Source organism: Eulemur rufifrons, chromosome 30, assembly GCF_041146395.1.
Source record: "Eulemur rufifrons isolate Redbay chromosome 30, OSU_ERuf_1, whole genome shotgun sequence".
NCBI classification, from domain to species: domain Eukaryota; kingdom Metazoa; phylum Chordata; class Mammalia; order Primates; family Lemuridae; genus Eulemur; species Eulemur rufifrons.
Window position 1 is genome coordinate 9,828,510 of NC_091012.1, and position 72,089 is coordinate 9,900,598.

General features: G+C 39.0%; 1 pseudogene; it reads left to right on the plus strand.

Annotated features, from left to right (window-relative positions):
* The first annotated feature begins 27,524 nt into the window (after window positions 1-27,524).
* On the plus strand, window positions 27,525-52,877 carry LOC138378386 (ATPase WRNIP1 pseudogene; annotated as a pseudogene).
* The last annotated feature ends 19,212 nt before the right edge of the window (window positions 52,878-72,089 follow it).

A 72,089-nucleotide genomic window follows, 5' to 3' on the forward strand; every position in this document is an offset into this window, starting at 1 on the left:
TGGTTTTTCTTCAATATTTCAATTTCTTTAGTGAATGTTTCCTCCAAATCCTGTATTTTTTTTTGTGTTTTCCTTGTGTTGTTTATCCATTGATTCTTGTATATTATTCAGCTTATTTATAATCCATAATTGGAATTCTTCCTGTGACATGTTGGTGTTTTGAGTCTGGTTTGTGTCAAATGGTTGGGAGCTGGTATTTCTCTTTGGGGATGAGCTTTCCATTTGATTCTTTGTGCTCTCCGTGTTTTTTCGCTGGGCCCTTCCCATCTGGATTTATCGTTGGATTTTTACTTATAGATTTAGTCTGGTTAACAGGAGTCTTTGTGCTCTATTCTTAGGCTGTGGAACAGTCTAGGTATGTTGCTTCTTTTGGCAAGAGGGGGAGACTGTTGTGTGTTGTTTAGAGATTTTTCTGTTTCCGTTGGGGGACTGCTTCCGATGGGTCCAATCCTAGAGGATTGGAGTGATCCAAGACCGCTTTGGCGAGTTAGGACACTGTGTTGTGGTCTTTCAGAAGGCAGGCAGGGTCCACACTAATAGTAGACCGAAATTCTCTTTGTTTGTTTGTTTGTTTGTTTCCCTTTGGTTCTTCCTCTATAGGGGAGGTTTCTGACTCTATCTGCAGGCAAGATACTAGCTATGGGGAGAGGACGGTGACCTTGCTTGCTCAGCGCCCCAGTTGCTATAGCTCCCACGGGCAAAAGTCTGTCTTGGCCCAATGTCCCCAGGGATCAGGTTCCACACTCTCGCTTCTGGAGAAGTATTCAGTGTTTACACTTGGGTGGGGACCCTATATAAGGTCCATGGACCAGGAGAGAGGGCCATCCAGGGAGCCTCTTGGTACCCTATTGCTCCGCAGTGACTTGGCTGTGGGCCCTAGAATGGCAATTGCGTGCCCGCAGATCGCCGGCCCTGGGGGTGACTGCTAAGGATCCGATATGTATCAGAGCCAGGGACCTGGCCTGTTCCGAAGCTCACCGTGGGTCCCCAGTTAGAAGGTGAAAAGAGAGGAGAAAGAAAAAAAAAATAAAAAAGAAAAGGAAAGAAAGAAAAGAAAGAGGAGAAAACGAAAGAGAAAAGAAAAAAAAAAGAAGAAAAAGAAAGAAAAAAAAAGGAAAAAAAAAAAAGAAAAGAAACGCAAAAAGCCAAACCAAAAAACACCAAAAACGCCAACAAAAATGAACAAAAACAAACTACATAGCACCTCACCACACTGCAAGGCAGAAAGATACACAAATCTGAAGTATATAATTCAGCGACTCAATGTTTTTTTGTTTGTTTGTTTGTTTTACGCCTTAGCACAGCTCCGGCCCTTCACGCCCGCCCGGCTGGGTCCCCGGCGGTTTCACAGTGGATTTCAAGATGACATCTGCGCGCCCGCACAGCTCTGAGGGTGGTGGGGATCCAACCTCCGCGCTCAAAAAGGCACGGCAGCCAGAGTCCCAGAGGGCAAAGGTGCCCGCCGAGGCTGTCCGGCTCGTGAGCCGCCGGAAAAAAAAAAAAAAAAAAAAAGGAAAAAAAAAAACACCAAAAAAAACAAAAAGAAACACAAACACAAACAAACAAAACCCAGAAGAAAATTACCAAGAATAAAATATACAGTTCGGCGAGCCTATTCTTCGTTTTTTTTTTTTTTTTTTTAATGCCTTAGCGCAGCTCTGCCCCTTCACCCCGAGCACGGCCCCGGCATATCCCGCACTCCTGGCGTTGGTTCAGAGACCAGCGGAGGGTGCCGGGCAGAGAGAGCCGCTCGGCACTTTATGGCTCCCGAGTGGTTTCGCCCTCGCTTTCAAGATGGCGCCTGCAGAGCTCCGAGGTTGGAGGAGACCGGCTCCCCAGCAGACAGAGACCGCCACTGCCCGGGGGCTGGCGAGCAAGGACACGCACTGGGGGTCACCGGCTGGAGAACCGCCGAAAAAGGCAGCACGGGCAGAAAGAGCCGCTGGGCACTTTTTGGCTCCCGAGCGGTTTTGCCTTCACTTTCAAGATGGCGCCTGCCGAGCTCTGGGGCTGGAGGGGACCGGCTCCCCAGTAGGCAGAGACCACCACTGCCCGGGGGCTGGTGAGCAAGGACATGTGCTGGGGGTGACCGGCTGGAGAACCGCCAAAAAAGGCAGCACGGGCAGAAAGAGCCGCTGGGCACTTTTTGGCTCCCGAGCCGTTTCGCTCTCGCTGTCAAGATGGCGCCTGCCAAGCTCCGGGGCTGGAGGGGACCGGCTCCCCGGCAGGCAGAGACCGCCACTGCCCAGGGGCTGGCCAGCAAGGACACGCACCGGGGGTGACCGGCTGGAGAACTGCCGAAAAAGGCAGCACGGGGTACAACGCTATTTGCTGTCCGGGAGTCTTTTGTGTTTTTCCGCCCTGGGGCAGATCCGTCCCTCCTCCCCAAGCGCTGTCTCAGCTGAGATCCCCCAGGTTCTAAGGTAATTTCGCAAAAAAGCCTCCTGTCTGCAATGCGCCACATATCCCTCAGTGATTCTGCGCTGGCCTGGGTCAGGGCTCTATTCAATTGGGAGCGGAGGGCAAGCCACTTTCCCGAGAGGCTGCACCCACCCCGGCTGGGGGCGGGTGTATCCGACCCGTGCTCTGCTGGCTAGTGTCTGTCCCGCGTTCCTAATATTCGTTCACCTCAGACCTCACTCGCTCTGTTTGTCCCACGCTGATTCTCCGTGGATTCACACTGCTGTTCCTGTGTGGGAGCGGTCCCAATTTTATTTATTTTTAAATTTCACTTGAGTCATTGTCTTTGATTCAGTGATTATCTAGTCATATGTTGTTTAGTTTGGAGATTTTTCGAAATATTTGAAGATTTTTCATGTTATCTCTTTGTTATTAATTTCTAGATTGATTTTACTGTGATCTTAGAATACACTCTATGTGATTTGACTTCTTTTAAATGTGTTCAGTTTTTAATGGATTTATCATATTTGGTATTTGTTAGACACTTGAAAAGAAAGTACATTCTATTGGTAGGTCGAGTTATCTATAAATTTCAATTAAATCAATGTCTTTGATGCTTGTATTTGTTTTCTAGAGCTGCCATAACAAAGTACCACAAACTGGGTGGCTCACCCTACAGCAATGCATTGTTTTGCAGTTCTAGAGGCTACACGTCTGAGATCAAGGTGTAGGACAGGATTGATTCTTTTTCAAGTCTTTGAGGGAAAAATCTCTTCCATGTCGCTATTCCTCCTTCTGGTGGTTTGCTGAAAATATTTAGTTTTCCTTGACTTAAAATGTATCACTTCTCTATATGTGGGATTCTCCCTGTGTCTGTCTCTATGTCTAGATTTTCCTTTTTTATAAGGACACCATCATATTAAATTAGGGCCCACCCGAATGACTTTATTTTAATTTATCATCTACAAAGAACCTATTTCCTATTAAGGTCACATTCACAGGTACTGTAGGACTTCAACATATTTTAAGGGGTATATGATTCAACCCAAAAAAATCCTGTTGTCTAGCACGTCTTTTCCTTGCTGATTTTCTCTGTGTGGTTGTCTTATCCATGTTGGGAGATGGTTTTTGGTACCCCAACTATGATTGTTGATTTGTCTATTTCTCCAATAGTTCTAGAAGTTTTCGCTTCACATATTTTGCAGCTCTGTTTTTGATACATATACATGAAAGACTGTGATGTAGGCTTAGTGAATTGATCATATGGATGTGACATCTCTCTCTGACTCTAGTTATTTGCTTTGCTCTAAAGTCTGGTTTATCTGATATTAATCTATCCCCTCTTGTTTTCTTTTGATTAATGTTTGCATGTGTATCTTTTTTTAGCATTGACTTTTAGCCTGTGCATGTTTTTATGTTTGAACTGAGTTTATTGTAGACACATCTAGTTGGATCACTTTTTAAGTCCATTCTGCCAATCTTTATGATTTGATTAATGCATTTAAACTTAAATTTAATGTAATGAGCAACAATTTAGGGCATATGTCTGTCACTTATGTTAGTTTTATGTTTGTTGCCTGTTTTCTTTTCCTGCCTTTCCTGCCTACTTGTTTAACTTGTTTTTGTATTGTAATTCCAATTTGAATCATCTATAATGTGTTGGACTATATCTCTTTGTATAGACATTTTTAGTGATGTGTCCAGGTATTACACTACACATACATAACTTATCATAGTCCACCAGTGTTGATATTTACAAGTTTGAGCAAAGTAAAGAAACTTTATCTCCCTTTAAGTCTTTTACCCTTTTTTATTTATAATAAAATAATGTTAAGCATTTCCTCTATATGCATTGAGTACTACATTGAATGATGTTATAATTTATTTTTAAATGTTAAACATAATTTAGAAAATTCATGGGAAGAAGGAAAGTCTATTATTTTACATGTTTTATTCCCTCCTGATATTTCATGATTGCCTCTTTTTTGTTTTTTTTTTTTCTGTTCCAAGAACTTTTTAAAGTTATTTCTTTAGTTAGACCAGCTCATGGTAACTTCTCTGTTTTTCTTTATTCAAGATATCTTTATTTTTTCTTCATTCTTGAAGAATATGTTCTCTGGATACAAAATTCTGGGTTGACAGTTCTGTTCTTTCTACACTTGAAAATGTTTTGCCAATTCCTTTTTGTTTCCATGATTTCCATAGTTTTCATGGTTTCCATGAAAGCTGTCATTTGATTTTTCTCCTTATGTAAGGTGCCTTTTTTGTTGTTGTTGCTGCTTTCAAGATTTTATTTTGTCTTTAGTTTATCAGAAGTTTAATTGTGATGTGTTGTGGTATGGATAAGTCTGGGTTTTTCCTCTAGTTTTGTGGGTAGCTTATGGAATCTATTGGTGTGTGCATATATATATATGTGTGTGTGTGTGTGTGTGTGTGTGTGTGTATGTGTGTATTTTTTTTTACTAAACTTGAGAAGTCCATAGTCATTCTTTCTTTGATCACTTTTTACTTTTTCAGCCTTCCCTATTTTTTTTTTTTTTTGCCTTCCCTATTTTTAACTCTCTTTTCGGAACTCTGATAATATGGATGTTAGATCTTTTGTTTTAGTTCTATAGACCTCTGAGTCTCTTTTCATTTTTAAAAGTCTATTTTCTGTTTCTCTCTTTTTAGGTGGGTTAATGTCTATTGTTCTATCTTCATGTTCCCTGATTATTTCCTTTATGCTCTCTATTTAGTTGTTTAGCCCATATAATGTTTATATATATATATATATGTATATATAAATACATATATATTAAGTGTTGTTAAAATTTTGGGTGTTGCATTTTACAGTTCTGATTTTTTTTGAGTCTTGCTCTGTCACCATGGCTAGAGTGCAGTGTCATCATCTTAGCTCACTGCAACCTCAAACCCCTGGGCTCAAGCAATCCTCTTGCCTCAGCCTCCCAAGTCAGTAGCTGTGAGTAGACTACAGGTGTGAACTACCATACCAGACCAATTCTGAAATTTTCATTTAACCTTTCTATCTTCTATTTTGTTCTTGAGATTTTTAAAATTTCTTTGTTGAGGATTTCTTATTCTCATTTATTTCCACTGTGTTTGTAATTGATCCTTGAATCAATTTTGTGATAGCTATTTTAAGATCCTTGTGACATAAATCAAATGCTTGTGTTATGTCAGGGTACACATCTGTTGGTCATGATTTTCAGGTCGTGATTTTCTTGTTTCCTTGTACTCCATGTGATGTATAACTGTATCCTAAGTGTTTAGTTATTGTGTTTTGAAACATTGTATCCTATTAAAATCCTCAGTTTTACCAGATTTTCTCTGGTATCACACCACTGGAGGAAGAACAGACTGTCCACAAAAAAAGGGAAAATATTTCTGGCACATTGACAAAATAACTTTGTCTAGGATACAGAGAAAATTTTTACAAATTTTGATATAGATACAAACAAAGACATTTTGGCCAAAGATATTGTGAACTAAAATACAATCTTAAGCTCCCCTCCCAACTGAACAGACCCACTCTTGGCCAAAGGGACCACAGAAATACCTTAGAACTGATTTCCTGGCCATGAAGGGAAGGGACGTAAAACACTCCTCAGATCATAAGACACTAAATTATTAATAAAAGAACCTAAGACCATGCAGGGCAAAGATTAAAATTGCCTGTAAGCCATAAATTTCTTTAACAGATCACTTGAATCAGTATAGTATGGCTGGTCTCCGATTAAGGAACTTGCTTATGTTAAATTAAAACATTTCAAGCCTTCAGACAAAGCTTTATTTCTTTAACCAATTACAAATCAAAGAATATTTGAACCTACCTATAACCTGTAAGCTGCACCCCCTACCAAAGCAATGTACACCTTCTATGTATTGATTTAGGATTTTACCTGCAGTATCTGTCTTGTATAAAGCCAAGCTGTAACCCGGCTGCCTGGCCACCTCAGACACATTTTCTCAGGACCTCTTGAGGCTCAGTCACACAGAGTTGTCTTGGAATAAACCTCTTTAAATTATTTTATGGAGTTTGTTTTTTTCCTATTAGCAATATAAAGATACCCCTCATAAAAGAACATATATCAATTATCAATAAACACCTAAGAACGTGTTGAACTTCGTCATTCTTTAGTGAGTTTCAGATTTTAAAATGATAATAGAGCTAACTACATGCCACTAGAAGGGTTAAAATTAAACATATTTGCAACACAAAATACAGGTGATGATGAGGAATAATGAGAACTCTCATACATTGCTGGTGGAGGGTACAATGTTCAACTACCATGCTGGAAAACTATCTAGCAGTTTGACCTTCAATATAAGCTAGTTATAGGCTCACATAAAGTCAAAACATATTTCCAAAAGACTTGTATGATAATGTATATGGAGACTTTGTTCATATTGGTCATGATAAAAATAAATAAATTCATTGGAGGCCATTAGTCTGTGGTGGTTTCAATGCCCTAGGTTCTTGTATAAGCAAACTGAAATGCAATTCAGTGTAAATGGTCATATTCTAGGCCATCAGAAACTATGAACTAAATCCTAACTAGGAACTTTCCACTAATCTTAACAAACCAATAACTACCAACTAAACTCTAACTAGGAAATTTCACACAAGCAATTGCCCTAATTAACCAATCAAATATTTTCTTGCCTTGCTTCCACATTCACCTTATAAAATCCTCCCTCCCCCTGCCATGTTCCTTTTTTGGAACTCCCAAACTTCTTGTAGTTTGGAGCTGTCCAATAATGAATCACTGAATGCTCAAGTAAACCCTTTAATATTATAATGTGTCTCATTGTAATTTTGAGCAGTTTGGATGTCAGAGAGGTACTCAAAAGAAAACCCTGATGACGACCCCTGGGAGCAATGTGGGACCTCCAAGGCTACCTATTGAGGCCCTTGTGTTCACTGCTTTCTGACTGCACATCTGAAAGTCCCTGCCAGTAGGATGCTCTTGGACCCAAGCTCCACAACTTTTTTCCAGAACTCTTTGCTTCTATTTGAGCATTTAAAAAATCTGGATTAGTTTCAGAGCTGGACTAGTTCAATAGAAACTGGACTGTGTTCATGAAGAGGCCTCAGGTAGGTAAGGTTTTGGGGAGACAGGGAATAATGGCTTCATCTGAATCCAAGGAGTCTAGGATTCTAATTGGGAATACCCAGACCCTGTGTTTTTTAGAAAAATGGGTGAACATTACCAAAGACAACAGAATTACAGTGACTACCATGGGGAGGTTTTAACCTAAACAAATTTATACACCAATAGGGCCCATTGGAAATCAAGAAATCCTGAACATGGCAGACAAAATCTACTTTTGTAAGGGTCCACTCTCTACACCAGGAAAAGAGGAGGAGTAAATCACCAAGAAATGGAGGACGTGTTGACTTACATCTACATCACAAAACTTAACCTTTGTTTAAGGTATTTTTTTAGTCTTCTTATGTTAACAGGGCCCTTACCTATACCTTTTGTTTTCTTTTTACAAATGACTACATTTAAGCTTGAAGTTTATGCTCTGTGAGTTTGAGATGTAAATTTTCCATGCTGTCCCCTCTAGGACCTGAGAGATATCTCTTTGATATGCAAATTTGAGAGGAGATGTCTCATCAGAAAAATAGAACAATTTGGAAATTGGGCAAATAAAAAATTGTAAAAGTCTTTTCCACAAATACTATTGAAAAGCTTTTGCCATCTGGGCAGGTAATTTCATCTTCATCCATCTGCCAGAAACATGATTCAGTTGCAAATATTCTTTTATAAATTGCTGAGTTCTTTATTACTCCACCTCAAATGTGGCTAAAAATTTAGAATGAAAACTCTAAGACCTGTTCCTGTTGGTGTGTTCATGTATGTCTATGTATGTATGTACGTATGAGGGCTGTCTGGAAAGTATACAGCCATTGTTAATATAATTAGAACATATTACATGGCTCCGGACAGCCCTTGTATGCACAATATTTTTTTACCTATGGATAATATTGCTAAGATTAAATTTAATAGAGCTTTATTTAATTATTTTAAGGAAAAGTAAGTGTTTATATAAATTAAATATTTATAAAACTCTTAGAAAAACAGAAAGTAACTCCAATATTTCTCAAGTTTGCCTGGTCTGAGTAATCTTTGGTCAATAAAAGCTGGTTTAAGTCTGGTAGTTTAATTAAAACAGGCATTCTTCAGAGTTGTCAGCATTAAATATAATGCAGATACACAGCATTTATTCTACCTTGGTTTACTAGTAAACTATGTTTATATTATCTCAACTGGATGCTTAAGATTTATTATAAAACTATGATTTCATCCTAAGAACAAATGAGAGGCTATCCTAAAGGGGAGAATTTTTCTTTAAAGAAATAATAATTGGAAGGCCATTAGGCTGAGGTGGCTACAGTGCCTTTGGAACTGCAGGACCACTCAAACTGGCCCTGCTCTTTTGATAATGGAATGTCAACTTATGGTGTAGGTATACCAGAGCCAAAACTGCAAGTCATGTTGCCTGGGCATGTGCAACAGAGAAAGCTTTGGCCTCTAATGACACCCACAACCAATGTTTCCTCCCCACAGAACAAAGAAGACCAGAACATGACTGGAACTTGAACTCTGGAACCCCTTCAGAAGTGAGGAGTCTGTTGACCAGGAACATCTTGTGCTAAAATATCTGCCTCAACATTTCTTACTGTAAATGGTCAAATTTGAAGCCCTGCAATCAGGCCCTGCCAAGCCAAAATTCCTAATACTATCCCTTGTTAAAACTTGTCCCAGACCCCCAATTTGAGGATACAGATTTGAGCTATGCCTCCTAGTTCCACAATGGTCATCCTTACAATAAAGCTTGACTTTTCTCAAAAGCAGGTGTCATAGTTATTGGCTTCTAAGCAAGGTGGGCTGTGACCTCATCACTGTATAACACCATGAGTTCCTATGTAAGCAAACTAGAACCCAGCTCAGTATGAATGGTCACATTCTAGGATTATACAAAATCACCAGCAAACCTCTAACTTGGGGCTTTCCCAAATAATGCAACAGAACCGCTTTAACCAATCAAATATTTTCTTTGTTTTGATTTTATGTTCACCTTATAAAGCATTCCTCATGCCTCTTTGTTTGAACCCATTACCACTTGACGTCTGGGGCAACCTGATTGATAAATTGTGAATGCTCAAGTAAACTCTTTAATATTTTAATGTGCCACAGTTTGTCTTTTAACAGTCAAACTTGTAAACCATTCAAATGTACTTTAATAAGAGAAGAGATAAATACTATGGAACAGTCATACAATGGAATACTACTCTGCAAAAAAGAATAATCAATAGACACACACAATATGCACATATCTTCTAAGATTGCATTTCACAAAAGGAACTGGATGTTAAAAAGCACATATTGTGTGTGTACCTTTCATGTGTTCATTGCTTCAAAGACAGATACATAGATGCAGTCAAAAGACAAGATTATAACAAACTTAAAGATGCTTGGCTTTTGTTAGTGATTATAGAATTGAGCAATATCTCATGCTGTAATATAATGTAGAATGGGTGTTCCAATGAGCTAAGAAGTGGAGGTTGGGTTTTAGGCAGAAATTGGCTTTAAAAAGAGAAGAAACAAAGAAAACACAGATTGGTCATTTCAAAGTTTCTTTCCTTATAAGAGTAAAACAGAGGATACTTCTTCATCATGCTCTCTAAGGTAAACTGGGCCCCTTCTGCTTGGTTGCTATGAATTTCTGTTTGTTTGTTTGTTTAAACTGGACCATGTCAATTTGATGAGTGACTTCATTCTGATTTAGTCTGGTCTGTTGGGGCCTAGTGTAGGAATCTAGTCCATAGTGATGGCCCATCATAAATTTCATTTAACAGTATATACACATACACATATATATATACATGTTTCAAGAACAAGCAAATTAATTTAGATTGAAATAAGAATGATATTTTGGCCAGGCGCAGTGGCTCATGCCTGTAATCCTAGCACTCTGGGAGGCTGAGGCGGGTGGATCACTCGAGGTCAGGAGTTCGATACCAGCCTAAGCAAGAGTGAGACCCTGTCTCTAATAAAAATAGAAAAAAATTAGCGGACCAACTAAAAATATATAGAAAAAATTAGCCAGACATGGTGGCACATGCTGTATTCCCAGCTACTTGGGAGGCTGAGGCAGTAGGATTGCTTGAGCCCAGGAGTTTGAGGTTGCTGTGAGCGAGGCTGATGCCATGGCACTCTACCCCGGGCAACAGAATGAGACTCTTTCTCCAAAAAAAAAAAAAAGAATGATATTTCAATATTTTTTTAGTAGGGGTGAAGGATTATCTGGAATGAGACAAAAGAGAATTTTCTGGGGTGATGTATAGATTCTATACCTTTATTAGATTGATAGCTACATGAGTATATAAATTTCTCAAAAGTTACTGAATTACATACTTTTGATTTGTAGATTTTATTATGTAAAATTATTATATAAAAAATTACAGTGCTGGCTGGGCGTGGTGGCTCACGCCTGTAATCCTAGCACTCTGGGAGGCCGAGGTGGGCGGATCGTTTGAGCTCAGGAGTTCGAGACCAGCCTGAGCAAGAGCGAGACCCCATCTCTACTAAAAATAGAAAGAAATTATATGGACAGCTAAAAATATATATAGAAAAAATTAGCCGGGCATGGTGGCTCATGCCTGTAGTCCCAGCTACTTGGGAGGCTGAGACAGGAGGATCGCTTGAGCTCAGGAGTTTGAGGTTGCTGTGAGCTAGGCTGACGCCACGGCACTCACTCTAGCCTGGGCAACAGAGTGAGACTCTGTCTCAAAAAAAAAAAAAAAAAAAAATTACAGTGCTAAGAACTTACTTGCATTATCGATGTAATATAACCCAATGATAAATGTTTCTTTTTTCTGAAAGTATACAAAAAGACATTCAAATCATGTGAGTTATATGGAAATTATATGAAAAAACGTATAGGGTAAAAAAGTACAATAATCTCATTAAAATTGAGCAAAATACATGAACAGAAGTTTTTCAAAAGAAGGTAGACAAAAGGCCAACAAACATATGAAAAAAATGCTCAACATCACTAATCAGGGAATTACAAATTAAAACCACAATGAGATATCACCCCTGTTAAAAATGTTTTTTATTAAAAAGCCCCACCACAAAAAAATAGATGCTGGCATGGATGCAGAGAGAAAGGAATGCTTATATGCTGTTGGTGGAACTGCAAATTAGTACAACCTCTATGGAAAACAACATGGAGATTTCTCAAAGAATTACAAGTAGGCCTATCATTCTATCTAGTAATGCTACTACTGGGTAACTATCCAAAGGAAAATAAGTCATTTTATTAAAAAAAAATACACCTGCACTCAAATTTTTATTGCAGCACAATTTGCAATTGCAAAGATGTGGAATCAACCCAAGTGCCCTTCAATGCATGAGTGGATTAACAAAATGTGCAGTATGTATACCATGGAGTACTATTCAGCCATAAAAAGGGTGAATGAATGCCTTCTGTAGCAATTTAGATGGAACTGGATACCATTATCCTAAGTGAAGTATCTAAAGAATGGAAAAACAAACACCACATTAACTCTCAAATAAATTGGAACTAATGGATGGGCACACATGTGCACAGAGGGAGGTAAAAGTCACTGGAAATCAAGCAGGGGAAGGGGCAAAAACCTACTTAATGGGTACAATGAACATTATTTGAGTGACAGGTACACTTATAGCCCTGACACAAACAGTACCAAAGCTATAAATGTAACAAAAATTTTGTATCTCCTTAATATTTCAAAATGAATGAATGAATGAATGAATGTAAAGAGGCTTGGCCCTGGGGCAAGGTAATTCACTTTTCTATGGATTAGTTCACTCATTTGTAAAATGGGGATATTAATATTAATAGCAATTGCCTTATAGTGTTATAAATATTAAATTAGTATTGTAAAACTCTTTAAAGACACTCTGGCACATAATAAGTGCTCAGTAAATATTAGCCATCGTCATCATTATTATTATAAAATAAATAAAATATATGGAAAACCTTATGGGGTTAAAAAAAAAATGCACCACTTCTCTTTCTATTGCCAATCACACCTTCATTGCATTTTGCATTATTTAAACTTTGATATACATATAGATAGATAAATAAAGATAGGTATGTATATATATAAATTCATAAATAGACAAATACATTTTGTTAAAAATCAGTTAAGAAACATTGCTGGCTGGGCATGGTGGCTCATGCCTGTAATCCTAGCTCTCTGAGAGGCCAAGGCAGGCAGATCGTTGGAGCTCAGAAGTTTGAGACCAACCTGAGCAAGAGCGAGATCCCGCCTCTACTAAAAAATAGAAAGAAATTAGCTGGGCAACTAAAAAAATATATATATTGCCTGTAGTCCCAGTTACTTCGGAGGCTGAGGCAGGAGGATTGCTTGAGCCTGGGAGTTTGAGGTTGCTGTGAGCTAGGCTGACACCATGGCACTTTAGCCCAGGCAACAGAGTGAGACTCTGTCTCAAAAAAGAAAGAAACATTGCTGACCTAGGTTTGCCTAATTTGATCTTCAGAGTCTTGAAGAGACAGTTAGATGCTATTAAATAAAATATTATGTATTAAAATTACTTGGAGAAAAATAGAAGAGTTTATGAAATTTATAAATATTACATAAGGAGACATATAGCCACAATTTAAATGTATAAACATGCACTATTTATCAAATTAAATAACACATGATCATGAAGGTCTGATAAAACAATCCACATTTTTCACTAAACAAATAGTAAAAGCCCTTTACAAAATATGTTTAAGGAAATGTTTTCTGTTTTTCTCTGTTATGGGTTCTAACTCTTCTGTTAGTTTTGATTGATCAAGTTCTGCATATGTAAGCCCATCTACTACATCATATGAATAAGGCTGTTCATTTCCATTATATTTGGACCTATTTGAAAACAATGTTATTTTCCTTGGTTGGCAGGTGGTTATTTTTTACTCTAAAGTGACATGACTTTATTACAGTATTGTTTATAAAAGTTATACTCTGGAATTCTTTGAAATGTGCTGACTGACTTTGTGCTTAATCACGGACAATGGCTCTTTTGTGATAAGTTTTATAACTCTGATGCAAATGCATGTTGCTCTCTTAGACTACATTCCTCTACAATTAGGGTAGAGGAAAGGGAACTTTGAAATAGGTCTTGCACTTAATGATAAAAGAAAGTAAGCACTACAAAACCAGTGCCTACCTCCAAAGTGAGGTATCACAAGAATGGAAGAATAGGCACCACATGTACTCGCCATCAAACTGACACTGATCAACACTAAGGTGCTCACACGGTAGTAATATTCTTTGGGGGTAGGGAGTTTGGGGGTGAATAAACTCACAACTAATGGATGCAGTGAGCATTGTAGCAGGGAAGGGCACATCTCAAATCATGGTTGGGATGTGGCAGAGTCATAACATGTAACCAAAATGTTTGTACCCCCATAATATCCTGAAATAAAAAAAAAAAAACAGTGCCTAATGCAAAGACTGACAGAAAACCTAGAGAATCTAATGTATTCATGGATTTGTTAATATAATTCATAAGCAAGAAATCTTCATATTAATGTAATGGGTGAAATTGATACTCTTTAAAAGTAAAATTTACCATTGAAACAATATAGTCCATTGCATATCAATGTTACATATGCTTATTTAATGCCAAATTGTAGTTTGTTTATGTTACATCTAAATTTGTTATTTAGTATCTTGATGCTTCTGTTATGAGGCCTTTGAAATTCTATGCATACTTTTCATATGATTGTCCTATTTTACATGTGATTTTTTGAATATTAATTCACCTCAAACCTTATTTGGCAAAATAAGGGAGTAAACTAAGCTTATAAAGATGATATCGGAATGATATATTTTGGTAATTATATGAAGTCAACAGTCAAAGGCAATGGTAGCATACCATCTAGCCTGTAATGACTTTCTCTCTTCTCTTTATTATTTAGTTGTCATTTCAACCACAGCTTCTGTGTCAGTCTCTAAAAGAGATCTCTGATGCCCAGTGTTTGATGCATCCCTTCATATGTGATTATGGGTATCTGATGCTTGCCTGTGTCATTCCTTGCATAGTGTTAATTAAGAGATTAGGCTCTACAGTGTTGACTTCATCAACTGGAGTTTAAATCCTCATTCCATTAGGTTCTCTCTCTGTGTTCTTGGGCAAGTTATTGAAACTATTTCTCAGACTCTATCTTAAAATAATGACATGAATATCCATTCCCTAAGTTTATTTTGAGGAATAATTCAGCAAATATTTCTAAAATATTTAGATTATTATTTCCTAAGCACACATTAAGATTTTAATCATTTTACTTAAATATCATAGTATTGACCATTTCTTTTTCTTAAGTCTGTCACACAAGATTGACCTTTTCAAATATATGACCTTTCACTTAGGTAGCCACAAAATGCAATAAAGCAACACACATAGTAAATACTTAATCATATTTTAAATGAATAAGAACATACATTCTTTCTTAAAGTAATCTAAATTGTAGTACATTAAAAAGTATCTCATAAAAGGTAGTTTTTTTTAAATCAAAGATTTCTATGCATCAATATGGGATTATGGGACTGCAGAGGCAAGAATTGAAAGATTTAGCAATTCTTGAATATTTAAAATATTTTTATGTATATTGACCAATTTTTATGCAAAAAATTAATCTTACCTTTCATACACATGAAAAAATTAAGTACTCATAAAATATTGAATAGATTGAGCATATTTTTAAAGAGTTCTAATTTTGATTTCTTCACAGTAATTGTTTCTCAGTTTTTATGTTTAATGTGAACTTTTATCAACTTGGGTTGGATTATAACTTTTGACTGGCAGCCAAAAAGATCATAGATTACCAGATTTCATGAAAATGGAATAATCTGGGCACTGAAACTTATTCTTAGATGAAAACTTCATAGAATATACAAATGTTTGCCAGTAATGCCTATGTAATGTTTTGTTCATATCTTAAGATATTTTATTTTTATTTTTTTTTTATTTTTGAGTCAGAGTCTCACTCTGTTGCCCAGGCTAGAGTGCCATGGTGTCAGCCTAGCTCACAGCAACCTCAAACTCCTGGGCTCAAGCAATCCTCCTGCCTCAACCTCCCACGTAGCTGGGACTACAGGCATGCGCCACCATGCCCATCTAATTTTTCTATATATATATGTATATATATATATATTTTTTTTTTAGCTGTCCATATAATTTATTTCTATTTTTAGTAGAGGCAGGGTCTCACTCTTGCTCAGGCTGGTCTCAAACTCCTGAGCTCAAACAATCCACTTGCCTTGGCCTCCCAGAGAGCTAGGATTACAGGCGTGAGCCATGGCACTTGTTTTTGGTACCATGGCCTAAAATCATACCATGTTAGAGACAGCCCACTAACTTCATGTTTAGCAACAGCCCTCATCTGCTCTACTGGCTACATATCAGCCCTAGAACCCAAATTAAAATCACAATAACTTTCTTTTCCAGGCCAACAAATCAGATTTAGAGGGTGGAAGAAATTGGCCAGTGAAAAGATGCTATGCTAAAGTCTTACTACAATCCTTAATTATTTTAACTACAGCTCATACCAAGTAGATGCAAAGAGAAGAAAGATTTCAAGTGCCATCCTACAGCAGTTGCCCACATTTAGGATTATGAAACCACAACTTTGTCAAGACAGCGATTCGCCTTCTATGACTTTTTCTCTCCACCCATTCCCTTTCTAACATTTTCCAGCACTAACAGGACAAGAGCCAAAACAAAAATTATCTACTGGGTAAGTCAGATGGTAAATTACTGCTAATGGACCTTGTCATGAGCATAATGGACCTGGATGATCATTATGATTCTAATAAGTAAGGGATCTTTTGCCCAGGTTTTGTTTGTTGGTTTTTTTAAAAAAAATTATTAGGGGTACAAAATAGTTGTATATATTTATGGGAAACATGTGATGTTTTGACACAGCTGATTTTTAAATATCTAGTTGATTTTTAAATACCCAGTCCCTGAGCATGGGTAAAAATCCCACCCAAACGCATCTCCACTAAATATAACTTTCACTATGTGTCAAATTGTGTGCTTGTCTACATTAGAAAGAAAATTTGGGTCAAAGAAATGTCTACCACCTTTAGTGCATGTTCAATTCCATACCACACCAATAAAGCAAAATCACAATAAAGTTTTTCACACAGAGAAAGAGAAAAAAAGAATGTGAAATAGTTTTTATTATTTTATAGAAACAGAAAAGAAAATAGTCTTGTAATTTCTTTCTTATTGTTCCAAATTTCAACTGATGATATTGGTAACATATTTGAAAATTAAATTATAGAATTAAAAAGATACCCAAATATAACAATGTTTGCTTAATTCATTTGAAAATTTGATGTACCATATGTTGCTGTCTAACTTATCACAGATATTTCCAATTTTTTTAATTTATGTATTTTGGAGATGCCCCCACAGTTTTCTCACCTAATGAAAAATTGTTCAACATGTTATACAATAAAGAATATTGATAAACCTGAAAAGTGGAGTTCTCCAAGATCAGGTATAAATTTATTCTGTTTTTCTACATTGCATCTTGGCTAAAAAAAAAAAAAATACATATATATGAAAAGGTAACTTTTATCTTACCAGGCAAAGTTTTCATAAATCCAAGGAATTTAGAATCAGAAAATTTCATATAAGTTCCTCCTCTGGCAATTGGTAAATGTACATATTTGGACAGGTCTCTGCTGCACTTTCATAAAAAATTAACTGACAACATTGAGTTTTTCACTATATTAGGTGACAAAATGTACATGAATGTCTACATGCCTGACATGGGGTAGGTCTTCAAATTGACAGGTATCTAAAACAAATCATAAACAAACAAACAAAAGCAAAAGAACATCTTAATATAAGTATTTAGGGACAAAGGTGTTAGAAAATCCCATGTGAAGAACCCCATCATATGGCACAGATTGGGACCATCCAGGCTTCTCAATTATCTCTCCATTTTCTTTTTTATTAACTTTTTTTTTTTTTTTTTGAGACAGAGTCTCACTCTGTTGCCCAGGCTAGAGTGAGTGCCGTGGCATCAGCCTAGCTCACAGCAATTTCAAACTCCTGAGCTCAAGGGATCCTCCTGTCTCAGCCTCCCTAGTAGCTGAGACTACAGGCATGCACCACCATGCCCGGCTAATTTTTTCTATATATATTTTTAGCTGTCCATAGAATTTCTTTCTATTTTTAGTAGAGATGGGGTCTCGCTCTTGCTCAGGCTGGTCTCGAACTCCTGAGCTCAAACGATCTGCCCACCTCGGCCTCCCAGAGTGCTAGGATTACAGGCGTGAGCCACCGCTCCCGGCCTATCTCTCCATTTTCTGATGCATCTGTTGTTCAGCCTGTCTAGTCTACACCCCCGTTTGTCTTTAACTTGTGATCTATATCATGGAGAAAATTAGTCTTGAGGTATTTATCTTTCTCCTTAACTTGAAAACCCATGCACAGATCTTTATTTTGACATATGCTTAGCTTAGGTGACCACTGCCTATCACTGGAAAATGTTACAACTTGTTAACTGGCACCCCTACCTCCAGTCTATTGTCTTCAAATCCCACATCACTAAAATCTAATCTTTGTCCTTGACCAGAGCGGTGTTTCAAAATGCAACTCTGGTCCTACCATTCCCATTCATAAAACTTTTAATAGTTCTCCATTGCCCTACAAATACAATCCAATCACTTAGCATAATACACAAGCCCTCTATAAATTGTCTTTTACTCTTTTTTCATCTATAACATCTTCTCTCCCTCTATGCAATATATTCAACTAAATAACATGCAGGGACTAGAATGAGTTATGCCATGTTTCTCTCTCAGCTCAGTGTCTACTCATCCCTTTTGTACATTTTCATCTACTTAACTCTTACTTCTTGTAGGGTTGGCTTAAACATTTTTCCATTTTTAAAACTGGGTTCAGTGTCTCTGATACGTATTATCACAACATCTTCTATCCTGCTAGAACATATGCTATACTGCAATAGCCGATTTTCTTTTTTCTACCCTCCAACAGACTATAGAGGTTTTGAAGGCAGACACAGTATTTGATAAGCATTTAGGGCTCAATAAATATTTGTGAATTAATGAGTTTGGGTTACAGAGAAATATGTACTTGGGCACTACTGTGCTGTTAGTCCTTATGAAAAAACTACTAGCACAGAACCTTCTTCTGAATAAGTTAATTAAGAAGGGTCATATTTGTTTTTGTACAAAATAGGAAAGTATGACTTACTATTTGTTTTTAAGATATATTTTGCAAGAAATATCAAATATTTTACCATTCATATGACAGCTCAGTTTAGCACTATCTGAAATTGCTGTTGAGCAGAGCAAAATTTTAAATGCCATAAAAGTATAAAATGTCGACATATAAATTCTTTATAAACTCATACACAGAATAAGAAAAATGGACTGCCTAGAAAAATAACAATTGCCTGAGAGAGTCCAGTGGATCCACTTCTAATGAGTTAATGTCTATAAGCACCCTGCAGAAAAATTGGCTTATATAACTGCTTTATACAATTGAAATATATTTGCAAATGCTCTAACTAGCAGTTGTAAAGTGTTAGCTTCTTGACCTCTTTAAAAATAAAATTGATTTTGTTTTATAATTTTACTTTGGCTCAAAGCATCTAAAATTTTTCTTTGGTGTTTTGTTTTTCTGATAAATTTCACAATAAAACATATACATATTTCAATATGTTTGTATAGGAGTGTATATATATGTTAAACTATGTATATGCAGTGTATGTGCATATACATATAAAGTTAGTTTTTAGAATCAATATAAAATTTGTTGACATCTTAATAATTTGACATTAAAATGTTTCTTGCAAAAGAAACTGACAAAGAAGTAAAATATAAATTTTGAGAACAAATATTAAACTTCTAATCTACTTGAAAGGCAACCAAATTATACAACATTAAACACTTAGGATGAAATTTAGGAGCAAAATGTAGAAAACACAACCAACAGGGACTTATAGAGGACTAATTTCCCATCCCCCCAACAAGAAACTCAAAGGAAGGTGAATCCTTGAATTAGTTTTCTAGTTCAATAAAGTCAGAATGAATGATTTCCCTTGCCTTTTCCTCATGATAACATGTTCTTGTCTGCAGACAAAACATTCATCTTGAAGATCAGAGTGAAGTTATAAGCATTCAGTGAAGACATCTGGTCCTTTAGCTGAGGAAGTAAAATCTTTCAGAGGGTCCCAAGATATCCCGATGCATCTCATTGATAAGGATTGTTTCTTAGGTCATAGCTAGATGCAAATGAGATAAGAAAAGTCAGCATTTTTAACTTTTTTCAAGAGAATGTCTTTCAGCACAATTGCAGTATTTTAACCTTCTATATTCTCTCTCATGTTTTGCTTGATAAATAAATAGTACAAAATCCTGGTGAACCAAAAGATGACTGGTGGAGACTATTGAACACATGAGACATGAGGAGAGGCAATGCCTGCTGCTGAGGCAGCCACCACTGGGGAACCAGGATGAGCCTCGGGTGAATGCACCCCCTCCCCACTGGCTATTACATTCCAAGTTGCTCACAGTAATCTGGTAGGGCTGGATGTCAGACTGCAGGGGTTGAGGAGATTTTAAGATACATAACAAGGGACACCCCTGCTCCTCCCTTGGTAAGATTATGAGCTGCTGTGCCATACTGTAACTCACTGCCAGCTTAGTTTTTATGGTTGATGGTAGCACCTATCCCTCCTTTGATGGAGGGGCTGAAATACCAGCACTTTGGATAGACTAAGTCAGTAATAAAATTCTCCACATCAACAATCCCATTGTTGGGAAAGCAACAGTCCTTCCAGGATATATCAAAGACCTTGGATCTAAATCTTGCAGTTGACCAAGATTGATTGTCTAAAGAGCTGAGCAATAATTTGTTTCAGTAGAGTGTTGCAGGAGGCCAATCTTCTTCTGAGAGGCCAGGGTGCAGGGGATAAGTTAATTTTAAAGGAAACAATAAAACAATTTAAACATTATATTTTTAAATGTCAGTTTTCTAAAAAAAAATACTTTAACTGATTTTAATTATATTACTGTACACCAAACATGAATACTGGTACATATAAAAGGTTTTGTGTTAAAATTGCTCAAAATTTCATCTGTTTTGATAAAATTTTTAAAATGTATTGCAGAAATGCATAAAAATTATATTTCTGGTTTCTATGAAAGTTAAAAGCTTGTATATTGGAGAAATGAAATAAATCATGCTACATTGAGAAAATGTAAAAGAGAAAAGGAAAGTAACATTTTGTTATACAGCATTAGCTTAGAATTAAAGTCATCTTCCTTTACTGAGACACCAATATATTTTAATTTATGGTATGCATTTTATATCACTATTATTATTATTAGTTATCAAATAATCACTACCATAACTATCTAACTAGTTACTAAAAACTAACTTTTAAAATGTTATTAAAATGGTTGTTCTCCTATAATTTAACTAGTTCCTAATAATGTTTGTGTCAATCTTAATTCAAGTCTCCAGTTACTCCTTGAAACTTTAACAAAAGTATATATAATTAATTCTGGTTTTGCATATACATTACAAGCAGCGTTAAATTTCAGTGACATTCCCTAGAGAAATATGATCTTTATTATCTTAGCGTAAATCAAAATATCCACTAAAGAAGCACCGTTAGTCATTACCTCCTATATTTAATAACTTGAGGAGATGTAACTACAATTTTTAGTTCAGGATGTAATGCTGACATGCCAAGCATTATTTCCTCAGAAATTTTTTATTTTTAATTGCATAATAGTATATTATCAAACTTTATTGCTTTTCCTAAATCATCTTTTTCAGTCAATAATCACCGATACAAAAATGTGATATTTTGATTACTGTCCTCTTAGCTGCCCCATGTGAAGCCCATAGCTGATCCTGGCTGTGATAGAAGACTCACATCATTCCTACCAGAGCATTTGGTCTGATCTCAATAATTAGTTTGTTTCCTTTGTTGATTAATTCCTCCTTTTTCCTGAAGTGGAATTAGAAAAGAAAATTGAACTATGAAAGGACTGGTTTATAAAAATGGTGTCTTTCCTACTATCTGATCTGAAAGCTGTGTGCATCACTATTGAGGTGGTATCATTTAAAATATAATGTCTTGAGCCCAGAAAGCTAAGGGAGAGGACCCTTAGTTCCGTCAACTCACCAAGGCAACTGATATTGTTTAAAGTCTCTTAGTTGCCAAATTGTCACAAACTCACTAATGTTTCTTCTTCAAAAATGCATTACCCAGTTACCTTTTTTTTTTGCTCTATGGTGACAATAATCCAAAATGATCTACCACCAAGTCATTGTAGATCCTTGAAATTGTAGTTTTATCTCTGTATGTTTCTGTTTCCACTTCCAGCAAAAGAAAACAAATAAAAAATTAAAACACTTGGATATGCTCTTTAAAAAAAAAAAAACTAAATCATATTTTTACCTTTAAAATTCTTGAATGATAAAAAATTTATTATTTTAACCATTCTTCAGTGTATTTTAAGTGCATTTACATAGTTGTACAAATATTATCACCATCAATCTCCCGGGCATTTTTTATCTTTTCAAGTGGAAACTTGGTCCCATTAAACAATAATTCCCATTCACTCCTTATTATAGCCTCTGGTAACCAACTACTAATCTACTTTCTGTCTTTATTAATTTGTTCTACATAAGTGAAATCATGTAATAATTGCCTTTTTGTTTGTGCCTTATTTCACTTAGCATAATGCTTCCAAAGTTCATCTATATTGTAGAATGTGTCAGAATTTTATTTCTTTTAAAGGCTGAGTAAAATTCCATTGTATCTGTATATTGCACCACATCTTGTTTATCCATTCATATGTTGATGGACACTTGGGTTGCTAGAAGTTTTTAATTTTAGTTATGTCCAACTTATTTTTTTTCTGTAATGAATAGTGCCATTTATGCTGCATTTAAGATGTTATTGAGAATCCAAGATCATCTAGATTTTCCCTCATGTTATCTTCTAGGATTTATAGTTTTATTTGTTTTATATTTATTTCTATCATCTATCTTGAGTTCATTTTTGAAGGGTATAAAGTGTTTGTCCACATTTTTTTTGCATGTGGATGTCCAGTTGTTCCAGTATTACATTTTGAAAAGTCTATCCTTTCTCTATTGAATTGCCTTTGCTCCTCTGTGGAAGATCAGTTGACTATAGTTATTTAGGTCTATTTCTGGGCCTTCTATTCTCTCCCACTGATTTATTTGTCTATTCTTTTGCCAACACCACACTGTCTTAATTATTGTAGTTTTATAGTAAGTCTTCGCATTCAGTGTTGTCAGACATCTTTGTTCCTCTTCAATATGTGTTTTCTATCCTGGCTTTTTTGCCTCTCCATATAAACTTTAGAATCAATTTGTCGATATACACAAAATAACTTGCTGTGGTTTTGATTGAGATTGTGTTGTACTCTAGAACAATTTGCTAAGAATTGACATTTTAACAATGTTAAATAATCCTATCCATGAACATGAAATATATCTTTTGTTTAGTTCTTTGATTTCTTTTTCTCAGAGTTTTGTAGTGTTTCTTATATAGATCTTGACATATTTTGTTGATTTATACCAAGTATTTAAATTTTTAGTGCTTATGTAAATGGCATTGTTTTCATTTCAAACTCTAATTGTTCATTGCTGGTACACAGGTAATGAATTAATTTTTTATATTAATCTTGTACCCTGCAGCCTTGCTATAATCACTTATTAGTTCCAAAAGTTGTTTTTTTTTTTCTATCAATTCTTTGGAATTTTCTATATAGCCAATCAATCATCTGGGAAATGACAGGTTTTTTTTCTTTCTACAAAATCTATATATCTTTTATTTCTTTTTCTAATCTTCAACAGTCCCTGGTGGTCTAGTGGTTAGGATTCCTTGCTCTCTCTTTTTCAGATCTTTTTGTATTAACAACAGCTAGGACTTCCAGGGCAATGTTGAATAGGAGTGGTAAAAGGGCATAAACTTCCTTGTTCTGGATAATAGTGGGAAACCATATAGTTTCTTACCATTTAGTATGATGTTAGCTAAAGGATTTTTGTAGATGTTCTTTATCAAATTGAGGAAATTTTACCTCTATTCCTAATTTGATAAGAGTTTTTTCATGAATGGGTGTTTTATATTGTCAAAGGATTTTTCTGCATCTATTAGTGTTACTGTGTGATTTTTCTTATTTAGCCTGATGGTGTGATGAATTACATTAATTGATTTTCCAATACTGAACCAGCCTTGTATATCTGGAACAAATCCATTTATTCATGACTTATAATTCTTTTTATGCATTGTTAGATTTGAATTGCAAAGTTTTCTTAAAGATTTTTGCACCTACATATATGAGAAATATTGCCCTTTTGTAGTTTTCCTTTCTTGTAAAGTTTTTCTCTGATTTTGGTGTTAGGATAATGCTGGCATCATAGAATGAGTTCTGGAAGAGATTATAAAGTATTGGTATAATTTATTCCTTAAATGTTTGATAGAATACATCAGATAACCTATCTGGTTCTGGTGCTTTCTGTTTTAAAAGGTCAATAATTATTGATTTTATTTATTTAATAGATATAGGAACATTCTAATTATCTATTTCTTCTTGTATGAATTTTGGCTGATTGTACCTTAAAAGAAATTGATCCATTTTTATCTATTAATAGATTATCAATTTGCTAAGGATGAAGTTGTTCATAATATATATATGTTTTTAGTGTCCACAAGATCAGTAGTGATGGTCCTCCTTTAATTTTTATACATGTCCACTCTCTTTTTTTCTTAGTCAGTCTGGCTAGAAATGTATCAATTTCACAGATCTTTTCAAAGAACTAGCTTTTGATTTCATTAATTTTCTCTATGAAATTACTGTTTTCAGATTTATTATTTTTTTTCCTGTGGGGTTGTTTTAAGATGTTTGCACTATTCTATTTCTTAACTTGGTGATTGTATAAATTTATTAAACTAGCCAATTAGTTTGCATGCACTTTTCTATATACATGTCATATTCCCAAGAAAAATTGTTAAAAATAATATGGCCTGATACTGGCACAAGTGCAGGGACACAGACCAGTGGAACAAAACAGAAAATCCAAATATAAAACCATCCTTATATAGACACTTAATTTTTGACAAAGCAGGAAAGAACATACTCTGGGGACAAGAATCCCCATTCAATAAATGGTGCTGGGAGAATTGGTTAGCCACATGTAAAAGACTGAAACAGGACCCACAGCTTTCACCTCTCACAAAAATCAAATCACGGTGGATAACAGACTTAAACATTAGGTGTGAAATGATTAGAATTCTAGAAGAAAACGTAGGAAAAACTCTTACAGATATTGGCCTAGGCAAAGAATTTATGAAGAAGACCCCTAAGGTAATCACAGCAGCAACAAAAATAAATGAATGGGACATGATCCAATTAAAAAGCTTCTGCACAGCCAAAGAAACAGTCATGAGAATAAACAGACCACCTACAGAATGGGAAAAAATTTTTGCATACTACACATCAGATAAAGGACTGATAACAAGAATCTATTTAGAATTCAGGAAAATCAGCAAGAAAAAATCAAACAACCCTATCAAAAAGTGGGCAAATGACATGAATAGAAATTTCTCGAAAGAAGATATAAGAATGGCTAACAAACATTTGAAAAAATGCTCAACATCCCTAATCATCAGGGAAATGCAAATCAAAACCACAACGAGATATCACTTAACCCCAGTGAGAATGGCCTTTATCAAAAAATCCCAAAACAACACATGTTGGTGTGGATGTGGAGAGACAGGAATACTCATACACTGCTGGTGGGACTGCAAACTAGTGCAACCCCTGTGGAAAGCATTATGGAGATATCTTAAACAGATTCAAGTAGACCTGCCATTCGATCCAGCAATCCCATTATTGGGCATATACCCAAAGGAGAAAAGGTCATTCTGTAACAAAGACACATGTACCCGAATGTTTATAGCAGCACAACTCACAATTGCAAAGATGTGGAAACAACCCAAATGCCCATCAATACATGAATGGATTAGTAAACTGTGGTATATGTATACCATGGAATATTACTCAGGTATAAGAAATAATGAAGATACGACATCTCTATGGTTCTCCTGGAGAGAGTTGGAACCCATTATATTAAGTGAAGTATCCCAAGAATGGAAAAACAAGCATCAGATGTACTCACCAGAAAATTTGTTTCCCTGATCATCACCTAAATACACCTCTGGGAACGATACCAATCGGATATCAGACTGAGGTGGGGGTGGGGGGAGGGGATGGGTGTATTCCTACATAATGAGTGCATTGCACACCGTTTGGGGAATGGTCACACTTGAAGATGCTGACTTGGGAAGAGGGGGTGGGGAGGGGAGGGATATATACCTACATGATGGGTGCAACGCGCACTGTCTGTGGAACGGACACTCCTGGAGCTTTGACTTGGGGGGACAGGCGGTACATGGGCAACGTATGTAACCTGAAATTCTGTATCCCCCATAATAAGATGAAATAAATTAAAAAATTGTATATTGAAAAAAAATATGGCTGAAGACGTGATAACTTAGCAGCGCCACAGAGATTAACAACCGTCATCAGTTGGGTATTCAAGTAAGAAGCAGGGCGGCAGGCGGCTTGGGCTATGGCATAGCAGGCGATGGCCGAGAGGCCTTGGTGAACCCGGACGGGGCACACGGGGTAGAGGCGGCCACTGAGCCTGGCGGAGCCGTCTGGGGCCTGGTGAACACAGCCCTGTGCACTGTCCTCCATGCCTTGTATAATTATTTGGGGGCAGCGAAGAGCCCAGCTTTCAAAATGCGTTTTTTCGCTGGGCTGGGCAGCATGCCCGCCTACATCCCGGCCGCCCAGAGCGCCGTAGCCGCCGTCCCCACCTCCGCCTCGGCTTCCAGCCCAGCTGCCACTGCAGTCCACGAGGCTGCTGCACTCCACAGCCCGGAAGGCAGCCGCTTCCGAGCGCCACTCGCCTCCCGGGGGCCTCCAGCCCTCCCAGGCACCTGCCCGCCGGCCTTGGGGAGCCAGGGAGGCGTCTGCTCGGGAGGCGCCAAGGCGGAGCCCTGTGCAGGCTGCTCTTAGCCAAGGAGTGGGACCAGTTCCAGGACCTGCGGAAGTACCAGGACCTGGAGAAGACTCACCTGCTGCCCATTCTCTACTTGAACAGCGTCGTGGGACCTCGCAGCACACTGAGGCCTCCGCCTACAAGGGCTCCACCTATAGCGTCCTGGCCACCATGTCCTCAGGCTCAGGGAGCAGCAGCTCCCTCAGCAGTCTGGGCACCACAGGGAAGGCGCCGTCCCCACCCCAGCCCCTCACTGTCCTGCAGTTGAACGAGAAGGTAAAAAACTCCCCATCCAGCTTCCCCAGTGACCCAAGAGAGAAGAAGGAGCTGCACAAGTCCCTGCCTTCGCAACGCACGGGCGGCCTTCGACAAAAGGTCCGTCGCAGGCTGAATCCCCACTAGGAGAGGGTGAGGATCCAGTGCACACTGGTGCCCGCAGAACCAGTGCACCAACGCCCTGAATGGAGAGGTGCAAGGAGGTGGCCAAGGAGACCGACTTCTACCACACACTCTGCAGCCGGCCACTGAGTGCCAAGACACAGCTGAAAGATGACACTGCGGGAGCGTGGCCTGCTACAGCAGTCGCAGGAGGACAAGGAGGGACTCCGCGAGGAGGATCAGGAGACTGGAGACTTCTGGGCCCAGCAGCGGGTGTTGAAGCACAGTGGGTCATCCGAGATCCTCAGCAAGCTATGGCCATGGACAAGCGGGAGGTAGTTAAGAAGGACTATGGTCCCCTGTGGAAGAAGTACGGAAGACAGCCGAAAAAGTCGCCATCTACAACTCAGACCTGAGCCGCTTGGAGCAGCTGGGGGAGGAGAACCAGCGCCTGCTGACCTTGACCCAGCAGAGGGACACGGCCCTCCAGATGCAGCACCAGTAGCGCCCTGTTCCTGAGGAGGTTGGAGGCATCCACCATGAGCTGAACGAGGCCCCGGCCCAGAACAAGGGCCTGTAATGGGAGGTGGAGCTGACAGAGCTGAGGACCACACAGGTGAAGACCCCAAGGAGTCAGAGAAATACGGGGAGGAGCGGGATGCCGTGTACAGCAAGCACAAGCTCATGATGAGCCAGGGGGACCAGGTGATCTCTGAGCTGGGCAAGCTGGAGACGTGGAGTTGGCTGAGTTCAAGCCAAAGAGAAGCACGTCTGAGATGGTCAGCGAGGAGATGTAGGCACTGTGGCAGGTAACAGTGCACTGAATAATGGCACTTTCATACAAAGGGTGCAAGACTTTTCCAGAACATCGAGGTGAAAGCTAATGTGAAGAGGAATATTTACTTTGATGAATTTTTTTTCTATCTCCTAAGTGTTAACTCAAGCTTTGATGAAATTTTTGAAAAGACTATCATGTGAATACATGTATAATAAGTAATGATAATGCATTAGAACTTTGTAATTATCCTAGAAAAACCACCAACTCATTTTCACATCCTGGTATCTGACCACATAATTGTTGGAGGAAAATGACATCAAATAAGGAAAATAAAATGAAGAAAAAACTTTGAAAATGACTGAGTTAGTAACTACCCTAAAATGTCACAGAATGTCAGATACATGAAAGATGAGTCTGGGATAGGACAGAGCACATGTACGGAGGGTTTTTTTTTTTTGAGATTTTCGAAGTTAACTGTGAAAACTGTATAGAAATGTGGAAAGCACAGAGAAGGACAAAGAACACCTGAATTCTCCAGCGATAAGATGCTGAGGTCTCATGTCTAACAGCAGCTGAACACCCCTCCCGGCACTGAGGCGTGCCCTTCAGCCTGAGGACTGGTTCTGGCCTCTGTAGGAGATTTTGGCTGAGCATGAAGTCCACCTGTCAACTGAGGCAGGAATTTCTTCCAGGCACTGTTCTGAGTCAGCAGGCAGGAGAGAAGAAACCCGCCCCACCCCCTTGCAGTATCCAGGACTGAATTTTGGGTTTTAGTATTGTATTTGGTTGTTATAATTGGCTGTAAATTAGTGACAACATTGCAGCTTTAGGAACAGGAACAAACTGCCCTAAAAGTTCTACAACTATGGACAGGGTGCCATCAACAAACTTTACGCTAGATTGATTCTCCAAGTTATATTTGATAAGAGATATTCTTAATCCTATGATGACAGTTTTACATGTTCCTAAGAATCTGTGTCACAGTAGTCTTCTCAGGTGAGGTCTCTCCTGAGAGAGCTTTCCTGACTCCTGTCCCACAGCCCTTGTCCTCTTCACCAGAGCCTTCCCACCTTTGCAGAGATTTTCTTATTTATATACCATTAAGGGCAAAAGTTCCATGAGAATGAGATTCCCATACCCATGCCTGGCCCTAGGCACTTAATGAATATTTATAGAAAGGGTGAGAAAACAATCTGCAAAGTAGATGATATTACCTTCCCATTTCAGGGGAAGTTCTTGAGATTTTACTCCTGCATGGGTCTCATATTGTGTGAGTTCTTTTTGAGTTTTCTGAGACTCACATACCCCAGCATGTAGGGGTGTGGCTTTCACTACAGCACCTACCTGGAGAGAAGAGTGATTGGATAGATTTGCACCCATTTCTGATGCTGAGGAGACATCATTTGTGCTTCAGCAATCTCCATCTTCTTCATCAAGGGGATCCTGTCATTCTTCAGGGTCATAGAATGCTCCAAAGCCTTTACCTGTGACCACCAGGAAGCAGACCAGTTGCAGCTTAATTCATGAAATGTCTGAGAAGGGGATCACAGCATCAGACTCCTTGGCATCCTGAGGCCAACTGTGACCTGAGAAGGACACATGGAGACCTGCTACCAGGAAGGCACTTTGCAGAGAGGTCTAAACCCTAGGGCTCATGATTGCAGGAGGGCTCTCCTTCCCATAACAGTCATTAAGCCACTTCCAGGAAGGCATTTTTTGAGAAATTTAAATGAGGACCAAGATGTTCATCCCAACATTTTTAAAATCATAAGGAATTGGAAAAACAGAAATGTCCAATAATAGGGGAGTGCATGCCCTGGAACTTTTTCTCATGCATAATAACATTGCTAACATTTTCTGTTTAAAAATAGATTTGACTGTGACCTAGTGTTTTGAAACCTGCTTTTCCCCCTTCACAGACCCTCTAAAAAGTCAATGCCATTCGTGGACTTCGTAATGTTTAGTGGCTGCCTATTTGTTAATCTAGGACCCTATGTGATGCATTAAAGTAATGCCTTTTTGATGACCACAAAGGTTGTTGAAATCACCTGGTTCTCTCTGAATCACTGCACAGACAAAACACGATCTTGAAAGAAACACACAGACTCATACTATATTCTTCCTTTAAAGTTCCGTATTGCTTATTTAAAAGGAATTTTCATTCCTAATTAGAGCTTTAAGTAACATTCTTTGAGAACTTTTGGAAATTATAAAAATACAAAGAAACCAAAGAAATAAATTTTTCACATAATCCCTATAAGGAACACCCCATTCTTAATGTTTGGCATAGTTCCTCTAGGTCACTATTTATGGACTGTAAATTTTGAGCTCATACTGTACAACATTGGCTATAATTTTTAAGTTATCAATATAATTGCTATTTTAATAGTATATCATCTCACATAAGCATTTTCTCATGTTTATTAATCTAATTTTTAATAAATGCCTAAGGTTCCAATGAAGGGGCATACATCATTTATTCAACCAATCCTCTATTACTGGACCATTCTCTTTTAAGAACAGAAATTATAAAGAAGATTAAATTAGTTTTAGCTGGAAAAAAGAAAAAAATATATAAGTAACCAAGGGAAACACAATAGAAATAGAAAATGGAATTATTTACAGTCACTGCTATCTCTGTCCTGTCCCAGGGGGCCCTGCTGGCTTGGGCCTTGTACATCAAATTATGTCCTCCCTTCCTTCCTCCCTTCTTTCTTTCTTTCATAGATCACCCGAGTAGTGATCCACCTTCCATGTTCAGAGATGGGTGGGAGGCCATAGACAGGAAAAATGCCTTTACCTCTTTTTCCTGCCCCTTAGTGTCATCTATAATATTAACCTCCTCATTATTCACCTTGAAAATGCCTTTGACTGGAACCTCATTTTTCTCCTTTGCTTACCTCAAGACAGTGCCCATAACCACAAAGCCCGTAGATAAAAGAAAAACAGGAAACAACTTAACAGGTAATATTTATTGAGAAGATTAATCCCTTCTGAAACTATGAGAAGGGAACCATAATTAACACATTTTGCAGTTGAGAAAACTGAAGCTCAAAAATGTGGCCCAGATCTCTGAGATAGAAAGTGGTGAGATCCAGGATATAAATCTGGGCGTCATAATTCCAGAATCTTGAGCAAACCTCTATTTATACTGGCCTTGAAACTAACTGGGAAAAAAAATGGATCCAATTTAGTATATATGTGTCTTGAAGCATAGCATGTATGCCTAAATGTATGGGAATGGCAAGGACAGGTTGAGCATCCCTAAACCAAAAATTTGAAACTTGAAATGTTCCAAAAGCCAAAACTTTTTCAGAGCCAACATGACACAGGTGGAAAGTTTCAAATCTGACCTAATGTGATAAGTCACAGTCATAATACAATTGCACAAGACACAGCTTATTCCATATCCCCAAGGGCAAAAAAAAAAAAAAAAAACCCTCTCAGTCCTCTTCAGCTGCAATAGCTCTTTTCTGTGCACGCCCATATTTCCCCATGCAAGCAGGCCTGCAAAGGGCAATACTTAATAAAATGGCATGTGTGCAGGCCAGAGGCAGCAATGGCACGTTCCCCATGGTGCCCCACATAGTTTCAAGACCTACATGTATTGCTTACTGTGTTTTTTGCTTATTCTCTGCTTTGTGGTATAAAGATATGTTAAATTGTCAATTCTTACAGATACTCCTATGGGTAACAATGATAAGAAAAGCAGGAAGCATTTACATTTATCTATAGTACAAAAAGTCAGTCTATTAGAGAAACCAGACAGTGGCATAAATGTAAAACATGTTACAGAAGAGTATAGTGTTGAAATTATCAACATATATGACCTGAAGAAATGGATAAAAAGTTAAAATTCTATGCTAAAAGTGGCAGACAGAAGTTAATGAACACTGCATAAAGCTAAAAATGAAGATCTTGATTGTGTATCGCAAAAGTAAATTGAGAGTCACAGTGAACACATGCCACTTAATTGTATGTTGATCATAAAACAAGAAAAGATCACAATAGATTAAACATTAAAGAGAACTGTAAGTATTCCAAAGGCTGTCTGCAAGAATTTAAGAAGACATCACATTACATTTTTAAAGATCTATAGTGATAAAATGTGCTAATCATGAAGCAGTGGAGAAATTTATTGATGCGTTTACCAAAATCACTGCTGGTAAAAATTTCATGCCAGAATGAGTCTACAATGCTGATAAAACATCACTGTTTTGATGTTATTGCCCCAGAAAGAAACTGACTACAGCTGACAAGACAGCCTCTGCAGGAATTAATGATGCCAAAGACAGAATAACTGTGCTGAAATGTGTAATGCAGCAGGCATGCGTGAGTGTAAACTTGCTGTGATAGGCAAATGTGTGTTTCCTTGCTGTTTTCAAGGAGTGAACATTTTACCAGTCAAATGTTATGCTTTAAAAAGGCATGGATTTCTAAGGATGTCTTTTCTAATTGGTTGAACATACATTTTGTAACAGTGGCTTATGCTCACCACAGGGAAACTGGACTGGAAAATAACCGCAAGACTTTGTTATTTCTTTTTTATTTCTCCAAATATGATGTTGATACAGATGACTTTTTTATTTCTTTACAACAATTTTGCTTGTCTTCCAGCTAAAATTTTCATTAAAAGTAATGTTTATGCCATGTGCTTTCCCCCAACGTAACTTCATTAATTTAATCATGTGACCAGGATATTCTTATATCAATAAATAGTAAATATAAAAACACTTTCTTGAAGAGCATGCTAGCAGCAGCGAACACAGGTGTGAGTGTGGAAAGTTTTATAAAGGAGTTTAGCATGAAGGGATGCCAATAGCTGTTGCCAACACTTGGAACACAGTTACTAAAGATACAATTATGCATGCCTTGAACAAGCTCCGGCCTGAGACTATTTTTAGTGGTAATGGTGAATAAGTTGATGACATTGAAGTTAGGCATATCAAAAGAAAAAAAAAAGTCTGAGCTCCTTACACATGCAAAGCATTTACCTTGGGAGACCATCAGTAAACTGGACAAAGTGGATATTAAAGAAGTTTATAACACTGATAATGAAGTTCCAGTTGTTTATTCACTGACGTATGGTGAAGTAGCCAAAATGGCTCTGAATAAAAGTAATCATGATAATAGCAAAGATGAAGATGTTGTTAACAAAAGTTAACAACCTATAGGTGACATGGTGAAACGTGTGGCTGGATTACTGAAGGACTCAGAGTATTTTGCATTCTTACAAAACAAGAAATAATGATGGTTTACAAAATCAAAGAGACTACTGAGATGATAATCACTGTTAATGAGGCAAATGACTCTGGAGGAAACATGTTAGGTGTTCAGCAGAATGCCCTCTCATTTCTAGAGGACCCACTTACTGGTGGTGCCTCGATTGCTTTGATTCTTCTTCTCAAATAAAAAGGAAAAGAAAAGAAAGTGTGCAGTAATCTTTTAATGAAATCACAGATCATATGTAAAAACTGCAAGCCTGCCATTATTTGTTGTTGCTGTTGTTTAAAAGCTGAAACAGATATTCTGGTGATGCTACTGTGCTACGTAGCTACCCTGAACATATATATATATTTTTTTTTACTTCATTAATAGTATATACTTTTCTTTAACTACAAATGTATAAGAAAATTATTGATTATTAGTAGACAATTAGGAATGATGGTGACTCCGTACAACCACAGATTGCCCACACGGATAGTTGAGATACTGACATTTTTGCTTTCTTATGATTTTAATGTACAAAAATTTTACTTCATGAACAAAATTATTTAAACATATTCTATAAAATTACATTCAGGCCATGTGTATAAGGTATGCATAAAACATAAATAAATTTTATGTTTAGACTTGTGTCCCAATCCCAAGATATCTTATTGCAAATATGCAGATGTGCAAATATTCCAAAATTTTAAAAATCTAAAATTTGAACCACCTCTGGTCCCAAGCATTTTGGATAAGACATACTCAACTGGAACATACTAATGAAGTATCTGACAGGAGCACACCCAGCTACCAGTGGCCACAAGAAAAAAAAATATTACCCGGCCGGGCGTGGTGGCTCACGCCTGTAATCCTAGCACTCTGGGAGGCCGAGGTGGGCGGATCGTTTGAGCTCAGGAGTTCGAGACCAGCCTGAGCAAGAGCGAGACCCCATCTCTACTAAAAATAGAAAGAAACTATATGGACAGCTAAATATATATATAAAAAAAATTAGCCGGGCATGGTGGTGCATGCCTGTAGTCCCAACTACTCGGGAGGCTGAGACAGGAGGATCCCTTGAGCCCAGGAGTTTGAGGTTGCTGTGAGCTAGGCTGACGCCACGGCACTCACTCTAGCCTGGGCAACAAAGTGAGACTCTGTCTCAAAAAAAAAAAAAAAAAAAAAAATATTACAAGCCCTCCATGAGATCCCTCATATTATAATCCCAAATCCATACTTTCTTCCTCAATGGTAAAAAAAAAAAAATCAAACTTCTGAATTTGGTTTGCTTATTAGCTTTTAATCAAATAAAATAATACAGAATGTACTATTTTATGCTAGTCTAATTTCATGATATTTGCAAGTTTCATACATATTTTTAAAATGGCTATAAATAATTTTTATATGCATATCACTTTTGAAAAGATATAAAATCTATTTTTATTAATTATTTCTATTATTAAAGCAGAGTTGAGTTGTTTTGGATAGTCCGGTTTGGAACCTGAGAATATCTTTTGCCTGGTGCCTGATTGTTCAATTTGGAGGCCTGACCCCATATATGCTTGGCAAGCAGAAAGCTGGGATTGCATTCACATCAGCACATTTTGCCAGAGGTTGAGGAAGTGGCCAGGACAAATGTCTTGGTGGCATCTGGGGAACATCATGAGCAAACATCAGGCCTGTTTACTGTTATCTTGGCAATGAATGTTTAGTCCTGGCCAAAATGCTTGGATACAGCATGGGCCCATGGAAAAATCCACCTCCCATCCTTTATCTGTTCATGAGGTGAGAGGGAGCCCAGTTCTTGTCTTGATGGGAGGCTCTGCCAGGGCCATGAATCACAACTCAGGTTTCTTTACAGCCGGCTCATTTGTGAGACCAGATCCAGGTCAGATCTATTCTTGAATGTATAGACAGGAATCAGCTTCCTAGGATGATGTGAGAGGGACAGCATTCAAATAAAATATGTTAGGAACCCCTGACAATAAAGAGTAAAAACACAAATAATACCAAAAAAAAAAAAAACACAGATGCAAGAGCTATGAAAACATTTCACAGTAAAAAAAAAAAAAAAAAAAAAAAAAGTGCAAATGGTCATTTCCCACACAAAGAAGCATCCAACTTCAATGGTGGTTGGAAAAAATAAATTAAATTAAAAATATATGTGTGTGTGTGACCACACACACAAAAAATATGTTTTTTGTGACCATCAGATTTTAAAATTAAGTGGTTCCTAATCCTATATCTTTTTCTGATCAGTAGTTTGTACATGCTTATACAGAGTATAAAGGACCAAAGAACTTTTGAAGAATAATTAAGGAATATGTGTCAAAACTTAAAAGATGCATGCTTTTGCATATAGGACTCTACATCCTGGAAGGCATCTGATAAGAACACTTGAACATCTGCACCAAAGTGCCCACACTAGCCTGCTGCTGGTGGACATGTAAGTAATAGCAAAAAAGGAAAAGGAGGAGAACGAGGAGGAGGAGGAGGAGAAAGAGGAAGAGAGAAGTACACATATGTGAGGAATCCTCTTGGTCATCATGGGTTTTTTTTTTAATTTCATCTTATTGTTATGGGGGATACAGAATTGCAGGTTACATACGTTGCCCATGTACCACCTTTCCCCCCAAGTCAGAGCTCCAGGCGTGTCTGTTCTCCAAATAGTGTGCGTTGCACCCATCATGTAGGTATATATCCCTCCCTTCCCCACCCCCTCTTCCCGAGTCAGCACCTTCAAGTGTTACCACTCCCCAAACGGTGTGCAATGCACTCATTGTGTAGGCATACCCCCATCCCCTCCCCCACCCCCCACCTCAGTCTGATATCCCTATTCAATAAATGGTGTTGGGAGAATTAGTTAGCCACTTGTAGAAGACTGAAACAGGACCCACAGCTTTCACCTCTCACAAAAATCAAATCACGGTGGATAACAGACTTAAACCTTAGGCGTGATACAATCAGAATTCTAGAAGAAAATGTAGGAAAGACTCTTACAGACATTGGCCTAGGTAAAGAATTTATGATGAAGACCCCCAAGGCAATCACAGCAGCAACAAAAATTAATGAATGGGACATGATTAAATTAAAAAGCTTCTGCACAGCCAAAGATACAGTCACGAGAATAAACAGACCACCTACAGAATGGGAAAAAATTTTTGCATACTACACATCAGATAAAGGACTGATAACAAGAATCTATTTAGAACTCAGGAAAATCAACAAGAAAAAATCAAACAACTCTATCAAAAAGTGGGCAAATGACATGAATAGAAACTTCTCAAAAGAAGATATAAGAATGGCTAACAAACATATGAAAAAATGCTCAACATCCCTAATCATCAGAGAAATGCAAATCAAAACCACAATGAGATATCACTTAACCCCAGTGAGAATGGCCTTTGTCAAAAAATCCCAAAACAACACATGTTGGCGTGGATGTGGAGAGACAGGAACACTCATACACTGCTGGTGGGACTGCAAACATCATGGGTTTTTAAGATAAGCCACACCCCAGAAGGTCACAGAAATAAAACAAATCAGGGAACCCATGAGGACCAAACGAGCAGGGAACTAGCGGGAAAAAACACCCTCAGAGTGCATTTCCTTTCAGTTTGCTGATGCTTCAGTTGAAGTCTCCTGGGAATCTTCCACAGTAGGATCTTCCTTTGCAGCTCTTCTTTCCTGTAGAACAATTTATGTTGAGTGTGTGGGCACATCTCAACTTACGGTTTCCCTTGGGAGATGGGAAGAAAGAGTAGAGTCCTTGCTCATATTTGAAAGTGAAGGAAGCACTGAAGGTCCTGCAAACTTTGCCAAAGTTTCTCCTACCCTCATGTTATATCAGTACCCAACTCCAGGCAGTCCCCAACCCCCATAATGTTCTGATGCACAATCAAGACACACTTTCATTTGGAATCCATTGCTATTCTACCTGCCATACACAGTTTCAAGATATCCCCATATCCCATCCAAAATGATCCTCCAGGTGTAGCATGTGCTCCTGAGTGAGGAATTCTGGAATATACTGTGCTCTTTGTGTATTTCTGCTGAGTTCCTCTACCCATGCTTAGAGAAGGCTGTAAACACAGAGTAAATGGGAGACACTGGGAGGTCCAAGGATGATTTCAGTCCTTCAGATGTCTCACCTTTGCTGTTGTTTCTTCTCTCAGTCATGGTGTAGAGGCCCAGAGTCTGGAGTTGCTGGGGCTCCTTTGGCTGCATATTCACCTTATTTTTCTTCTTTGCGCCCAAGGGCTGTGGGACAGGGCCCCACCTCACTCTTCACTGAGCACCTCCACATCTTTATCATGTGCCCTAAAACCTGATAATCCTTCCACAGTCTCTGTGGGTTGAGAAGTAGGGAGGTCAGTAAGTCAGCATCCATCACAGGCAACTCTCAAAGGTTAATTTTGGGACAGGCTTTTTGGATTTGTGTATTTTTTTTTTTTTAGGACAAGACACAGACAAGGGGCCCATTAGGTCTCTGAAAACTCATAATGCAGTAGTCATATCCACACCCATTATGAACAGAAACACAAGGAAAATGTGCCAAAAGGTGTAAGAATGATAATAATCCAGCTGAATTTATCGGCTCAGATTACAGATGCTGAATAAATTCTACAGAACACAGTGGAACCCCGGGATGACTGATGTAAGGTAGAGGGGAGGTTCCCCTTTCCAGCTGCACTCTTTGCTTCCTGTAGAATTAGCAGTCACTTAGGTTAGCATTTTTTGTTTGTTTGTTTTGTTTGTTTGTTTGTTTGAGGCAGAGTCTCACTCTGTTGCCCGGGCTAGAGTGCCATGACATCAGCATAGCTCACAGCAACCTCAAACTCCTGGGCTCAAACAATCCTCCTGCCTCAGCCTCCCAAGTAGCTGGGACTACAGGCATATACCACTATGTCTGGCTAATTTTTTAATATTTTTAGTTGCCTGGCCAAATTTCTTTCTATTTTTTAGTAGAGACAAGGTCTCACTCTTGCTCAGGCTGATTTTGAACTCCTGAGCTCAAGCAACCTTCCCACCTCGGCCTCCCAGAGTGCTAGTATTACAGGCATGAGCCACCGCGCCCAGCCCTAGAAATGGTTCTAATCAATTCTAAACAATCACATTTGATCTAATCATCTCTCTCACTTTCAAGATAGGAAAGTATATTTTATTTTGTTTTGACTTTTTCTCTACATTGTCATTTTATAACATATGTGTGTATCTAATACAATCTAATATATTTAACATTAGTCATTCCTAAGTATCTGAGAAATTATAAGATCTATGTATATAATTTTAAAACTATATATTATTTTCTTCATGTGTAAAAGGTATACATGTGTCAACATGTGGTCTGTTTAATTCTGGATCTTGAAATATGGGCAATGTCTTAAATACTTCTGCATGGGAATTGAGCCAGAAATCATATGGAGATGAGTCTCCTGCATTCCTGTCCCTGTGACCCCTGGGTTTGATATCCTGCTTTACAACACAATGACAAGACCCCCTAAAGCATCTCCCCTTATCTGTTTCTAAGTCCCCAGTGCAATCACAACCTCAAACATTCCTTACTGAGGCTATGATGAGTGGCAGAAAGGAGAAATATCTTCAGCCACACCTGCTTATAAAAGGAAGATCCAGCAGAACAACACACACTCTGAATCTGGACATGTAAGAGAGGGGACTTTTCACTTGAGCTTCAACATGGATTTGAGAACTGAAGACCCAGACCCCTATTCCACCTCTATCCAATGCCCCACTGACCAGCCCCTTTCCAACAGATCTGCTTTACAGAAAAAGGCCCAGAGAAAGAGGAGAAATCATTTAAATAGATAAGACACTCAATTTCCATTCCAGTGAGAACCACATCCCAAGGCAAGGCAAGGCCTTGGGCTGTTCATATGGAGGCTGGAAAGAAGGGTAAAGTTAGGAATAATGAGTGTGTGTCTTTTGTAGCATTTTATTCTGAGATTGGAGATGGGAAATGGCTTGTAGCCATCAAGGGGCTTTGATAAATGTAGCCATGATCCCCCGATCTGTATTTTTCCTCTTCTCTTTTGACACTGGCTGAGCAGCCTCAGTTGAGAGAATGTCCCACAAATATGCATCACAGATAGACTATGGGACTCTGCGCTTCATGACAGCTGAGTCACCTAATCTTCCTTTTGCTCCAAGATCAAAGCCCAATGCAAATGAAAAGAAGAATTCCAAGGAAAACAAGCTCAGAGCCGGAAACAGCACTGCTAGATCAGGTAAGTGTTGACTCTTCCAGATGAGGACGGACAGGGGACAGATTAACAGTCTCCCTTGGAAAGGGAATTGGGAGCACTTTGGCAGCCAGGGCCTCTCAGATCCTGGACTCTGGAGAATGGAGGAGAACCAAGTTCTGGTGACTCCTTCAGCTCCTGATTACCCAGGAGGTACTAGGGCTTCTAAGGTGTTTGGTTGGTTGGAGGCACTCACTCAAACTCTCATTTTATCCACAGAATCACGGTCTAGTTCATGTGGGGAAACTCCAGGAAGAGGAAAATTAATTGCAAGGACAGCTGCCAAGATAGAGCAGTGGGTAGAATTTTGCTTTTTTTGCCCCAAAGGGCAAATAAGCAGGTAGCTTATTCAGGACTTGGACAGAAAGAGGGTTTCTCAGTGGCCGAGAGGATTTTAGCACCCCACATTTAGAGAGCACTCAGAAGAGGTTCAGCTTTGTGTCATTAGGGAGAATGAGTGGGTCAGGAAGCAGGAGGAGTGACCATCGGGGTTCACCTGAAGGTGCGTGGGGAGGCTCCAGAATGAGCATCCTTGGGCACTGTTCTGCTGAGTCTGTCACTCACATGTTTCCTGCACAGAGAAGATGAGCACAGCTTGGCTTTGGAAAAGAAAGCAAAGGCATTAAGTGATCTACAGATTGAATGCAATCCCTATTAAACTACCAACATCATTCTTCACAGACGTAGAGAAAATAATTATACACTTTGTATGGAATCAGAGAAGACCCCGTATAGCAAAAGCAATTTTAAGCAATAAAAACAAAATGGGAGGTATTAATTTGCCAGACTTCAAACTACACTACAAGGCTGTGGTTCTTAAAACAGCCTGGTACTGGCACAAGTGCAGGGACACAGACCACTGGAACACAACAGAAAATCCAAATATAAAACCATCCTTATATAGACACCTAATTTTTGACAAAGCAGGCAAGAGCATACTCTGGGGACAAGAATCCCTATTGAATAAATGGTGCTGGGAAAATTGGTTAGCCACATGTAGAAGACTGAAACAGGACCCACAGCTTTCACCTCTCACAAAAATCAAATCACGGTGGATAACAGACTTAAACCTTAGGTGTGAAATGATTAGAATTCTAGAAGAAAATGTAGGAAAGACTCTTACAGACATTGGCCTAGGCAAAGAATTTATGAAGAAGACCCCTAAGGCAATCACAGCAGCAACAAAAATAAATGAATGGGACATGATTAAATTAAAAAGCTTCTGGACAGCCAAAGAAACAGTCACGAGAATAAACAGACCACCTACAGAATGGGAAAAAATTTTTGCATACTACACATCAGATAAAGGACTGATAACAAGAATCTATTTAGAACTCAGGAAAATCAGCAAGAAAAAATCAAACAACCCTATCAAAAAGTGGGCAAATGACATGAATAGAAATTTCTCGAAAGAAGATATAAGAATGGCTAACAAACATTTGAAAAAATGCTCAACATCCCTAATCATCAGGGAAATGCAAATCAAAACCACAACGAGATATCACTTAACCCCAGTGAGAATGGCCTTTATCAAAAAATCCCAAAACAACACATGTTGGTGTGGATGTGGAGAGACAGGAATACTCATACACTGCTGGTGGGACTGCAAACTAGTGCAACCCCTGTGGAAAGCATTATGGAGATATCTTAAACAGATTCAAGTAGACCTGCCATTCGATCCAGCAATCCTATTATTGGGCATATACCCAAAGGAAAAAAGGTCATTCTGTAACAAAGACACATGTACCCGAATGTTTATAGCAGCACAACTCACAATTGCAAAGATGTGGAAACAACCCAAATGCCCATCAATACATGACTGCATTAGTAAAGTGTGGTATATGTATACCATGGAATATTACTCATCTATAAGAAATAATGAAGATACAACATCTCTATGGTTCTCCTGGAGAGAGTTGGAACCCATTATATTAAGTGAAGTATCCCAAGAATGGAAAAACAAGCATCAGATGTACTCACCAGAAAATTTGTTTCCCTGATCATCACCTAAATACACCTCTGGGAACGATACCAATCGATATCAGACTGAGGTGGGGGGAGGGGGGAGGGGATGAGTGTATGCCCACATAATGAGTGCATTGCTCACCGTTTGGGAAATGGTCACTCTTGAAGGTGCTGACTCGGGGAGGGGGGTGGGGAGGGGAGGGATATATACCTACATGATGGGTGCAACTCACACTGTCTGGGGAATGGACACGCCTGGAGCTTTGACTTGGGGGGACAGGAGGTACATGGGCAACGTATGTAACCTGAAATTCTGTATCCCCATAATAAGATGAAATAAAAAAAAAAAAAAAAGAAACCAAAGGCCTCTGACATTGCACACAGCAGGGAAATTGAGGAGACCTGTGATCCTGTGGTAGGGGTCCACAGAGGGTGCATCAAGTGGCCCAAATCTCAGTTCCCAGATCACCTGCTGCCACTTCAAAAAAGACTGGTCACCTCCCTCCATTCTATGTCTGAGGCCATTTATCAGGACTTAGCTTTGGTGTGGACATGACAAGCACGTTTTCCACTTATGTGGGAGCAGCTCTCTGAGCCCACCTGGGTGCAGGGGCCTGTGAGCACAGCAGTGCATACCTAAGCCATGGCCACCCAGGTGGCCTTTATACTCCCTGCTGAGGGCTGGCTCACTACACTGCCTGATCCTAGGGATCCAGCCCTGGGTGGAGAAGCTCACAGCTCCTCCTAGCAGGGAGATGAGCTCACCCCTTCTGTTGGGGTAGCCTAGTAATTTAGGGTGGCTTAGGGATATTGCTGGCCTAGCAACCCCTGTGGATGTGACAGTCTGCATGAGTGTGGCTAGTTTCCAAATATTAAGGACATTCCAAGGGCAGGAGGAACTGAAAACAATACCTCACCTGGGGCAGAAAACTCCTCCAGGACTATTAGAAATGTCCAACCTTCTAGAAAACTAGCCTGGCCAGAATCCTAAATTTATGTTCCTATTTAGTTTTAGGCTAGAAACAGCTTTGCTGAGATCAATGTGTATCTAGGTATTTTAATCTATATAGTAATCTTTATAGCCTGATTGTATGACTTATACCCGAATGTTATAATCATTATGGAAATCTTTAGAACTTGTTTGCTTATGGAATATCTTTAGAACATGTTTAATTGTATGATGCTTGATGATCTTTTGTTCTTGAGATGAATAAATATGAGTGAGGAATTAGTCTCGAGACTCCTGGTCTGCAAAGCCTTGAGTCCCCTGACCCCACTCTTTTCTCCTCTATTGTCTCTTTTCTTATTCCTGCACGACGCCCTGTCTTTGATGCCCTGTCTTTGACCCTGTCAGCTGGGGAATTCCTGGCACCCTTCCCAGGATAAGAGACCATAGCCTGTCAGCGGATCAGATGAGGCTTGAACTGGGGGCTCCCTTACCCTATTCAGCAGAGGATGCAGCTCTGGGAGCAGGACGAAAAACCTGCTGCTTCTCAGATTCTTCCAAATGTCCAGCAGTAACAATTTTGGACACACTGTTAGTAAATTACAAGATCAGGGGAGGTCCTAGTAAAGGAACTTGAACAATATAATCAGAATGTTTAACTCGGAGTTTCCTTGATGGCTAAGATTACTGACAAGTTTTATAACTCATGTAATATGGCTGATGTCTTTTGGATGTTTTATGACATTCAATTCTTTATAATTAGAAACATATTAGAGTTTATTTATTTGTATGTGTTTTTATATTATAAAGAGTATCAAAAGGAATATATATTGATATTCTTTTTTAATTCAGAAAAAAATGTAGATCTTCACTTTCCCAGTCCCAGTCAATGGAGGACTGATATCCACTAACTTTTAATAGCATTCTCTAGGGAGAAATGGTTACATTTTTTTCAGTTTGATGAAATCATGGTGAAATATCCATGTCATTGTGGTTTCCTTTTCATTTTCTTTATATAAAATCTCAGCCAAGGTATGTAAAATGCTTACTGATAATATGTACTTTCTCTATGCTTTTCATATTGGTCACTAACAAAAAGGAAAAAATATTTATTCTCTACCTAGCTCATGTTCTTTGCCTAATTTTAACCTTTCTTCCATTTTATGTTTCAATTGATCTTATGTTATTGTAGGATATTAATTCTAATATAGTGTTGAGCCTAAGAATACTGAGTTATAGAAATGCCCCCTGTATTTCTGGAGACAGTATTTGATTTCAGAAGTCAAATAAGGCTTTGCCTTAAAGAAAAAATAAATGTGTTAGTTCAAAAGCTGCCTCGTCTCAGGAGGGCATCTCCTTGGTCAGTAATAGCTGCACTTCAAAGAGACAGCTGTAAACTGGGCCTATGGTTCTCACCTGTTTTCAAAGACAAGGCAGGCCTCCCTTAGAACCAAAAGGTTGCCTGAGCTGACAGGCAAGGACCCCCAGAGATGAGAGCTGATGAGATAGATATGCTAATGCCCAAGCTGGGCCCAGAAGGAACCATGTGGTTAAAGTAATTAACACAAAGCACAGCTCATGTTGACTTCTGAGATCATCTCTGTCTCCAAGAACACAATCATCGGAGCCAAGATGTCTCTGTTTTTTGCTAAAGTAATAGCCTTATCATAAAACTTAGAAGTTTGCCCCAAGAAGAATTTATAACTCATTGTTCCCCTAGTTAGAGTTAGTTAAAGGATCTGTAGTAGCCTTTTAGGAGACTTTGACCCTAAAGCAAACTGCCTGTTAGTATGAAAATCCCGTTGCCCTTGGCAACTGGAGCCTGTATCTACCCTATATAATACCTGTGTGGAGTTTCAGTTCAGGATATATTTTATGCGGGTAAAAATATATCTGTCCGGATACCCTCCTTTATCTATTTTCATAAACCTTTACTTTATAAACTATATCTTTGGCTCTGTGTATTATTATTGCCATTACTTTATTTTTTATTTCTGTTTCCTACTATTTTTTTCATCCTTTGCAATGACCCCTGCCTGAGAGACCTGATTGGAAGAAAAAACCTCTTTACAGGGAGCGTAGCTAACTCCCTGCAAACTGGTGTAGTCAACTTAGAGATCTGATCAGAAAAAAGAGAAAAAAACTTCTTTGCAGGGAGCATTGCTAACTCCCAGCACCCTTTCAGTATTTACGCTCTCTAAAATACATTAAATCAATCAAAAGACATATTTTGTCTGAGTAAATTGAAGAAATATGATCCAACTCTATGTTTTCTACAAAAGACCTACTTTTTTGGGGTGGGGGACAGAGTCTCACTCTGTTGCCTGGCTTAAAATGCCATGGCATCAGCCTAGCTCACAGCAACCTCAAACTCCTGGGCTCAAGTAATCCTCCTGCCTCAGCCTCCCGAGTAGCTGGGACTACAGGCATGTGCCACCATGCCCAGCTGATTTTTTCTATATATTTCTAGTTATTAATCTAATTTCTTTCTATTTTTAGTAGAGACAGGGTCTCGCTCTTGCTCAGGCTGGTATCAAACTCCTGAGCTCAAACAATCCACCCTCCTTGGCCTCCCAGAGTGCTAGGATTACAGGAGTAAGCCACCGCACCCAGCAAAAAGTTTACTTTAGATGTAAGGGCACAGAGGATTGTAAGTAGAAGAATTGAAAAAAGTTATTGAATGCAATGTCAAATACTCCCACATTGACAAAATATATGTTACATCAAAAATTGTCATAGGGGACAACAAAAGGCATTATATAATGATCAAAGAGTCTATTGATCAGGAAGCTATCACAAGTATTAATCCGTATGCATCTACCATTACAGCTCCCAAATATATGAAGCAACTTTTTACAGAATTGAAGCAAGAATCAGACAATATCACAAGAACAGTAGTATAATTTGATACAACCCTTTCAATAATGAAAAGAAGTCAAGAGACAACAGAACAAAATGAAACAGAAGATGTGAACACTATAGATTACACCTAAAAGTCTTATACTGAACTCTCCACTCTACACACTATTTTTAAGCAAACATAGCACATTATAGCAGATAGACAACCTGCTAAGCCACAAAACAAGTGTCAACAAATTTAAGCACATAAAAATCACACAGAGTATTGTTTCTGACTACAATAGAATAAAACTAGAAGTAAAAGTCAAAAGGAAAGTGATATGTCCACAACTATGTGGAAATTAAACAAAAAACTACTGAAAACATTTTTTTTTTCAAAATCTAAAAGATTTAATATTATTAATATGTCAATGCTACCCAAAGTGATCTACAGATTTGATGAAATCTCTGTCAAAATACCAATGCAAATTTTTACAGAAGTGTTAAAATATTCTAAAATTTCTATGGGATCTCAAAAGATTAAAAAAAAAAACAGAAGAAACAATATCGTAATAGAAAAACACAGAAGCAACAGATTTTCTGATTTCAAAACATATTACAAAGCTATGTTATTCAAAACAGCGTGGTGCTGGCATAAAGACAGACAAATAGATGATTAAATAGATTTAAAAGCCCAGAAATAAACACTCATGTATAATAAATATATTGACAACTTATTCTCAGCAATTCTCACCAGAACTTCACAGTGAGGAAAGGACAGTCTCTTCAATAAATAAGGTTAGGAATACTGGAAATCCAAACTGGACAAATTAAAGTTGGACCTTACCTTGTACTATACACATACAAGAACTCAAAATAGAGTGACTTATTTTTTGTAGCCTTTCTAAACTGAATTTTAACATTTCTATTTTAGTTTACTGTTAGTGTAGAGAAGTACTATTAGTTTTTATGTTGATTTTGTATTCTGTAACTTTACTGATTTTTTAAGAGTTCTAACAATTTTGGGGGTGTGTGTAGTTTTTTAGGTTATTTTTTTAAATATAAGATCACTTTGTCTGCAAACAGGGACAATTTGTCTTCTCACTTTCCAGTTTAAATGATTTTAATTCTTTCTCCTCTTTTTCTCACAATGGCTTTCAATACTATGTTGAATAGGACTGGTGAAAACAGGTATCCTTGTCTTGTTGGAAATCTCAGAGAAAAAGCTTGCAGCATTTCCCTGCTCATTATGTTATCATTTTTTTATATATATGGCCTTTATTGTGTTGATATACATACCTTGTATATCTAATTTGTTTAGTGTTTTTATTATAAAGGAATGTTGTCAAATGCTTTTTCTGCATCTACAATAGCTGTAAAAAATTAAGATATATAGCAATAAACTTAAAAAGCTGAAAGATGTAGATACTAAAAACTATAAAATAGGGATGAAGAAATTAAAATACTCATGAATAAATGGAAAGTTACCTTTTTTTAATGGATTTGAAAAATAATTTTTAAATGGCCATACTACCCAAAGTGATGTACAACTTCAATGTAATTTCTATCAAAATACCAATGACATTCATCACAGAAATTTTAAAAAATTCCTAAAAATGTATATGAAACTAGAAAATATCCTAAATAGCGAAAGCAATCCTGAGCAAAAAGAACAAACGTGAAGTCACAGTATATGACTTCAAAATTTACTAAAAAGCTATAGTAACCAAACAGCATGGTACTGGCATACAAACATGGATGGATCTGAAGGACATAATGTTAAGTGGAATAAGCCAGAAACAAAAAGACAAATACTGTATGATTGTACTCATGTGTGGTATGTTTAAAAAAAAGTTGAGATCATAGAAGCAGAAAGTAGAACAATGGTTACCAGAGACTAAGGGAAGGGGACGATGAGGTGAGGTTGGTTAACAGGTACAAAATTACAATTAGAAAGAAGAAACAAGTTTTGGTTTTCTATTGCATAGTAAGATGAAAATGGTTAAGAGTAAGGTATTGTATAATACAAAATAGTTAGAAGACCAGCTTGTGGATATTTTCACCACAAAGAAATAATAAATGCATGAGGTAATGAATACACTAAATATCATGATTTCATTATTATACAACACATATATGTGAAACATCAAATTGTATCCTGTAAATATGCACAATTATAAGTGTGAGTTAAAAACATAGACAAAGAATTAAATGTAAGACCTAAACTCCTAGAAGCATATATAAAAGGAAAGCTTCATTACAATTACCCTTTGTAATGATTTCTTGGATATAATATCAAAGTTATCACACAACAAAAGCAAGAATACAGACATGGTACTACATCAGTGTATCCAAAATATCTCAAACTTATTCAAAGCAAAACATGGAATAGATATTTGCACATTTGCAAACATTGCAGCATTATTTACTAAAGACAATACCTGGAAACAAACAAAATGTCCCTTTATCAATGAGTAAATAAAGAAATGTGGCATATACATGTAATGGAATATTATTTAGCCTTAAAAATGTTCATCTTGACACATATTACAGCAAGGACAAAATGTTGAGGATACTATGTTAAGTAAAACAAAGCAGTCAGAAAGAAACAGTTACTGTATTATTATATTATTATATTATATTATTATATTATTATTATTATAAAGTATGTGAAGTAGTCAAACTCACGGAAAGAGAAAGTAAAGTGATGTTTTTCAGGAGCTAGAGAGAGGTAGAAAGAATCATTTCTTGTTTAATGGCTATTCACTTTTAGTTTAATAAGATAAAAATGATCTAGAAATATGCTGAAAAACTAAGTGAATATACTTAACACTACTAAACTGTATACTTAAAAATGTTTGATATAACAATTTTATGTATTTTACCACAATTAAAAATTTGGCTACCTAAAGAGATAATTAGAAAACTTTTCAAAAATCACCTTCAAATAACAAAATTGTTTCTCTCATAAAATAATACAAATTCAAACAATAAATACATTGTGAATTTAAGACTATTTCCTTCACCACTCACATAGATAGGATAAAGCAATCACTGATAACAAACCAGCACACGCACACACACACATACACACACACGATAAGTCCTGAACAAGCATGGACAATGTAAGTCCTGAACCACGTATGAGCAATTTTTATAAAGTCAAAAAACATACAGATATTTTATAGGCAACATACATATGCCCAATGCATATAGAAATCATGTACCACATTATTTTAAGTGTACAGAGCTGAACATTATCATCCATTTCATAATATTCAAGCTCAAAATAAAAAATACAATGCACTCATCTGAGAAAACATACACTCAAAAGAAACACAGTAATATGGACTTGAAAACAAGAATAAGAGAAATTTTGATACATAAAATACTGAAGATAACATAGATATACTATTTAAAAATAATTCTTTTGTCTTTTCTCTCTGTACTTTAATGGATGCAAATAAAAATAATTCTTTAGCAATAAATTAAGACCCTGTCTCAAAAAGAAGTAATACTTTCGATATCTACAATTTTTAATTGCATGCTGCCATGAAGATTGGTGCTATTTTTACATAAAATATAGAAGCAATAATACAGCCTTTTGAAGTTAAGAAATGCTTGGCATTTCCAAATGAACAACATAAATGTTGTAAAATATGGTATAAATTACTGAAATAAAAAGTAAAATTTTGGGACTAAATTATGCCATCATTTAAATATAGGCTGAGAAAATGGATATTAATTTTAATGATTTCTTCTTGCCTACAATAAACTTGAACTTAAATCCAAACATTTTAATAAATATTTGGTGCCCACTAGTAATCTAATTTGCTTCTTACATAACAGGTAAATTTAGCACTTTATTTCAAAACTTTTGAGTCTAAGAACCATGAACAAATTTGACATATATTTCAGAAAGTGAAGCATATAGCAGAGTAACATAAGCGAGATGACAGAATAGGAGGTCTCCCAGTCATATCCCCACAGCATAATGTGATAGCCATGCTCAAACAAAGCAGGCTTGATTGGAGTTTTGTACTCCAGGTCAGAGTTTTTGATACCCTGGTTGAGCCCAAGTTTGAGGAGGGCCATTTTGAGAAAGCCAGACCATGACCAGGTGGCAGACTTGCCAATGAGAGTCGTGGCAAGAGAATAAAAATGACCACATCCCACTTTAACCTAAGCTATAGCCCATTTGACCTTGATCTTGCCACTAGCACCATCCGTCAAGATACACAGGAGGATTCATATCCACCTGTGTCTCAGGTGAACAGGCCTGCAGATGTTGGTCCTATCTTTGGTCACTGAATCAGTCTAAAACCCACCTTTTTCACCTCTCAGCCATGGTATGGGAAAAATCCTGCCCACATAGGAACACTCAGGGAAAACACTCATCTGTGCTCCTGAATATAGAACCTATAAGAGAAAAAAAATAATAACGTTACCTTTGGGGCCATGCTGACTTCTTAAAATACTATTGAAAAACTGCCATTTCGCTCCTCATCACAAACACCGATTCCTGCACCCTCTGCTTTTGTCTTTACCTCAACAACTCAATGCCAAAAAGCCAAGTCAGACCTGGAAATTATTGTGGGAAAGAATAAACGGTGCAGACAAACCCAGGTGCGCCTCGACCCTCTGTGAAGAAAAACCACAAGATCAGCCCCCAATCTTCAAGTGAAGTCAGGCAGGATTTACCTCCGCCTGCCAGGGAGATTTCAGTTCAGGAACATTCAGCCATTTTTCATTTTGTTGCTCTTGGAATCTTAAACGTTTTAAAAGAACTATTATTATTTTTCAAAGGTGGCAAAAAATGAGTCCTAAAGGACTGGCTTTCTCTAAACCTTAGAGAACCAAGGCAGATCTTTAGGAAGGTCCAGTAGTCTCCGCACAAGGGGCCCCTAAAAGCCCAACTAGCCGACAGTGGGTAGTGGGGAAAGAGCTGGCCCTGGCCCCTCCCTACCCCCAGACTTTCTTGCTGACCCTGACAGGCCATAAAACTCCATCCCCAGGGTGGCTCCTCTGTGGTCCTTCACACCTCCCCAGTGAGGAGGAGGAGGAGGAAGACCACCCCCATCCCATTTGTTGCAGGCTTCCCCCACTCCCCACAGGCAGTGGCCCTGGGAGCAGGACTGCAAAGGAGATGGGGACACGTGAATGATGAGCAGGATTGACCTTTTTAAAAATATGCTCATGCACTAAAAAAAGTGAGACATGAATTTTACATATTGTGCGCACAGAAAGGAAGCAGCAGATAGGCACTTTCAACACGTCTGGAAACAAGAACATGAAATGCTGAGGCAATGCACTGGACCAGACACCTGAACCTGAGAAGGCCAAAGGTTCACAGAGCCCCCAAGAAGCAAGTGTGCACAAGAGCATGTGCCTGTGCGTTTACACGTGCGTGTGCGCAGTAGCTGTTACCATCCACTAGCGCCTGTCATTTGGCGGATACAGACACATTAGGAAGAATAGTAAGATTGTGATTCTGTTAATTAAAAAAAATCTCTTTTCTTCTGATAGGTCATAAGCCATGGTAAATTTTCAATTCAACCCTCCAGAAAAATTAGAATCCTAGCAGGCTAACACAAATCACCTCTAAGTGGGATGTCAGGGAACTTCACCCAAATCATTTCAATTCCTTTTATGTCCCCATAATGCTGGTGCCTGCAGACCTCGAATTCTGTCCTCTTCTCACAACAGAGAGAAAAACAAGTATCAAAATGCCTACAATCTCTACTCCTGCAGCTTGCAGAGAAATTAGCAGAAGATGGCTTCACCTTTGTCTATTTCTGAGGGATCTTAGTGTTTTCTCTTTTAATTTCTCTTAGTGTGGCCAGTGGCTGATTACATTTTTATGATAATATTTATAGTTGAATTGTGAATGTCCTGAAGAATGTTTTCTATTTTAAATTGCCTGTGCAGCAAGGATGTAGATCCAATTTTTAGGAATGTCTCCCTTCGTATTTTGGTTAAACAAGTAACACACGTTGACCAGGTGCAGTGCCCCGTGTGCCAGCAGATGTTGCCCGCGGCGCACATCAACTCGCACCTGGACCGCTGTCTGCTGCTCCACGCCGCGGGGCACGCGGAGCCCGCAGCGGCGCCGCACAGCGCCAGGGAGCGGGCCAAGGGACCCTGGCCGCCAGCGCCAAGAGGCGGCGGCTGTCGGAGAGCTCCGCGCTGAAGCAGCCGGCCACCCTGATGGCGGCTGAGAGCAGCGAGGGCGAGGGCGAGGAGGGCGACGACGGCGAGACCCAGAGCAGGGAGAGCTACGACACGCCGCCCACGCCCAGCGGCACCCGTCCTGTCCCCGACTTCCAGGTGGCCGGCTCCAGCAGCCCCGGGAGGAAGGGGTCCGGAAAGGGGCCGGCGGCGGCCACTGCTGTGGGCAGCTGGGACAAGGCTGAGGCGCAGAAGGAGGAGGAGGCGGTGGGCGACAACGATGGCGATGGAGACACAGACGCAGACAGCAAGAATGACCCGGGGCACTGGGATGTGGAGGATGCCGCCGCCACCGCCGCCGCCACGTGTGGGGCCAGCGGTGGGGGCCGTCTGCACCCCCCCGCGGTGGCCGGGGAGGAGATCTGGCAGATGCTGGAGGGCAAGCCACTGGCCAAGATGCGTCCTGACTCGCTGCAGGACTACATGGGGCAGAGCAGGGCTGTGGGGCAGGAGACCTTGTTCCGCTCACTCTTGGAGACCAACGAAATTCCCTCGCTCATCCTTTGGGGGCCACCGGGCTGCGGCAAGACCACTCTGGCTCACATCATAGCCAACAACAGCAAGAAGCATAGCACAAGGCTTGTGACATTGTCTGCAACAAATGCCAATACAAATGATGTGCGAGATGTCATAAAACAAGCTTAAAATGAAAAGAGCTTTTTCAAAAGGAAAACCATCCTTTTTATTGATGAGATTCATCGGTTCAATAAATCTCAGCAGGACACTTCCTTCCTTACGTGGAATGTGGCACGATCACCCTGATCGGGGCAACCACTGAGAGCCCTTCCTTCCAGGTCAATGCTGCTCTTCTGAGCTGCTGTTGGGTGATTGTTCTTGAGAAATATCCAGTAGAGGCAATGGTGACGATTTTAATGCGAATGATCAACTCACTGGGAATCCACGTCCTAGACTCTAGCCGTCCCACTGACCCTCTGGGCCACAGCAGCAACAGCAGCTCTGAGCCCTCCGTGATCACAGAGGACAAAGCAGTAGACACTCTGGCTTACCTCAATGACAGGGATGCCAGGGCTGGGTTGAATGGACTGCAGTTGGCTGTGCTGGCCAGGCTAAGCTCCAGGAAGATGTTCTGTAAAAAGAGTGGGCAAACCTATTCTCCCAGCAAAGTTCTGATCACTGAGAATGACCTGAAGGAAGGCCTGCAGCGATCCCACATTATGCATAACTGTGCAGGAGAGGAGCACTACAACTGCATCTCGGCCCTGCACAAGTCCATGCGGGGCTCTGACCAGAACGCCTCCTTCTACTGGCTGGCTCGCATGCACGAGGGAGGAGAGGAACCGCTCTATGTAGCAAGGAGGCTCCTGAGGTTCGCCAGCGAGGACATAGGTCTGGCAGACCCATCTGCGTTAACACAAGCAGTCGCTGCCTACCAAGGCTGTCATTTTATAGGCATGCCTGAATGCGAGGTGCTTCTGGCCCAGTGTGTAGTCTATTTTGCCAGAGCCCCAAAGTCCATTGAGGTATTCAGCACCTACAGTAACGTCAAAACCTGCCTGAGGAACCACCAGGGCCCTCCGCCCCCGGTGCCTCAGGGCCTTCTGCACCTGAGGAATGCGCCAACCAGGCTGATGAAGGATTTGGGCTACTGCAAAGGCTATAAGTACAACCCCCTGTACAGCGAGCCTGTGGAGCAGGAAGACCTGCCTGAAGAGTTGAGAGGAGTTGATATTTTCAAGCAAAGGAGGTGCTGACTCTTTTAGGTTATGACAGCAGAAGGATGTTTCTTTTTTTAGGAAGGGCCAGAAAGAAGGAGTAACTGGACTGTGAAGTTGGTTACCTGGTAGAAGTTAAAACAGACCAACATTTTGTGCCAGAAATTTAAGAGTTCTGTAGGTGGAGGTGCAGTTACTTCAACTAAATGTGTGACATTGAAATTGTGTTCATTTGCACTCTGTGCAATGGTTATGCTTATGAAAATATCTGGCAGCTTTGTGCAATGAATTAATGTTATAAGGAATTATCTATTTGTCATAATATTTAAGTCATAATGTCATTTCAGAATTCAGTTCTGTAGGATTTTTTTCTTTAAAAAATGTATATTCTGGGTAGTTTTAATTGGTGAAAAATGTAATTGTGATTTAATACTGCATAGTGTTTTGGGTATTTTTTTATATGCAAAGGTCTTACAAGCCGATAAAACTATTTTAAATAAAAAAAAAAACAAGTAACACACGATAACTTGGGTGGAAAATAATAATTCAAAAAATAGAGATGAGAAATAAGAAAAAAAAAGATAATAAAAAGTCAACATCCCACCCTCTAGAGGTAATCACTGTCAACATTTTGTGTATGGCCTTGGGGACTATGCATATGCGGGGGTCTGTACATGTGCACACACACAAAATAGCACGTGCACTGCAACACTGTGCCCAGGACTTTGTATACGATGCCCTATTTTCTGCGTACAAAACCCCAAGGCTAGGAAGGATCACAAGGCAAGGAAGCTGGGTCTCCGGCAAGTTCATAACGGAAGGACTTGAGGACCCAGTGTGACCGCAGTCTCCTGATGTCACCGTCCCCTCTGCTCCTGAGGAAAGATCAGGGGACACTTCCTAGAATTTCCTTCCCCATGTGGTCCAGGAAGGAGTCTGCCAGAGAAGCACTGGGGCAGTTGGGAAGAACAGTCTTCATCCTCCATCAGCCCTTGCATGTAGCTGACCGCCCCATGACTGCATGATTTCTGGGTCCTTTCTCTTCGTGGTGTGTCCTAGCTGAGATTCGCAGCCGGCAAACCCGGGGCTAGTAAGTGATGGGGCAGAGGCCAGAGGTGGGAAGGAAGGCGGGCGGGACAGACCCCCTGCCCATAGAGGAGCACAGGGCCCGCCACGCACTGTTTCATGGGAGTCCCCTCACACGTGTAGAACCCGGCTTTGTGGATGGCAAAGCTGTGAGCATGTGCAATGGGTCCAAGGCCACACACGGAGCCAATCCATGTCAGAGTGAGGACTCAAGCCCAGCACTCTGGCTCCAAAGCCACTGGGGCCCTGGGAGGCTGCCCTTACACAGAAGGCACCAGTGGGCCTCACGGTGTGGAGGGGAGAGAGACAGCTGCAGAGTTTCAAGGTGAGATGGAACAGCAGTCAGGAGGAATGCAAGGGGAAGAATGCAAGCCTGCAGAAGAGGCAGTCACGAGGGGGGGGTGGGGGAGTGACTAAAACAACTTCTAAGGCCAGTCCCAGAAGCACAGGGACAAGATACCGGGTCAGGGAGCCTCCACCACAAAGGGCTCTGCCGCCAGAGGGAAAGGCAGCCCTCCTGGAGCTTGCCTTGACTCAGGCCCTCTTCGTAGGGGAGACCTAGATACTCAGTACCTAGGTCTGACTCCGGGTCCCAAGGAGCCGTATTCCAGCAGGGTGTTCCAGGAGGGCTGGCTGAGCCTCACACTGTCCTAGGCTTACTGCTTCCTAAGTGTGTCCCCTTGAATTTGAATACTCATGTGCCTGAACTTTTCTTCTTCATTTTTGTAGTTCTATAATAATTTGAGTCTTTGACTTGTAAAATTAGCTTCTGAGTCATTTTTCCCCCTCAGTGACATCTCAGCATTTCCCGTCTCCTAGCTGTGCAGCAAATGCCGATTCCTGTCCTAGACCAAAGGCCGCAGGGGGAAAGTTCTGACGAGGGACTGAATCAGTCTCCCAAAAGATGGAGCAGGTACCAACAGGAACTTGATCTTTATAGCCATGAAAAGGCAACCTGATTTTTGAAATAGCTATTGCCAGGATCCCAGAAGATGCAAGATGGGGATGAGGCGCCCTTGCATGTGACACTGACTGTATGTGCTGTGTCTGCATCAACCGAAGGGTCTGTACGTCCACCGGCTCCCCCCTCTGCACGCGTCTCCATGCGGTGGGCTGCCTTCGTCTCTCTATCACCCTTCTCCTTTCCCTTTTATCTGGTCGTGTTCCATCACTGGAGTACAGATTTATGAATTTTAGCTTGGTCTTTGTTCCCCATTCTTTAATTTAAATTTACAATGACTAGAGCACTTAATTTGCTTTTTTTTTTTTTTTTTTTTTGAGACAGAGTCTCACTCTGTTGCCTGGGCTAGAGTGAGTGCCGTGGCTTCAGCCTAGCTCACAGCAACCTCAAACTCCTGGGCTCAAGCGATCCTCCTGCCTCAGCCTCCCAAGTAGCTGGGACTACAGGCATGCACCACCATGCCCGGCTAATTTTTTGTATGTATATATTTTAGTTGTCCATATAATTTCTTTCTATTTTTAGTAGAGACGGGGTCTCACTCTTGCTCAGGCTGGTCTTGCACTCCTGACCTCGAGCGATCCATCCGCCTCGGCCTCCCAGAGTGCTAGGATTACAGGCATGAGCCACCGCGCCCGGCCTTAATTTGCTTTTTTAAAAAGCAAACAAAAGGAAGTACTTTTTATTAAATAACACTAATTGATTTTTCCTGCAGTGGAAAAGAAGCTCTCCTGCCCTGGTCACATGGCCTGTGATGAAGATGAGGAGGCCTGTTGTCATCTGTGGCTCTGCACAACCTGGGTCAAGGGTACCTTTCCAAAGAAGAGCATTCTGGAGGCATGCCAAGGCCTCGAGTCTTCCAGAAGATGAGAGAACTGATCCCATTGTCCAGGTAACTGGCAGGGACATAGATGATCTGGGTTTGTAAAGAAAACAGGAGATGCAGAGAATCCTGTTCTCTGACGCTGTGATCCATTAAAAGAGATTTCCGAGTTCTGTGTTCAGAAATGGTTATCACTTCTGGTGGCAGAAAAGAATAAATACAAGCCAATTTAACAAGATGCCCTGAGGCCATTGGCAATGCAGAAAGATTATAAATCAATAGATTTTTTGTGCTTATACACCTTCCAACAATCTCATTACAAATAAATCCATAGATAAAAATTCACAAAGCATTCACCTTCTAACAGCTGCTAAAGTATTTGCCCTGATTAACAATTTAAAATAATGTTTACAAATAGGAGGCTAACTCTGAAAAACAGTTATTGGTAAACCTCAAAGGAAGGAGGAAGGGAAAACATTACTTCACTTTAGTTTTTAACTTCTATTTAGCATAAAATTATTCAACCCTCAAACTGTGGTAGTTGGTAATGGGGCAGATGGTGCTTTGATGCCATAAGATATGCATGGAGCAACTCTCTGAAACATCTGTTTTACTCAAAAATATTTAGGGAAGACTTTATATTTTTAAAAACCTGTCTATACTATAGCATAGGATATGTTATTAGCCATATAAAATAAAATGTAAGATTTCAAATAAATTGCTATTTATTGTCGAGTACTCAGATGGAAACACATCCGAGTACCTGAGAGAGGAAGTGGCCATAAATGTACACATATATATGTATACGTAATTAACGGGGCTCGTTAATGCAGAGCAGCGACTACAACACAGTGCTCTAATCCCTGTGCATCGCAAATGTTTGTTCTCTGGGTTTATTTTCAGAAATGTTACAATGCTCTACTAACTCATAAGAAATCTATATACATTCCACCCACATTCAGAGTATATATTAAAGAAATGGAGGTATTTAGGGTAATATTAATACTTTACTAGCAACCTTAGAAAATTTTCCAGAAACAAACCTTTCACATGGATAGTAGATCCTTTTCCCTGAAGAATCCTGCAGCAGCTAACACAACACCAAATGAGAATCTGCCCAGTTGAGGGCCAAGCCAGAGAGTTTGGTGTGTGTTCTCAATTAGGTGCTCCAAAGACCAGAGACAAGGGTTTGCTTGTTAGGAACTGCAAAGTGGACACTTTTTGCCATTTTATTCTATTTATTAATTTAGTCTTTCATTCAATAAGTACAGCCTGGAGGGAGATTACATCTGTGTTTGGAGAGCCTGGCTGGGGTCCCAGTGGATTGCACACCAACAGCCTATATTTCTACTTTGCTGCTGATGAAATCTCAGCAATTTGACATTCCCAGGCAAGTCTCCTTCCCAGGGCATGATGTTGACAGGTATGACGCTCCTACTAAGAGTAACATAATCAAAGGCTACTCAGTGTTGGACACTGGTGTTAGGGTGAGAATTTTAATAGCTGAGTCTTGACTGGCCACAGATAAGACTTTTGGGGGAGAACTCATTGGCATCTGCACTCTGCACAATTCTGGCTCTTTTGTCCTAGTTCTCTGTGTCTACCAGACCTACCTGACATGACTCAAATGGTTACTTGTGTTGTGGGATTACCCAGCATTATTTGTGTTTGCTATTAAAAAATGGGTTTAGTCCTAAAAGGAGACAATACACTGCACTAACTTGGCATTGTGTTTGTGTCTTCTTGGAATCTTATGTTTCCAGTGTGGTGCAAAAAGAGCCCGTTAGAAGGAAAATTTCTTTCATTTTATTCATAATTCTGATCATTAACATTCCAAATACATGCAAAATACTTTTTAAAACGATGCAATAACTATTAAAAGAATGTGTGTATATAGAAAAAATGATAAATTACACAATTACAGGTAGGAGTTGTGTCAAAGCAGTGAAATTACGAGTGCTTTCATTTCTATTTCTCAAAATGTGGTTGGATTTCTTGTTGAATAAAATAACAGCATTGTAAACCCTTCCATCTACTTCCTTGACATCCCAGTCTGTTTGCAGAATTGTGCATTATGACTTTGAAGACTGTTGGAGACGTGCAATGAGGACTGTTGCACTGAGAGGCTGAATCATTCTTCTCAGGGAATGGAAAATTCTCCAGTGTTGCCCAGCTTTCTGTAAAGAATAGATAAAGAAAGAATTCATTCCCCAAAATAAAGTGGCTTACATGTACAGAAAAACGCCCCTGAAGTACAATATCTGAGACTGTCAAATAAAATATATATGCATATACTTATATTTCAAATGTGTGGTTGCCTGAGCACAAAAGTAAGAAATCGTTGGAGGGTATAGAACGTGATAAAGTTAGAGTAGAGAATTTCAGAGGCTCTTACAGCTGCATTTTCTGACGTTTCTCAATCCTGGTGGCTTAGACCATGGGCTTTCATGGCTGTCAGGACAGGAACCTCAAAAAGGGAGGTCATGTCAAAGATTCCTAGATAAAGCTAGATCCCTACTAGGTGACAGACCCACAAAGAGAGATGGCAAACATACTTGTCTGTTTTGATTTGGGCACCAGGTGGAGGGATAATAAAGAAAAATTCCTAATGACAAGTCTCTCTTTATATGAGCTTAAAGTGTCATTTCATACAATTACTGTAGGAAAAAAAATTAAGAAAGCAAAACACTTAAGTGACAGTGTTTCTAGACACCTTAAAATTTTCAATGAATATAGTCACAAAGACCCTGAAGTCACAATCAAATATTACAAAAAATATAAGGAAAAGAGTTATTGTGAACAAGAGTTGGCAGACAAACACGAACAAAATGCAAAATCAACCCCACAAAAATTGCAGATATTAGAATGATTATCTTAAAAACTAATATAAAGGTGTTTAATATGTTTAAATGTGTATTTTACAAAGAATAAAAGTATGAATGAATTAAGAAGAGCTTTAAAATTTACATTGCAATGTTATGTCAACACATTTGGCAATTGGAGAAAATAACAAATTTCAAGGAAAAATACAAATTGTCAAAACCAACTCAAAAAGAAATAAAATAGTTTGAATTGTTATCTATCCATTAAAGATATTAGGGGCTGGGCGTAGTGGCTCACTCCTATAATGCTAACACTCTGGGAGGATCACTTGAGGTCAGGAGTTCGAGACCAGCCAGAACAAGAGCAAGACACCATTTCTATTGAAAACAGAAAAATAAACTAGCCAGGCAACTAAAAATAGAAACAAACAAACAAACAAACATTAACCAGGTGTGGTGGGGAGTGCCTGTAGTCCCAGCTACTCAGGAGGTTAAGGCAGGAGGATTGCTTGAGCCCAGGAGTTTGAGGTTGCTGTGACCTAAGCTGAGGCCACCACCCTGTAGCCCGGACAACAGAGCAAGAGTGCCTCAAAAAAAAAAAAAAAAAAAAAAGATATTGACTCTGTCTCATAAAGAAAACACTAGTTTCAGATGGGTTTTATAGATAAATTCTACTAAATACTAAGATGTTCTAGAAGTTAGGTAATAATAATAATAATACCCAAATTGAAATAGCTCACAAGAAAAGTATTAATTGAGAAAGTAAATCTCTATAAATTACCCAAAATGCAGTTCACAAAGACAGACATATAGAAAATATGAAATAGAGGTTAAGAGACGTAGAGTGAGATTGTCTAATATGCATTTCATTAGAGTTCTAGACAAATATAATAAATAGATGTGAGAGAACCAATACTGAAAGAATAACTGAAAATTTTCTAAAATTAAGAAAAGGCAGAAATCTTTATATTCAGAAATCCCCACACATTCCAAGTAGTATAGTAGACAGATGTTCATAATAGGGACACCACAGTAAAATGATAGAGCATCAAAGACACAGAGGAGATCTTAAGTGACTCGGGAGAAAATATGTCTGTAAAATCAAAATAATTAGACAGCTAACTTCGCAAAAGCAACAGTGGCAACCAGACAACAATAGAAATATATCTTCAAAATTCTGAGTGAAGATAAGTGACTCAGAACTGTAATAAATTTCACTTAGTAATTTTACTAAGTGAAACACATAGGATAAATGTGATTAGGCAACACGTAAGGATAACTAAAATGAAAACTTGATCTAATGAACATAATAAGAAATGCTGCCTTCAAAAACTAGAGAATGTTTATTCATTCTAAATATGAATTAAATATACATTTGAATATTGGCCACATGCTGGGCCAAAAAGTAAGACAAATTTTAGAGAATCAATATTCTATGGAAAACATTTTCTAACCTAAGTTCAAAGAAGTTAGAAATCGAGGACAAATTACAACATTCATAAATAATTTGTTGATCAATGTAAATTATAGTAGAAAATATTTAGGGCTGCATGATAATAAAATATTAGTGTTTTAAACATGTAGAATGTAGTAAAACATTAAATGGGACATTCATAAGTTTTAGAACTTATTAAAGAAGATAGGCTAAAATAAAATTAGCTAAGTATCCAATTTAAATTAGAAAAATAAAATTTAAACAAATCAAAGAACAAGAAATAATAAAATGAGTGGAAATAGAGGATCAAACTAGATAAAAGATGATTCGTTGAAAAGACAAAGATAAGTGACAAATCCCTGACAAAATTCATCAATTAAATAAAGCCACAAATAAATAAGAATAAATATGAAAAGGAGGCACAATTAGAGATGGAGGGGATATTGAAAAAATAGTCATATTAAGTTATAAACAAATTTATGCCAATATAGTCAAAAACAGGAAAAAGTGAACAAATTCCTAGAAAAATATAAACCACCAAAGCTGATTCAATAAAAAAATAAACAAATCTAAATTATCATATAACTATTAAAGATATTGAATTAGTTGTAAACATATTTCTGCAAAAAGAATAAACCATTTCATGTGGGCTTTGTGAGTAAATTCTAGCAAATAGTTAATGAATCAAGAATTCCACAGCCAGGCACTGCAGCTCACACCTATAATCCTAGCACTTTGGGAAGCTGAGGTTGAACATTGCTTAAGTCCAGGAGTTCAACAACAGCCTGAACAGGAATGAGACCCTGTCTCTACAAAAAAATAGAAAAATTAGCTGGACATCATGGCTCACACTTGTAGTCCCAGCTACTTGGGAGGCTGAAGTAGGAGGATGGCTTGAGCCCAGGAGTTGGAGGCTGCAGTGAGTTATGATGACTCCAGTACACACCAGCCTGGGAAACAGAGCAAAACTCTGTCTCAAAAAATAAATAAATAAATAAATAAATTCCATCCTTACACAAACACTTTCAGAAGACAAGAAAGAAGAAATTCTCCCCAAATCATTTTATAACAATATATCCTTGATATAAAACTAGACAAAATAATTTTAAAGAACATTGATATTGATAAAAACAAATGCAAATGGAAATACAACACACCAAAATCTATGGGATACAATGAAAAGCAGTACTAAGAGAGAAATTGATATCAGTAAACCTCTACATAAACAAAAGTAGAAATATGTCAAATAAACAGCCTAGCAATGCACTTTAAAGAACAAGAAAGGAAAAACAAATGAAACTCAAAATTAGTAGACATAAAGAAATAAAAAAGATCAGAGCAGAGATAAATGAAATTGAGACAAAAACACAATAAAAAGATTAGCAAAACAAAAGGTTAGTTTTATGAAAAGGTAAACAAAATTGACTAAACTTTAGTTAGACTAAGAAAAAAAAGAATATCCAAATACATAAAATCAGAGATAAAAAAGGAGACATTATAATTGTTACCACAGAAATTCAAAGGAACATCAGAGACTATTATGATAATCTATTATGATGCCAATAAATTGGGAAACGTAGAAGAAAAGGACAAATTCCTAGACACATACAGCCTACCAAGATTGAACCATGAAGAAATAGAAAACCTGAACAGACCAATAATGAGTAACAACAGAAAAACAGTAATAAAAAGTCTCCCATCAAAGAAAAGCCCAGGACCTGATGGCATCAATGCCGAATTCTATGAAATATTTAAAGAAGAACTAACATGAATTCTACTCAAACTATTCCAAAAACTTAAAGAAGAGGAAATACTTCCAAACTCCATTCTACAGGCCTGCAATAATACCTTGATACCAAAACCAGACAAGGACACAACAAAAAAGAAAACTACAGGCCAATATCACTGATGAACATAGATGCAAAGTCCCCAACAAAATACTTGCAAACCAAATATAACCATACATTAAAAAGATTATTCTCTATGATCACATGGGAGTCATCCTGAAGATGCAAGGATGGTTCAACACATGCAAATCAATAAGCATGATACATCACATTAAGGACAAAAACCATATGATCATGTCAATAGAAGACAAAAAATGTGTTCAATAAAATTCAACATCCCTTCATGATAAAAACTCTTAACAAAGTGGTTACAGAAGGAACATATTATAACTCAAAACAGTAAAGGCCATATATGACAAATATATGGGGGAAAATTGAAAGCCTTTCCTTTAAGATCTGGAACAAGACAAGGTTGCCCAATTTCACTGGTTTTACACAACAGAGTACTGAAAGTCCTAACCAGAATAATTAGGCAAAGAAAGAAATAAAGGTCATCTAAATTGAAAAGAAGTCAAATTGTCCTTGTTTACAGATGACATTATCTTATGTTTAGAAAAACCTGAAGAATGTGCCAAAAACCTTTTAGAACTAATAAATGGATTCAGTAAGTTTGTAGGATACAAAATCAACATATAAAAATCAGCAGTATTCCTATATCCTAACAGTGAACAATCTGAAAAATAAATCAAGAAAGCAATCTCCTTTATAATAGCTATAAAAAAAGTTAAAACAAAATACCTAAGGATAAACTTAACTAAATAAATGAAAGATCTCTACAATTAAAACTATAGAACACTGATGAAAGAAATTGAAGAGGACACAAAAAAATGGAAAAATATCCCATGTTCATGGATTGGAAGAATTAATATTGTTAAAATGTCTGTAGTATCCAAAGTGATCTACAGATTCAATGCAATCCCTATCAAAATACCAATGACATTTTTCACAAAAATAGAAAAAGCAATTGTAAAATTAACAGGGAATGACAAAAGACCCTTAATAGTTGAAGTAGTCCCAAGCAAAAAGAACAAAGCTGGAGGCATTCCATTACCTGATTTCAAAATATACTACCAAGCTATAGTAACCAAAACAGCATGGTACTAACATAAAAAGAGGCACAGATCAATGAAACAGAATAGAGAACCCAGAGATAAATCCATTCATTTACAGCCAACTCACTTTTTACAAAGGCACCAAGAACATACATTGGAGAAAGGATAGACTCTTAAATGAATGGTGCCGGAAGAACTGAATATTCCTACACAGAATAATGAAATAAGACCCCTATCTCTCACTATATACAAAAATCAAACCAAAATGGATTAAAGACTTAAATGTAAGACCTGAAACTATGAAACTACTAGAAAACACTTAGGAAACACTTCAGGACTTTGGTCTGGGCAAAGATTTCTCAAATAAGACCTCAAAGGCACAGACAACCAAAGCAAAAGTTGACAAATGGGATTTTATGAAGCTAAAAATCTTCTGCACAGTGAAGTAAACAATCAACAAAGTGAAAAGAAAACCTATAGAATGGGAGTAAATATTTGCAAACTATGCATTCAACAAAGGATTAATAACCAGAGTGTATAAGGAACTCAAACAAACCAATAGCAAAAATCCAAATAATTTGATTTAAAAAGGGGCAAACGTCTGAATAGACATTGCTCAAAATAAGACATACAAAATGCCAAAGGTATATGCAAAAGTACTCAACATCGCTAATCATTAGGGAAGTGAAAATCAAAACCACAATGAGAGATCATCTGACACCAGTTAAAACAGATATTATAAAAAAAAAAAAAAAAACAGAAAACGAATGTTGGCAAGGATTGAGAGAAAGGGGAACATTCATACACTGTTGATCAGAAAGTAAACTAGTACAGCCACTACAGAAAACAGTATGGGGGTTCTCAAAAAACTAAAAATCAACTACCACATGATCCAGCAATCCCACACTGGATATATATCCAAAAGAAAGGAATCAGTATATTGAAGCAATATCTGCCCTCCCATGTTTATTGCAGCACTAGTCACAATAGCCAAGATGTGGAATCAACTTAAGTGTTCATTAGTGGATGAATGGATAAAGGGGATCTGGTACATATATATATTGGAATAGTATTAAAGCCATAAAAAAGAATTAAATTCCATCATTTGCAGCAACATGGATGGAACTGGAGGATATTATATTAAATGAAATAAGCCAGGCATAGAAAGACAAATATAGCATGTTCTCACTCGTATGTGGGAGCTAAAAAAAAATTGATGTAATGGAGGTAGAGACTAGAATGATGGCTGGAAAAAGTAATGGGGATAAGGAAGAAGAGGGGGTTAGTTAAAGAGAACAAAACTACAGTGAGATAGAAAGAATATGATCTAGCACAAGAGAGCAACTATAGTTAACAATATTGTGTATTTTACGATAGCTAGAGGAGAAAATTTGGAATGTTCCCAAAACAAAGAAATGATAAATGTTTGAGGCGATAGATATCCTAATCACCAGATTTGATCCTTGCACATCTTATACTTGTATTGAAATATCACATGTACCCTAAAAATATGTACAACTAGTATGTATAAATACAAATTAAAAAGAAAGCAAAAGATGAGGGAGGAAGAAACCTACTAAACCAAATGTTAGCAAACCAATTCTATAATACATGAAAAGATAATGCCTCATGTTCAGGTTGGATTATTCTAGGAATGCAAGATGAATTTCATATTAGAAAATTCACTTAGATAATTTACCACTTTAATGTATCTTTAGAAACCACCCCTTGTATCTGACATTGGATTCTGGCAATCCAAATAAGACAATAAAAAAAAATAAAGGATTTAAGTTTTTTTGAAGTTAAAAAATTTAAAAATATCTTTATTCACAAATGATAGTTTTCACTAAAAGATTCTATAAGGCAATTATTAAAAATGAATAAGAAAGCATGGCAAAGTTACATTGATATGCGATCAATTCACAAAAGTCCATTGCATTTCTGTACACCAGGAGCAAACTGAAATTCAATTTTTAAAACATACTATTGGCCGGGCGCGGTGGCTCACGCCTGTAATCCTAGCACTCTGGGAGGCCGAGGCGGGTGGATTGCTCAAGGTCAGGAGTTCGAGACCAGCCTGAGCGAGACCCCGTCTCTACTAAAAATAGAAAAGACATTATATGGACACCTAAAAATCTATATAGAAAAAATTAGCCGGGCATAGTGGCGCATGCCTGTAGTCCCAGCTACTCAGGAGGCTGAGGCAGTAGGATCGCTTAAGCCCAGGAGTTTGAGGTTGCTGTGAGCTAAGCTGACGCCACGGCACTCACTCTAGCCTGGGCAACAAAGTGAGACTCTGTCTCAACAACAACAACAAAAAAAAAATAAAACATACTATCTACAAGTGCAACAAAAAATAATGTTTCTAAGAATAAATGCAGCAAACGTGTACAAGACTTTAATGTAAAAAATTCTAAAACTATGTTAAAAGACATTTTTAAAAAAACCTAATTAATGGAAACACATGTCAGATGTATACGTGGGAAGACTGAATATTGGAATCACATCAACTCTCCCACAAATTAATTCATGGAATTAATTAAATCCTAATTAAAATGCAAATTAATGTTTCACAGAACTTGACAATATGATTGCAAAGTGTATATGGAAGTACAGATTGCCAATAGTTAAGACACTTTTGAACAAGGAAAGCAAGGTGATGGTACCTGTGTGACCCAATATCAAAACATATTAACACAACCGTGTGTAGTATCGGAGCCGGAATGGACAAACCAAGCAATGGGCCAAAAAGAGATCGAATAAACTGACCTATGAGTATGGTATGGAAACTTGATTTAATGCTGTTTCTATGGGAAAATCTGGACTGTTCACTAATTTAAGTGCATGAAAATGAATCCACAATTCACACCATACACATACAAAAAAATCAATCCAGATAGACCAAAATTTTTACTGTCAAAGGCAAACTCTAAGACTTTGAAGAAGGGGAAAAAAAACCATATATAGGCAATGGAACCTGCAAAAAACAGCTTGGATTCAGAGATGCAGCTCTGGTTGGGTTAGGGGCTGTGGCCCTGGAGTTTTGCTGCCTCAGTTCCAATCCCGGCTTCATCACTTCCTAGATGAGTGGTCTTGGGAAAATTACTGAATTTCCCCAAGCAAGTGTCTTTATCTGTAATAACGGGGTAATATTAACACCCCCTGCAGAGGTTTTTGCAAAGGTTCAGTGAGATCCTTTCTGTAAAGTGCGTAGCACAGGATCAGCACGTGGTAGAAGCTCAGGAATGCCGCCAGGACAATGACCTGGCCATTTGGACAACCGTGGGAGAATCCAGGGAGCCAGAGCCACATTTCCTGGAGAAAAGCAGGAAATTCAAGATTTGATGCCCTGGTGAAGGAGGCTGAAGATTTTGTGATTTTCCAGGGGGAAGAGCTAGTTCTGAGGGAGACAGATGCCAGAATACAGAAGAAATATTTAACCATTTAAAATGGACCAATGGCTGTTTACTCCAGCAGATTTTGCTATAAGATGAGGCAACTATGCAGCCCATTTCTCTTTAACCTCATTTTGTTTGTAATTTCATATGTCACAGACATCTCATCATGTCAATATATGCAGATCTGCCACATTATGGATTTGTCTAAGGTCCTGTAGTGCAGATATAATATAATTTATGTAATTGATCCACTCTTGATGAACATTTAGATAGCTTCCATTTTATGTTTTTTTATTTTAAAACCATAGGGGGAAAAATGAATCAATAGAAATGTAAAAACAAGCACATATACGCATCTATGTGTGCGTGTGTGTAGATAAAGCATTTCAAATTGGAGTGGGGATGAAGAGACCCCATTCTCTACCAATTTCTGTGTAAGTGAAATCATAGAATCATTGAATGACAGGGTAGATGGGGCCTTAGAAATATCCAGTGGGATGACTTTCAGTTTATAGCGTTGTTTGTTGCAACACCATTCAAAGTAGCCAAAATATGGGATAAGCCAAAATGCCCATCAAAGGATAAACAGATAAATAAAATGTGCAGAGCACTAAACACAAATGGAAACATGTAATTGCTGAATGTTATAAACTCCTACTCTAGGCTTAGCTGGAGGTAGGTGCTCTGCACATGTCACTTATCCTTACAACTCTCTTCTGAAGAAAGTACTGCTAGAGTGACCATGTGACAATAAGGAAACTGAGGTCATATTGTTAGTAAGTGGCGCACTTGGCAGTCCAACAAGTAAAACCGAGAAGCCTGAATTACTCTGGTGAAGCACATGTGGGACTGCACAAGCCTACCCGACATGCTCTGCTCTATACACACACCTCTGGCTTTTCCACTACCCCTGGAAGATTCCCAGACCCAATTGCCATATCAGTTCTTCAAACTGAAGATGAGGCCCAGAGTCCTTCAGGGATCCAGCCAGCAGTAGGTAGTGGCCAAGGCAAGACAGGGACACCGTGGACCTGAGGCTCCTCAGCAAACTGCTGCCTAGGCAGAGAGCAGCCAGGCGGGCCCTTGGGTGGATGGAGAAGGGGAGCTTTACCCGGGAGAAGCCAGAATAGATGCTGATGAAATCCCTGAGGTTCTGTGATTCTCTGACAAGGAAGGTGAGGTCTTCACTTCCCTGCCTTTTCTTAGCCCTCTTCAAATTGTAGCAGAGTGCAGACACTAAGACACATAATTTATCACCACCATATCCTTCTTTCTAAAATGTTCTCATCATCTAATCACATCACGACTCAAGAATGCAGAGGTGTCGCTCTCGGCCTGCAGAAAGGCTATTCCAGTTGCCCCGGGAGCCTCTGCTTCCTCGGAGACAATCTGGGCATCATGGAAGAGGAGTGAAGGTTAGGGCACAGGTGACCAGGGACATCTGGGTTCCCCTGCCCTCTGTTAAATTTGTATTTATTAATTTTTAAATTCTCATACAGTAAAATTCACTTGTTGGGTGCATAGTTCTAGATTTGACCAATGCATGGGATTGTGTAATCACTATCACAATCAAATACAGAGTGGCTCCATCACCCCCAGTGACCTGTGTGCCACCCTCGGCCCCTCCCTGCTCGGTGGTCCTAGGTCTTTTGGCCTTTTCCAGAATGTCAGTTAACTGAAACCACACAGAATTAAGTCTGTGAGTCCAGCTGCTTTCAGCGGGCATGAGGCATCTGAAATTCATACATTCTGTTGTGTTAATCAACAGTGTGGTCCTTTTTACTGCCGAGAGGTATTCCATCAATGGATGAGCCACAGTTTGTGTATACATCCACCCACCGATGACTTCAGTTTAATCAGTTTGCAGTTTGAGGCAATTATGAATAAAACCACTATAAATATTTACATACTTTACAAATGTAAGCACAGTTTTCCTTGTTTGTTTTTTTAACTTGGGTATATTCCTAGCTGGGATTACTGAAATGGTAAATGAATGTTTACCTTTCTAAGAAACTGTCAAACATTTTGAAAGTGGCTGCACCACTCTGCATTGCTGCCTGCGATGTACAAGTTTCAGCTCTACACACTCACCAGGACGTAGTATTTCCGATTTTTAACTTTACCTACTTGTAGCGACATCACCTTGTAATGGAATTGGCATTTCCCTAATTCCTTGTAATGCTCAGCATCTTTTCACGTGCCTTTTGCCATCAGTATATCTTCTTTGATGAAGTGTCATTCAAGTCTTTTGCTCATTTATTTTTAGAGAGGTTTTAGATTCACAGCAAAATTGAGTGGAAGGTATAGAATTTCCCATATACCCCTTCCTCATATATCTAAAAATTTGAAAATTTTACATGTTATGCTTACCTCTATGATATAGTTTGCATTTATTTTTATATCTTTGCATACACTTTTCTGATTATTCTAGCATCATTTTTGAAAGGGTTATCCATTCTCCATTGATTTGTTTTTGCACCTTTGTCAAAAATCAATTGATCGCATTTGAGTGAGTCTCCTTCTAACTCTCCAATCTGTCCCATTGATCGAAGTGTCCATTCTTTTGCCAAAGCCAGACTGTTTTGATTACTGTTGCTTTACAGTAAATCTTGAAATTAGATTATATGAGTGCTTCAAATTTTCTTATTTTCAAAGTTTTTTGGCCATCTCGGCAGCCCTCTTTTAGTTCTGCTTTTACCTGTTTTATCCAATGAAAATCACTGGCCTGCACTGACATCACACGTGATTCTCTAGCCTCCGGCCCAACTCCCCTTCTCTGGCCACACACTCCCGCCTTGGGCGGTGAGCCTCCCCCAGAAACAGCCTCCGCCCTCCTCCTGCTCACGAACTCTCCCCAACCTACTGCCACCCTCAGCAGCACCCTCACCATGCAATCTCCTCTGACACTGTCACCTCACAATGCACAAGAACCTTTCCTTCCCGAAGCTTCTAAAGCACTTATTTTGAGATTCTCCTTGATCCCTTAGTGTGGATCTGTGGCCTGGCGACATGACAATCACACGGGGAGTTATGAAAACCCAGATTCCTCCCTTGCTGACCCGCTGTCCAAGAGCCTCCTTGGTCATTGGTGGAGCCTGAGATTCTGATGATTTCACATTGGCCAGATGATTCTATGGCAGTCGGGTGTGGGGACCCCTGTTATGACACGTATCCTGAACTACTCGTGTTGCTGGTCACTCTATCATGCATCTGTGAATACGTCTCATGCATAGAGACCTGGTCCTGCACTTCCGTGCTCTCCCCAAGCTCTTTTGTGCTCTTTGAATGTTTAGAATCCGTATTTTTAGAGGTAGTTATTGACTGAAGACTTGGTGGTAATCCAAAACTGTACAGCAGAGCTGAGCAGTTGCCAAGGAGACTGCATGGCCCTCCGAGCCAATCACATTCACTATCTGGCCTCTGGCAGGAAAGTGGCTGCTGTTCTAGAAGAAGCAGTGGGTTGCAATCCTGATTGAGCAGCAGAACCCCATGGAAGCTCCCAGAGCTCAGACCTACTGAATCCCCTGCTCTGGGGGAATCAGTTAACTGTGAAAGTTCTCTGGGTGGTCCCGGTGCAGCCCAACCCCTGCCAGAACCCCTGAATGGGGGAGGGGCAGAGGTCGTCCTGGCTCCGCTCTAACCTGCCTGTCACCTTGGGCAGGTCCTCATGCCTCCCTGCACTTCAATTTTCTCATCAAGAAAAGAGCTGAGGAAACAAAAGATCTCCGAGGGCCTCGCGATGCTAACATTCTATGATCCTATATTCTCATAACATTTGTCATAATTAGGCCATCTAATGGTGAGATGCCTGATTCCAGTGGATGTCCACTCGGGGTGCACTTGGTGAGTGTGGGGACGACAACGATGATTTGGGAATGCTACGGCTGAAATGTGCCCCTTCCAAGTTCATGTGTTGAAGCCCCAACCCCCAGGAGCTCAGAATGTGACCGTATTTGGAGCTTTATATACTGTATTTGGGGTCTCCAAAGAGGTGATTAAGTTAAAATGAGGTCATTAGGGTGGGCCCCTATATGCCTGGAGTTCTTCTAAGAAGAGGAGATTGGGACACAGCACAGAGGGAGGGGGGAGCCCACCCTGCCGACACCCTGACCTCGGAGTCCAGCCCCAGAACTGTGAGACAGCAGTTTCTGCTGCCTAAGCTGCCCGGTCGGTGGTACTTTTTCATGGCAGCCCTAGGAAACTAACGCTAGCACGGGGCTGTGGCTGAGAGAAAGTGCTGGATTTAGGGCTGCAGCATGCTGACATCTGGCTCCCAGAGTTAACCAGAATGATTCCTCTTGTGGGACCACTGAGTCCTGGCTTCCACCCGCGGACCTCTCTCTCTCGGGATTGTACAATCCTTTGTCTGTCAGGCCTCAGCGGGGCCAGCCAGATCTGTTTGAAATGGTAAACAAAAGCTCAGCCCCATACAATAGTGACATTTACTTCCCTCATGTTCATTCTCAGAATCTTCCATTGCAGCAGGGAACACGTTATCCAGAGTCCTGTGAAAGCTGATGCAATGTGGGCCTGGAAGTCTCGGAACAAGGCGTGATGGTGCCAGGGCTGGATGCAGCTCAGCATGCAGGAGCCAGTACCTGCGCCTTGCCTGCCCCAGGGTCCCCTCCGCTCCCTGCAGTGCCCTGACACCAGGAGCTCATTCCTGCTGCAAGTGAGCCTGCTGCAGTTCATTCTCTAGCCTGTGCTTGTCTGCCAAAGTTTAAAGGCTGATGTGACCAGCGTTCACCTCTGTTTGGTATCATGTCTGAGCATCCTTTCTGCTCTGCCCCTGGGGTCTGGTGGCTGGGACTTGTATTCAAAGCTTTAAGGTGTTTAGGAAATTTCTTAGAACTGGGTCATACTGATCTTGGTCCCTAAAATTCCCTCTATGAAAAATAAAAGACAAAGCCCTTGTGCTGTGGCGAAAGAGACTTGCTTCTTCGAGAAAGTTCTAAGGAGATTTCTTTTTCACACACACACCCTCTGCATACTTAATAACCCCAGGTGTTTTATTCCAGGTACCAAATAAACACCTGTGGTGTGAGCAGGGGGTCACCTGTATTTGGCATCCCCTCTGGCTGTGCCTCTGGTCACTGCCCCCACGCGCTGTCCTGGCCCAGGGGAATATGGAAAATGCAGAATCTCCCCAAACAATGGTCTGGTTGAGTTTTTTGTCATCTTAACTCCAGGTCATTAAGGGATGTCTGTAAATATATAATCTTGACACTAGAAACAATATAATCTGAGAAAGTGACTTAACTAGACACTAATTTTGCTTTAGGAAAAGCATGACAGCAAAGAGCCAGACAGTGTAAAATCTGTTTTCTGTTTGAAATGACATTATTACAAAGAGCTGCATGGTTCTGGATATCTTGTCATGATACTAATGAGACCAAAAATAAAAGAGAAAAGACTAAGCATGCCTCCTGTCTTATTTTAATAAAGTCACCAATAACAGAGAGAGGAACATGGCATGCTATTCTGATTACCAGCATGGACGCTATTCTTAGAAAAATTTACTATTACATAAAGCCTCTTTTTCTTCCCATATACAGATTCAATGCTTTGGGGGAAACGTTATTAATATCTCAGCTTCCAGAAGGAAACTGGAGCATCTTCTGGTCCCAAAAAGGACCAGTCTCTGAATGGGCAGATTTAGACTCCAGTGACCCCACAGCTCTACAGCATGCCAGCCCCCAAGTATTCTCCTACTTCCTGACAATGGAGAGGTCACCATTAGCGTTTTCTTCTTGCAGGTCACCTTGTCTCAAAGGATGAGCCTTCCAAACTCCTGTGTCAAAATCCTTTGGTGAGGGACTTGTTAGCAATG